This window comes from Pseudophryne corroboree, chromosome 7 (assembly GCF_028390025.1).
Source record: "Pseudophryne corroboree isolate aPseCor3 chromosome 7, aPseCor3.hap2, whole genome shotgun sequence".
NCBI lineage: Eukaryota > Metazoa > Chordata > Amphibia > Anura > Myobatrachidae > Pseudophryne > Pseudophryne corroboree.
In genome coordinates, this window is record NC_086450.1 from 509,110,919 (window position 1) to 509,183,007 (window position 72,089).

The 72,089-nt window shown below is 48.6% G+C and overlaps 1 protein-coding gene across 3 annotated transcripts; it reads left to right on the forward strand.

The window, feature by feature from the left end:
• Nucleotides 1–38,025: 38,025 nt before the first annotated feature.
• Nucleotides 38,026–60,340, forward strand: LOC134945878 (nmrA-like family domain-containing protein 1). 3 transcript variants are annotated; one of them, XM_063935428.1, is made up of 6 exons: nucleotides 38,026–38,044; nucleotides 40,740–40,828; nucleotides 53,032–53,270; nucleotides 56,396–56,645; nucleotides 57,049–57,239; nucleotides 59,985–60,340. In XM_063935428.1, exons 2-6 carry the CDS (start codon nucleotides 40,789–40,791, stop codon nucleotides 60,162–60,164), a joined length of 900 nt encoding a protein of 299 aa, XP_063791498.1. In that variant the 5' UTR covers nucleotides 38,026–38,044; nucleotides 40,740–40,788; the 3' UTR covers nucleotides 60,165–60,340. The 3 variants fall into 3 exon arrangements, with proteins under 3 accessions (XP_063791498.1, XP_063791497.1, XP_063791496.1); XM_063935427.1 differs by having other exon boundaries at nucleotides 38,040–38,058; XM_063935426.1 differs by lacking the exon at nucleotides 38,026–38,044 and having other exon boundaries at nucleotides 40,617–40,828.
• The last annotated feature ends 11,749 nt before the right edge of the window (nucleotides 60,341–72,089 follow it).

Genomic DNA, 72,089 nt, shown 5'->3' on the forward strand with positions numbered 1-72,089 from the left:
GCAAATATGGACGAGATCGTCCATATTGGCCTGCACGCACAGCCGACGGGGGACCAGCGATGAATGAGCGCGGGGCCGCGCATCGTTCATCGCTGGAGCCTCCACACTGAAAGATATGAACGAGTTTCAAATCGGCATGTGTGTAGGGCCTATTACTTATCCACACTTTTCACTGCTTCGTGAATACACCCCACAATCATCTATACATTGCTGCTGCCTCAGCCACTGGAAATGATAAGAAAACATGAAAACACCTGACAGGCGAGTGTGATATATTATATACAGCTGACACGATTATCTTGACGGTAAACGCCATATAATATATATAACAGATGCCATTGAGTCGCGCCTTGGCTTAATCACAATGCGTGATAAACTGCGCCGCCTGGTATTAATATGTTGAGCATTCATGTGATGCTTCCTGAGTGTTTCTGGGAAATGCCCCTTTCATCTGTGTAACGATGTTTCAGTCAGATTCATTTCTGGAACTGAATTGCGCGGTTCACACTGCACCGATGGCGCCTTCCCTGTGTATGGGCGACTGGTGCCCTGTAATAGATTCAAATTCCATTTCCGTACTCAGACTTTTGCAAGTTCATCTGACACAGCAGTATATCAGCGAGACACGAGGAACGGGCTTATAACCAGTCTGACCGGCCCGTCTCCATTACTCTGACCGGTCCTGTTTCTGTTTGCAGTGATTCAGCAGAAATCTTTCTCTCAGTTTGTAGTGACTCCACAAACCAGGAAAATATAGACATACGAGGCAAATGTGTGTGTAGAGAATGATGTGTGTACATATTTACTGTAGTTTCTCTAACGTCCTAAGTGGATGCTGGGGACTCCGTAAGGACCATGGGGAATAGCGGCTCCGCAGGAGACTGGGCACAAAAGTAAAGCTTTAGAACTACCTGGTGTGCACTGGCTCCTCCCCCTATGACCCTCCTCCAAGCCTCAGTTAGATTTTTGTGCCCGAACGAGAAGGGTGCACACTAGGTGGCTCTCCTGAGCTGCTTAGTGAAAAGTTTAGTTTGAGGTTTTTTATTTTCAGTGAGACCTGCTGGCAACAGGCTCACTGCATCGAGGGACTAAGGGGAGAAGAAGCGAACTCACCTGCGTGCAGAGTGGATTGGGCTTCTTAGGCTACTGGACATTAGCTCCAGAGGGACGATCACAGGCCCAGCCATGGATGGGTCCCAGAGCCGCGCCGCCGGCCCCCTTACAGAGCCAGAAGACAGAAGAGGTCCGGAAAATCGGCGGCAGAAGACGTCCTGTCTTCAACAAGGTAGCGCACAGCACTGCAGCTGTGCGCCATTGCTCTCAGCACACTTCACACTCCGGTCACTGAGGGTGCAGGGCGCTGGGGGGGGGGCGCCCTGAGACGCAATAAAAACACCTTGGATGGCAAAAAAATGCATCACATATAGCTCCTGGGCTATATAGATGCATTTAACCCCTGCCAGAATACATAGAAAAACGGGAGATAAGGCCGCCGATAAGGGGGCGGAGCCTATCTCCTCAGCACACTGGCGCCATTTTCCCTCACAGCTCCGTTGGAGGGAAGCTCCCTGGCTCTCCCCTGCAGTCACTACACTACAGAAAGGGTTAAAAAAGAGAGGGGGGGCACTAATTACGCGCAGTATTAAAGATACAGCAGCTATAAGGGGAAAAACACTTATATAAGGTTATCCCTGTATATATATAGCGCTCTGGTGTGTGCTGGCAAACTCTCCCTCTGTCTCCCCAAAGGGCTAGTGGGGTCCTGTCCTCTATCAGAGCATTCCCTGTGTGTGTGCTGTATGTCGGTACGTTTGTGTCGACATGTATGAGGAGAAAAATGATGTGGAGACGGAGCAGATTGCCTGTAATAGTGATGTCACCCCCTAGGGGGTCGACACCTGAGTGGATGAACTGTTGGAAGGAATTACGTGACAGTGTCAGCTCTGTATAAAAGACAGTGGTTGACATGAGACAGCCGGCTACTCAGCTTGTGCCTGTCCAGACGTCTCATAGGCCGTCAGGGGCTCTAAAGCGCCCGTTACCTCAGATGGCAGATATAGACGCCGACACGGATACTGACTCCAGTGTCGACGGTGAAGAGACAAATGTGACTTCAAGTAGGGCCACACGTTACATGATTGAGGCAATGAAAAATGTTTTACATATTTCTGATAATACGAGTACCACCAAAAAGGGGTATTATGTTCGGTGAGGAAAAACTACCTGTAGTTTTCCTGAATCTGAGAATTAAATGAGGTGTGTGATGATGCGTGGTTTTCCCCCGATAACAACTGATAATTTCTAAAATGTTATTGGCATTATATCCTTTCCCGCCAGAGGTTAGGGTGCGTTGGGAAACACCCCCTAGGGTGGATAAAGCGCTCACACGCTTGTAAGAACAAGGGCTCTACCCTCTCCTGAGATGGCCGCCCTTAAGGATCCTGCTGATAGAAAGCAGGAGGGCATCCTAAAAGGTATTTACACACATACTGGTGTTATACTGCGACCAGCAATCGCCTCAGCCTGGATGTGCAGTGCTGGGTTGGCGTGGTCGGATTCCCTGACTGAAAATATTGATACCCTAGATAGGGACAGTATATTTTTGCCTATAGAGCATTTAAAAGATGCATTTCTATATATGCGTGATGCACAGCGGAATATTTGCCGACTGGCATCAAGTCTAAGTGCGTTGTCCATTTCTACCAGTAGAGGGTTATGGACACGACAGTGGTCAGGTGATGCGGATTCCAAACGGCATTTGGAAGTATTGCCTTATTAAGGGGAGGAGTTATTTGGGGTCGGTCTTTCAGACCTGGTGGCCACGGCAACAGCTGGGAAATCCACGTTTGTACCCCAGGTCGCCTCTCAACATGAGAAGACGCCGTATTATCAGGCGCAGTCTTTTCGTGGACAAGCGGGCAAAAGGTTCCTCATTTCTGCCCCGTGACAGAGGGAGAGGAAAAAGGCTGCAGAAATCAGCCAGTTCCCAGGAACAGAAACCCTCTCCCGCCTCTGCCAAGCCCTCAGTATGACGCTGGGGCTTTACAAGCAGAATCAGGCACGGTGGGGGGCCCGTCTCAATGAATTTCAGCGCGCAGAGGGCTCACTCGCAAGTAGACCCCTGGATCCTTCAGGTGATATCTCAGGGGTACAAATTGGAATTCGAGACGTCTCCCCCTCGCCGTTTCCTAAAGTCGGCTTTACCGATGTCTCCTTCTGACAGGGAGACAGTTTTGGAAGCCATTCACAAGCTGTATTCCCAGCAGGTGATAATCAAGGTACCCCTCCTGCAACAGGGAACGGGGTATTATTCCACACTGTTGTGGTACCGAAGCCGGACGGCTCGGTGAGACCGATTCTAAATCTAAAATCTTTGAACACTTACATACAGAGGTTCAAATTCAAGATTGAGTCACTCAGAGCAGTGATTGCGAACCTGGAAGAAGGGGACTACATGATGTCTCGGGACATCAAGGATGCTTACCTTCATGTCCCAATTTACCCTTCTCACCAAGGGTACCTCAGGTTTATGGTACAGAACTGTCACTATCAGTTCAGACGCTGCCGTATGGATGGTCCACGGCACCCCGGGTCTTTACCAAGGTAATGGCCGAAATGATGATATTCCTTCGAAGGAAGGGAATTTTAGTTATCCCTTACTTGGACGATTCCCTGATAAGGGTAAGATCCAGGGAACAGTTGGAGGTCGGTGTAGCACTATCTCAGGTAGTGTTGCGGCAGCACGATTGGATTCTCAATATTCCAAAATCGCAGCTGGTTCCGACGACTCGTCTTCTGTTCCTAGGGATGATCCTGGACACAGTCCAGAAAAAGGTGTTTCTCCCGGAGGAGAAAGCCAGGGAGTTATCCGAGCTAGTCAGGAACCTCCTAAAACCGAGCCAAGTCTCAGTGCATCAATGCACAAGAATTCTGGGTAAAATGGTGGCTTCCTACGAAGCAATCCCATTCGGCAGATTCCACGCAAGAACTTTCCAGTGGGACCTGCTGGACAAATGGTCCGGGTCGCATCTTCAGATGCATCAGCGGATAACCCTGTCACCAAGGACAAGGGTGTCCCTCCTGTGGTGGTTGCAGAGTGCTCATCTTCTAGAGGGCCGCAGATTCGGCATTCAGGACTGGGTCCTGGTGACCACGGATGCCAGCCTGCGAGGCTGGGGAGCAGTCACACAGGGAAGGAATTTCCAGGGCTTATGGTCAAGCCTGGAGACATCACTTCACATAAATATCCATAAGCTAAGGGCCATTTACAATGCTCTAAGCTTAGCAAGACCTCTGCTTCAAGGTCAGCCGGTGTTGATCCAGTCGGACAACATCACGGCAGTCACCCACGTAAACAGACAAGGTGGCACAAGAAGCAGGAGGGCAATGGCAGAAGCTGCAAGGATTCTTCGCTGGGCGGAAAATCATGTGATAGCACTGTCAGCAGTATTCATTCCGGGAGTGGACAACTGGGAAGCAGACTTCCTCAGCAGACACGACCTCCACCCGGGAGAGTGGGGACTTCACCCAGAAGTCTTCCACATGATTATAAACCATTGGGAAAAACTCGACAGGTATTGCGCCAGGTCAAGGGACCCTCAGGCAATAGCTGCAGACGCTCTGGTAACACCGTGGGTGTACCAGTCAGTGTATGTGTTCCCTCCTCTGCCTCTCATACCCAAGGTACTGAGATTGATAAGATGGAGAGGAGTAAGCACTATATTCGTGGCTCCGGATTGGCCAAGAAGGACTTGGTAACCGGAACTTCAAGAGATGCTCACGGAGGATCCGTGGCCTCTACCTCTAAGAAGGGACCTGCTCCAGCAAGGACCCTGTCTGTTCCAAGAATTACCGCGGCTGCGTTTGACGGCATGGCGGTTGAAAGCCGGATCCTGAAGGAAAAAAGGCATTCCGGATGAAGTCATCCCTATCCTGATCAAAGCCAGGAAGGATGTAACCGCAAAACATTATCACCGCATTTGGCGAAAATATGTTGCGTGGTGCGAGGCCAGTAAGGCCCGACGGAGGAAATTCAACTGGGTCGATTCCTACATTTCCTGCAAACAGGAGTGTCTATGGGCCTGAAATTGGGGTCTATTAAGGTTCAAATTTCGGCCCTGTCAATTTTCTTCCAAAAAGAACTAGCTTCAGTCCCTGAAGTTCAGACGTTTGTAAAAGGGGTACTGCATATACAGCCTCCTTTTGTGCCTCCAGTGGCACCTTGGGATCTCAATGTAGTTTTTGGTTTCCAAAAGTCACATTGGTTTGAACCACTTAAATCTGTGGAGTTAAAATATCTCACATGGAAAAAAGTGGTCATGCTGTTGGCCCTGGCCTGGGCCAGGCGCGTATCAGAATTGGCGGCTTTATCCTGTAAAAGCCCTTATCTGATTTTCCATTCGGACAGGGCGGAATTGAGGACTCGTCCTCAGTTTCTCCCTAAGGTGGTTTCAGCGTTTCACCTGAACCAACCTATTGTGGTGCCTGCGGCTACTAGGGACTTGGAGGACTCCAAGTTGCTAGACGTTGTCAGGGCCCTGAAAATATATGTTTCCAGGACGGCTGGAGTCAGAAAATCTGACTCGCTGTTTATCCTGTATGCACCCAACAAGCTGGGTGCTCCTGCTTCTAAGCAGACTATTGCTCGTTGGATTTGTAGTACAATTCAGCTTGCACATTCTGTGGCAGGCCTGCCACAGCCAAAAATCTGTAAATGCCCACTCCACAAGGAAGGTGGGCTCATCTTGGGCGGCTGCCCGAGGGGTCTCGGCTTTACAACTTTGCCGAGCAGCTACTTGGTCAGGAGCAAATACGTTTGTAAAATTCTACAAAATTGATACCCTGGCTGAGGAGGACCTGGAGTTCTCTCATTTGGTGCTGCAGAGTCATCCGCACTCTCCCGCCCGTTTGGGAGCTTTGGTATAATCCCCATGGTCCTTACGGAGTCCCCAGCATCCACTTAGGACGTTAGAGAAAATAAGAATTTACTTACCGATAATTCTATTTCTCGTAGTCCGTAGTGGATGCTGGGCGCCCATCCCAAGTGCGGATTGTCTGCAATACTGGTACATAGTTATTGTTACCAAAAAATCGGGTTATTGCTGTAGTGAGCCATCTTTTCTAGAGGCTCCTCTGTTATCATGCTGTTAACGGGGTTTAGATCACGAGTTATACGGTGTGATTGGTGTGGCTGGTATGAGTCTTACCCGGGATTCAAAATCCTTCCTTATTGTGTACGCTCGTCCGGGCACAGTATCCTAACTGAGGCTTGGAGGAGGGTCATAGGGGGAGGAGCCAGTGCACACCAGGTAGTTCTAAAGCTTTACTTTTGTGCCCAGTCTCCTGCGGAGCCGCTATTCCCCATGGTCCTTACGGAGTCCCCAGCATCCACTACGGACTACGAGAAATAGAATTATCGGTAAGTAAATTCTTATTTTTACATGTGTATTTTAATAAAGAGAAAATCTTTCGATGTAGTAACTGTATTTAAAACTAATCAGTTTACAGTAAAAGAACGTCGTTCCTGTGTATTGCTATGTCTTACTGTCTTCAGGCAGCATGGATGCTGTAGTGGTTAGCATTATTGCCTCCCAGCACTAGGCCTCGGGTTCGATTCCCAGGAGGTCCTACATGTGTGGAGTTTGTATGTGCTCTCCAATGTTTGTGTGGGTTTCCTCCCACGCTCTGGCTAGTGGTGATACATCTATGGCACGTGTGGGTCGCCCTGTGTGACGTTGGCTAGCTCCTATATATGAGACAGGCCCAGGGCCTAAATTCTGAGTTGCATGTAAGTTCGAACGCGCACTTGTCTGGCACTTTTGCAAGTGGAAAAGACCAATTTTACCTTGTGTACTAGGATTCCCCTTGGTGGGAAGCCACGCAATCCGCGCGTTTTACAGTCTCCACATTTATTATGATTTCATTTTAATAATTATATCTTTAATTACAGCACTGCATCACATTAGAATACAACACCATGATATAATCAGAGAGCGCTATAGGTGAACAATTCAGAGTCCAATGGTGTCTGTAGATTTAGTAGAAAGAACAATGGGGCCAAAGGAAATATTCAAAGTCACAGTTGGAACCGACGACAAGGTTGTCTTTTCTCGAGATGATTCTGGACACAGAAGTTCAGAGAGTATTTCTTCCGGTGGAAAAGGCTCTGGAAATCCAGAAAATGGTAAAACAGATATTGAAACCATCAAGTGTGTTGATCCATCAGTGTATTAGATTGTTGGGGAAGATGGTGGCGGCCTACGAGGCCATAAAGTTTGGCAGGTTCCATGCCAGAGTTTTCCAGTGGGACCTGTTGGACAAGTGGTCGGGATCCCACCTACACATGCACCGGAAGATAATCCTGTCGTCAAAAGCCAGGATTTTGCTCCTGTGGTGGCTACACAGTTCTCACCTACTAGAGGGATGCAGGTTCGGGATTCAGGTCTGGGTCCTGGTAACCACGGATGCCAGTCTCCGAGGCTGGGGAGCTGTCACTCAGGGGGGAAAGCTTCCAAGGAAAATGGTCAATTCAGGAAGCCTGCCTTCACATAAACGTGCTGGAATTGAGAGCCATTTACAACGGCCTTCAACAATCGGTACATCTTCTTCAAGATCATCCTGTGCAGATCCAGTCGGACAATGAAACAGCAGTCGCGTACATAAACAGGCAGGGCGGAACGAAAAGCAGAGTGGCAATGGCAGAGGTGACGAAGATCCTCCGTTTGGCAGAAAGACATGTAAAGGCTCTGTCAGCAATTTTAATTCTGGGAGTAGACAACTGGGAAGCAGACTTCCTCAGCAGACACGATCTCCATCCAGGAGAGTGGGGCCTCCACCAAGAAGTCTTCGCAGAGGTGACAAGTCTTTGGGGAGTTCCTCAAGTAGACATGATGGCATCTTGTCTCAACAAGAAGCTTCAGAAATATTGTTCCAGGTCGAAGGCCCTCAAGCAATAGCAGTGGATGCGCTAGTGACCCAGTGGGTATTCCGGTCAGTGTATGTCTTCCCTCCACTTCCGCTGATCCCAAAAGTTCTCAGGATCATAAGAAGAACAAGGGTTCGAGCAATCTTCATTGCCCCAGACTGGCCAAGGAGGGCTTGGTACCCAGATCTTCAGGAGTTGCTCATAGAAGATCCTTGGCCTATTCCTCTTCGCAATGACCTGCTACAGCAGGGGCCATGTGTGTATCAAGACTTACTGCGGCTACGTTTGACGGCATAGCTGTTGAGCGCCGGATCCTAGCCCAAAAGGGTATTCCCGAGGAAGTCATCCCAACCCTTATTCAGGCCAGGAGAGGAGTAACGTCGAAACATTACCACCATATTTGGAGAAAATATGTGTCTTGGTGTGAATCCAAGAAGGCTCCTACGGAAGAGTTTCAGTTGGGACGTTTTCTCCATTTTCTGCAGGCTGGTGTGGAGGCGGGCCTCCGATTGGGGTCACATTTTGGCCTTGTCAGTGTTCTTCCAAAAACAATTGGCCTCTCTTCCAGAGGTTCAGACCTTCGTGAAAGGGGTTCTGCACATCCAGCCTCCAGTGGCATCATGGGACCTTAACGTGGTGTTGCACTTCCTTCAATCGAATTGATTTGAGCCTCTACAAGAGATAGAGTTGAAGTTTCTCACTTGGAAAGTGGTGATGCTTTTGGCATTGGCATCCGCACGGCGGGTGACTGAATTGTGGGCCTTGTCTCACAAGAGCCCTTACCTGATCTTCCATGAAGATAGGGCAGAGTTGAGAACTCATCAACATTTTCTTCCAAAGGTGCTTTCATCTTTCCACATAAACCAACCTATTGTGGTGCCAGTGGTTACTGACACGTTCACTGAGTCAAAGTCTCTAGATGTGGTTAGGGCTTTGAAGATTTATGTCGCTAGAACAGCTCGAATACGGAAAACAGAGTCTTTGTTTGTCCTGTATGCTCCCAACAAGATTGGGTGTCCTGCTTCCAAGCAGACTATTGCTAGTTGGATCAGAGGTACGATTCAGCACGCTCATACTACGGCAGGATTGCCGTTACCGATGTCGGTGAAGGCCCATTCCACTAGGAAGGTGGGCTCATCCTGGGCGGCTGCCCGGGGGGTCTCGGCATTGCAACTTTGCCGAGCAGCTACTTGGTCGGGGTCAAACACGTTTGCTAAATTCTACAAGTTTGACACCTTGGCCGATGAGTTCGGTCAATCGGTGCTGCAGGGTCATCCGCACTCTCCCGCCCGTACTGGAGCTTTGGTATAAACCCCATGGTCATGAAGTGGACCCCAGCATCCTCTAGGACGTTTGAGAAAACCGGATTTTGATACCTACCGGTAAATCCTTTTCTCCTAGTCCGTAGAGGATGCTGGGCGCCCGTCCCAGTGCGTACTTTACCTGCAGTTTTGTTATTAGAGTTACACAGGTTGTGTTATCTTAGTTCAGCATGTTGCTGTCATTGGTTCATGCCTGTTGGCGTGTGTACTGTTGAATGCCATGTTGTGCGGCATGGTTGAGGTGTGAGCTGGTATGTATCTCACCACTAGTATTAAAGTAAATCCTTTCCTCGAAATGTCCGTCTCCCTGGGCACAGTTCCTATAACTGGGGTCTGGAGGAGGGGCATAGAGGGAGAAGCCAGTTCACACCCATTGAAAAGTCTTAAGAGTGCCCATGGCTCCTGCGAAACCGTCTATACCCCATGGTCATGAAGTGGACCCCAGCATCCTCTACGGACTAGGAGAAAAGGATTTACCGGTAGGTATCAAAATCCTGTTTTTCCAGTCTGTGCAGTCTCTTCGTAGCCCAGGACCTCCCTCAACAGTACGATAGAATCAGGCTGATCGGGGTCGGAGCTGACGTCGCACACCCTCCCTTAAAACGTTTGGGCACGCCTGCGTTTTTCCTGACACTCCCAGAAAACGGCCAGTTACCACCCCCAAACGCCCGCTTCCTTTCAATCAACTTACGTACCCCTAGCGATCAAACAAGACGCTGAATTCTTTCGCAGTTTGGCCTGGCGCCAACGCACTACGATCCGTACACATGCGCGGTCAATCGATAATCAGCTGCCTTGCCAATATGCACATCATCGATCAGGTGTAAATTGGGCACTACGTATATCTGGAATACAAAGTCTTCATTTGAAAGAAAATCACTCTCTGAACTCCCAAACCTGGGGAGTAGAACTAATCTTTATGCGGAAGTCACACATAGTTACTGAATGCACTGTGAATATCTTTTTTATTATTTTTATTCCGCAAACCAGGGAACACAGGGGTCTAATCATGAAGCAGTGAAAAGTGTGGAGAAGTGAGCCAGTGGAGAAGTTGCCCATGGCAACCAATCGGTGCTGAGGTAACATTTATGAAATGCATTCTATAAAATTATACGTAGCAGCTGATTGGTTGCCATGGGCAACTTCTCCACTAGCTAAAGGGCCCTACAGACATGCCGATCCGCCGCCGAGGGTGACACGGCGGCGGGGGGGCAGTGACTGGGGGAAGTGAAGTTTCTTCACTCCCCCCGTCACGCGGCTCCATTGAAGTGCAGGCAAATATGGACGAGATCGTCCATATTGGCCTGCACGCACAGCCGACGGGGGACCAGCGATGAATGAGCGCGGGGCCGCGCATCGTTCATCGCTGGAGCCTCCACACTGAAAGATATGAACGAGTTTCAAATCGGCATGTGTGTAGGGCCTATTACTTATCCACACTTTTCACTGCTTCGTGAATACACCCCACAATCATCTATACATTGCTGCTGCCTCAGCCACTGGAAATGATAAGAAAACATGAAAACACCTGACAGGCGAGTGTGATATATTATATACAGCTGACACGATTATCTTGACGGTAAACGCCATATAATATATATAACAGATGCCATTGAGTCGCGCCTTGGCTTAATCACAATGCGTGATAAACTGCGCCGCCTGGTATTAATATGTTGAGCATTCATGTGATGCTTCCTGAGTGTTTCTGGGAAATGCCCCTTTCATCTGTGTAACGATGTTTCAGTCAGATTCATTTCTGGAACTGAATTGCGCGGTTCACACTGCACCGATGGCGCCTTCCCTGTGTATGGGCGACTGGTGCCCTGTAATAGATTCAAATTCCATTTCCGTACTCAGACTTTTGCAAGTTCATCTGACACAGCAGTATATCAGCGAGACACGAGGAACGGGCTTATAACCAGTCTGACCGGCCCGTCTCCATTACTCTGACCGGTCCTGTTTCTGTTTGCAGTGATTCAGCAGAAATCTTTCTCTCAGTTTGTAGTGACTCCACAAACCAGGAAAATATAGACATACGAGGCAAATGTGTGTGTAGAGAATGATGTGTGTACATATTTACTGTAGTTTCTCTAACGTCCTAAGTGGATGCTGGGGACTCCGTAAGGACCATGGGGAATAGCGGCTCCGCAGGAGACTGGGCACAAAAGTAAAGCTTTAGAACTACCTGGTGTGCACTGGCTCCTCCCCCTATGACCCTCCTCCAAGCCTCAGTTAGATTTTTGTGCCCGAACGAGAAGGGTGCACACTAGGTGGCTCTCCTGAGCTGCTTAGTGAAAAGTTTAGTTTGAGGTTTTTTATTTTCAGTGAGACCTGCTGGCAACAGGCTCACTGCATCGAGGGACTAAGGGGAGAAGAAGCGAACTCACCTGCGTGCAGAGTGGATTGGGCTTCTTAGGCTACTGGACATTAGCTCCAGAGGGACGATCACAGGCCCAGCCATGGATGGGTCCCAGAGCCGCGCCGCCGGCCCCCTTACAGAGCCAGAAGACAGAAGAGGTCCGGAAAATCGGCGGCAGAAGACGTCCTGTCTTCAACAAGGTAGCGCACAGCACTGCAGCTGTGCGCCATTGCTCTCAGCACACTTCACACTCCGGTCACTGAGGGTGCAGGGCGCTGGGGGGGGGGGCGCCCTGAGACGCAATAAAAACACCTTGGATGGCAAAAAAATGCATCACATATAGCTCCTGGGCTATATAGATGCATTTAACCCCTGCCAGAATACATAGAAAAACGGGAGATAAGGCCGCCGATAAGGGGGCGGAGCCTATCTCCTCAGCACACTGGCGCCATTTTCCCTCACAGCTCCGTTGGAGGGAAGCTCCCTGGCTCTCCCCTGCAGTCACTACACTACAGAAAGGGTTAAAAAAGAGAGGGGGGGCACTAATTACGCGCAGTATTAAAGATACAGCAGCTATAAGGGGAAAAACACTTATATAAGGTTATCCCTGTATATATATAGCGCTCTGGTGTGTGCTGGCAAACTCTCCCTCTGTCTCCCCAAAGGGCTAGTGGGGTCCTGTCCTCTATCAGAGCATTCCCTGTGTGTGTGCTGTATGTCGGTACGTTTGTGTCGACATGTATGAGGAGAAAAATGATGTGGAGACGGAGCAGATTGCCTGTAATAGTGATGTCACCCCCTAGGGGGTCGACACCTGAGTGGATGAACTGTTGGAAGGAATTACGTGACAGTGTCAGCTCTGTATAAAAGACAGTGGTTGACATGAGACAGCCGGCTACTCAGCTTGTGCCTGTCCAGACGTCTCATAGGCCGTCAGGGGCTCTAAAGCGCCCGTTACCTCAGATGGCAGATATAGACGCCGACACGGATACTGACTCCAGTGTCGACGGTGAAGAGACAAATGTGACTTCCAGTAGGGCCACACGTTACATGATTGAGGCAATGAAAAATGTTTTACATATTTCTGATAATACGAGTACCACCAAAAAGGGGTATTATGTTCGGTGAGGAAAAACTACCTGTAGTTTTCCTGAATCTGAGAATTAAATGAGGTGTGTGATGATGCGTGGTTTTCCCCCGATAACAACTGATAATTTCTAAAATGTTATTGGCATTATATCCTTTCCCGCCAGAGGTTAGGGTGCGTTGGGAAACACCCCCTAGGGTGGATAAAGCGCTCACACGCTTGTAAGAACAAGGGCTCTACCCTCTCCTGAGATGGCCGCCCTTAAGGATCCTGCTGATAGAAAGCAGGAGGGCATCCTAAAAGGTATTTACACACATACTGGTGTTATACTGCGACCAGCAATCGCCTCAGCCTGGATGTGCAGTGCTGGGTTGGCGTGGTCGGATTCCCTGACTGAAAATATTGATACCCTAGATAGGGACAGTATATTTTTGCCTATAGAGCATTTAAAAGATGCATTTCTATATATGCGTGATGCACAGCGGAATATTTGCCGACTGGCATCAAGTCTAAGTGCGTTGTCCATTTCTACCAGTAGAGGGTTATGGACACGACAGTGGTCAGGTGATGCGGATTCCAAACGGCATTTGGAAGTATTGCCTTATTAAGGGGAGGAGTTATTTGGGGTCGGTCTTTCAGACCTGGTGGCCACGGCAACAGCTGGGAAATCCACGTTTGTACCCCAGGTCGCCTCTCAACATGAGAAGACGCCGTATTATCAGGCGCAGTCTTTTCGTGGACAAGCGGGCAAAAGGTTCCTCATTTCTGCCCCGTGACAGAGGGAGAGGAAAAAGGCTGCAGAAATCAGCCAGTTCCCAGGAACAGAAACCCTCTCCCGCCTCTGCCAAGCCCTCAGTATGACGCTGGGGCTTTACAAGCAGAATCAGGCACGGTGGGGGGCCCGTCTCAATGAATTTCAGCGCGCAGAGGGCTCACTCGCAAGTAGACCCCTGGATCCTTCAGGTGATATCTCAGGGGTACAAATTGGAATTCGAGACGTCTCCCCCTCGCCGTTTCCTAAAGTCGGCTTTACCGATGTCTCCTTCTGACAGGGAGACAGTTTTGGAAGCCATTCACAAGCTGTATTCCCAGCAGGTGATAATCAAGGTACCCCTCCTGCAACAGGGAACGGGGTATTATTCCACACTGTTGTGGTACCGAAGCCGGACGGCTCGGTGAGACCGATTCTAAATCTAAAATCTTTGAACACTTACATACAGAGGTTCAAATTCAAGATTGAGTCACTCAGAGCAGTGATTGCGAACCTGGAAGAAGGGGACTACATGATGTCTCGGGACATCAAGGATGCTTACCTTCATGTCCCAATTTACCCTTCTCACCAAGGGTACCTCAGGTTTATGGTACAGAACTGTCACTATCAGTTCAGACGCTGCCGTATGGATGGTCCACGGCACCCCGGGTCTTTACCAAGGTAATGGCCGAAATGATGATATTCCTTCGAAGGAAGGGAATTTTAGTTATCCCTTACTTGGACGATTCCCTGATAAGGGTAAGATCCAGGGAACAGTTGGAGGTCGGTGTAGCACTATCTCAGGTAGTGTTGCGGCAGCACGATTGGATTCTCAATATTCCAAAATCGCAGCTGGTTCCGACGACTCGTCTTCTGTTCCTAGGGATGATCCTGGACACAGTCCAGAAAAAGGTGTTTCTCCCGGAGGAGAAAGCCAGGGAGTTATCCGAGCTAGTCAGGAACCTCCTAAAACCGAGCCAAGTCTCAGTGCATCAATGCACAAGAATTCTGGGTAAAATGGTGGCTTCCTACGAAGCAATCCCATTCGGCAGATTCCACGCAAGAACTTTCCAGTGGGACCTGCTGGACAAATGGTCCGGGTCGCATCTTCAGATGCATCAGCGGATAACCCTGTCACCAAGGACAAGGGTGTCCCTCCTGTGGTGGTTGCAGAGTGCTCATCTTCTAGAGGGCCGCAGATTCGGCATTCAGGACTGGGTCCTGGTGACCACGGATGCCAGCCTGCGAGGCTGGGGAGCAGTCACACAGGGAAGGAATTTCCAGGGCTTATGGTCAAGCCTGGAGACATCACTTCACATAAATATCCATAAGCTAAGGGCCATTTACAATGCTCTAAGCTTAGCAAGACCTCTGCTTCAAGGTCAGCCGGTGTTGATCCAGTCGGACAACATCACGGCAGTCACCCACGTAAACAGACAAGGTGGCACAAGAAGCAGGAGGGCAATGGCAGAAGCTGCAAGGATTCTTCGCTGGGCGGAAAATCATGTGATAGCACTGTCAGCAGTATTCATTCCGGGAGTGGACAACTGGGAAGCAGACTTCCTCAGCAGACACGACCTCCACCCGGGAGAGTGGGGACTTCACCCAGAAGTCTTCCACATGATTATAAACCATTGGGAAAAACTCGACAGGTATTGCGCCAGGTCAAGGGACCCTCAGGCAATAGCTGCAGACGCTCTGGTAACACCGTGGGTGTACCAGTCAGTGTATGTGTTCCCTCCTCTGCCTCTCATACCCAAGGTACTGAGATTGATAAGATGGAGAGGAGTAAGCACTATATTCGTGGCTCCGGATTGGCCAAGAAGGACTTGGTAACCGGAACTTCAAGAGATGCTCACGGAGGATCCGTGGCCTCTACCTCTAAGAAGGGACCTGCTCCAGCAAGGACCCTGTCTGTTCCAAGAATTACCGCGGCTGCGTTTGACGGCATGGCGGTTGAAAGCCGGATCCTGAAGGAAAAAAGGCATTCCGGATGAAGTCATCCCTATCCTGATCAAAGCCAGGAAGGATGTAACCGCAAAACATTATCACCGCATTTGGCGAAAATATGTTGCGTGGTGCGAGGCCAGTAAGGCCCGACGGAGGAAATTCAACTGGGTCGATTCCTACATTTCCTGCAAACAGGAGTGTCTATGGGCCTGAAATTGGGGTCTATTAAGGTTCAAATTTCGGCCCTGTCAATTTTCTTCCAAAAAGAACTAGCTTCAGTCCCTGAAGTTCAGACGTTTGTAAAAGGGGTACTGCATATACAGCCTCCTTTTGTGCCTCCAGTGGCACCTTGGGATCTCAATGTAGTTTTTGGTTTCCAAAAGTCACATTGGTTTGAACCACTTAAATCTGTGGAGTTAAAATATCTCACATGGAAAAAAGTGGTCATGCTGTTGGCCCTGGCCTGGGCCAGGCGCGTATCAGAATTGGCGGCTTTATCCTGTAAAAGCCCTTATCTGATTTTCCATTCGGACAGGGCGGAATTGAGGACTCGTCCTCAGTTTCTCCCTAAGGTGGTTTCAGCGTTTCACCTGAACCAACCTATTGTGGTGCCTGCGGCTACTAGGGACTTGGAGGACTCCAAGTTGCTAGACGTTGTCAGGGCCCTGAAAATATATGTTTCCAGGACGGCTGGAGTCAGAAAATCTGACTCGCTGTTTATCCTGTATGCACCCAACAAGCTGGGTGCTCCTGCTTCTAAGCAGACTATTGCTCGTTGGATTTGTAGTACAATTCAGCTTGCACATTCTGTGGCAGGCCTGCCACAGCCAAAAATCTGTAAATGCCCACTCCACAAGGAAGGTGGGCTCATCTTGGGCGGCTGCCCGAGGGGTCTCGGCTTTACAACTTTGCCGAGCAGCTACTTGGTCAGGAGCAAATACGTTTGTAAAATTCTACAAAATTGATACCCTGGCTGAGGAGGACCTGGAGTTCTCTCATTTGGTGCTGCAGAGTCATCCGCACTCTCCCGCCCGTTTGGGAGCTTTGGTATAATCCCCATGGTCCTTACGGAGTCCCCAGCATCCACTTAGGACGTTAGAGAAAATAAGAATTTACTTACCGATAATTCTATTTCTCGTAGTCCGTAGTGGATGCTGGGCGCCCATCCCAAGTGCGGATTGTCTGCAATACTGGTACATAGTTATTGTTACCAAAAAATCGGGTTATTGCTGTAGTGAGCCATCTTTTCTAGAGGCTCCTCTGTTATCATGCTGTTAACGGGGTTTAGATCACGAGTTATACGGTGTGATTGGTGTGGCTGGTATGAGTCTTACCCGGGATTCAAAATCCTTCCTTATTGTGTACGCTCGTCCGGGCACAGTATCCTAACTGAGGCTTGGAGGAGGGTCATAGGGGGAGGAGCCAGTGCACACCAGGTAGTTCTAAAGCTTTACTTTTGTGCCCAGTCTCCTGCGGAGCCGCTATTCCCCATGGTCCTTACGGAGTCCCCAGCATCCACTACGGACTACGAGAAATAGAATTATCGGTAAGTAAATTCTTATTTTTACATGTGTATTTTAATAAAGAGAAAATCTTTCGATGTAGTAACTGTATTTAAAACTAATCAGTTTACAGTAAAAGAACGTCGTTCCTGTGTATTGCTATGTCTTACTGTCTTCAGGCAGCATGGATGCTGTAGTGGTTAGCATTATTGCCTCCCAGCACTAGGCCTCGGGTTCGATTCCCAGGAGGTCCTACATGTGTGGAGTTTGTATGTGCTCTCCAATGTTTGTGTGGGTTTCCTCCCACGCTCTGGCTAGTGGTGATACATCTATGGCACGTGTGGGTCGCCCTGTGTGACGTTGGCTAGCTCCTATATATGAGACAGGCCCAGGGCCTAAATTCTGAGTTGCATGTAAGTTCGAACGCGCACTTGTCTGGCACTTTTGCAAGTGGAAAAGACCAATTTTACCTTGTGTACTAGGATTCCCCTTGGTGGGAAGCCACGCAATCCGCGCGTTTTACAGTCTCCACATTTATTATGATTTCATTTTAATAATTATATCTTTAATTACAGCACTGCATCACATTAGAATACAACACCATGATATAATCAGAGAGCGCTATAGGTGAACAATTCAGAGTCCAATGGTGTCTGTAGATTTAGTAGAAAGAACAATGGGGCCAAAGGAAATATTCAAAGTCACAGTTGGAACCGACGACAAGGTTGTCTTTTCTCGAGATGATTCTGGACACAGAAGTTCAGAGAGTATTTCTTCCGGTGGAAAAGGCTCTGGAAATCCAGAAAATGGTAAAACAGATATTGAAACCATCAAGTGTGTTGATCCATCAGTGTATTAGATTGTTGGGGAAGATGGTGGCGGCCTACGAGGCCATAAAGTTTGGCAGGTTCCATGCCAGAGTTTTCCAGTGGGACCTGTTGGACAAGTGGTCGGGATCCCACCTACACATGCACCGGAAGATAATCCTGTCGTCAAAAGCCAGGATTTTGCTCCTGTGGTGGCTACACAGTTCTCACCTACTAGAGGGATGCAGGTTCGGGATTCAGGTCTGGGTCCTGGTAACCACGGATGCCAGTCTCCGAGGCTGGGGAGCTGTCACTCAGGGGGGAAAGCTTCCAAGGAAAATGGTCAATTCAGGAAGCCTGCCTTCACATAAACGTGCTGGAATTGAGAGCCATTTACAACGGCCTTCAACAATCGGTACATCTTCTTCAAGATCATCCTGTGCAGATCCAGTCGGACAATGAAACAGCAGTCGCGTACATAAACAGGCAGGGCGGAACGAAAAGCAGAGTGGCAATGGCAGAGGTGACGAAGATCCTCCGTTTGGCAGAAAGACATGTAAAGGCTCTGTCAGCAATTTTAATTCTGGGAGTAGACAACTGGGAAGCAGACTTCCTCAGCAGACACGATCTCCATCCAGGAGAGTGGGGCCTCCACCAAGAAGTCTTCGCAGAGGTGACAAGTCTTTGGGGAGTTCCTCAAGTAGACATGATGGCATCTTGTCTCAACAAGAAGCTTCAGAAATATTGTTCCAGGTCGAAGGCCCTCAAGCAATAGCAGTGGATGCGCTAGTGACCCAGTGGGTATTCCGGTCAGTGTATGTCTTCCCTCCACTTCCGCTGATCCCAAAAGTTCTCAGGATCATAAGAAGAACAAGGGTTCGAGCAATCTTCATTGCCCCAGACTGGCCAAGGAGGGCTTGGTACCCAGATCTTCAGGAGTTGCTCATAGAAGATCCTTGGCCTATTCCTCTTCGCAATGACCTGCTACAGCAGGGGCCATGTGTGTATCAAGACTTACTGCGGCTACGTTTGACGGCATAGCTGTTGAGCGCCGGATCCTAGCCCAAAAGGGTATTCCCGAGGAAGTCATCCCAACCCTTATTCAGGCCAGGAGAGGAGTAACGTCGAAACATTACCACCATATTTGGAGAAAATATGTGTCTTGGTGTGAATCCAAGAAGGCTCCTACGGAAGAGTTTCAGTTGGGACGTTTTCTCCATTTTCTGCAGGCTGGTGTGGAGGCGGGCCTCCGATTGGGGTCACATTTTGGCCTTGTCAGTGTTCTTCCAAAAACAATTGGCCTCTCTTCCAGAGGTTCAGACCTTCGTGAAAGGGGTTCTGCACATCCAGCCTCCAGTGGCATCATGGGACCTTAACGTGGTGTTGCACTTCCTTCAATCGAATTGATTTGAGCCTCTACAAGAGATAGAGTTGAAGTTTCTCACTTGGAAAGTGGTGATGCTTTTGGCATTGGCATCCGCACGGCGGGTGACTGAATTGTGGGCCTTGTCTCACAAGAGCCCTTACCTGATCTTCCATGAAGATAGGGCAGAGTTGAGAACTCATCAACATTTTCTTCCAAAGGTGCTTTCATCTTTCCACATAAACCAACCTATTGTGGTGCCAGTGGTTACTGACACGTTCACTGAGTCAAAGTCTCTAGATGTGGTTAGGGCTTTGAAGATTTATGTCGCTAGAACAGCTCGAATACGGAAAACAGAGTCTTTGTTTGTCCTGTATGCTCCCAACAAGATTGGGTGTCCTGCTTCCAAGCAGACTATTGCTAGTTGGATCAGAGGTACGATTCAGCACGCTCATACTACGGCAGGATTGCCGTTACCGATGTCGGTGAAGGCCCATTCCACTAGGAAGGTGGGCTCATCCTGGGCGGCTGCCCGGGGGGTCTCGGCATTGCAACTTTGCCGAGCAGCTACTTGGTCGGGGTCAAACACGTTTGCTAAATTCTACAAGTTTGACACCTTGGCCGATGAGTTCGGTCAATCGGTGCTGCAGGGTCATCCGCACTCTCCCGCCCGTACTGGAGCTTTGGTATAAACCCCATGGTCATGAAGTGGACCCCAGCATCCTCTAGGACGTTTGAGAAAACCGGATTTTGATACCTACCGGTAAATCCTTTTCTCCTAGTCCGTAGAGGATGCTGGGCGCCCGTCCCAGTGCGTACTTTACCTGCAGTTTTGTTATTAGAGTTACACAGGTTGTGTTATCTTAGTTCAGCATGTTGCTGTCATTGGTTCATGCCTGTTGGCGTGTGTACTGTTGAATGCCATGTTGTGCGGCATGGTTGAGGTGTGAGCTGGTATGTATCTCACCACTAGTATTAAAGTAAATCCTTTCCTCGAAATGTCCGTCTCCCTGGGCACAGTTCCTATAACTGGGGTCTGGAGGAGGGGCATAGAGGGAGAAGCCAGTTCACACCCATTGAAAAGTCTTAAGAGTGCCCATGGCTCCTGCGAAACCGTCTATACCCCATGGTCATGAAGTGGACCCCAGCATCCTCTACGGACTAGGAGAAAAGGATTTACCGGTAGGTATCAAAATCCTGTTTTTCCAGTCTGTGCAGTCTCTTCGTAGCCCAGGACCTCCCTCAACAGTACGATAGAATCAGGCTGATCGGGGTCGGAGCTGACGTCGCACACCCTCCCTTAAAACGTTTGGGCACGCCTGCGTTTTTCCTGACACTCCCAGAAAACGGCCAGTTACCACCCCCAAACGCCCGCTTCCTTTCAATCAACTTACGTACCCCTAGCGATCAAACAAGACGCTGAATTCTTTCGCAGTTTGGCCTGGCGCCAACGCACTACGATCCGTACACATGCGCGGTCAATCGATAATCAGCTGCCTTGCCAATATGCACATCATCGATCAGGTGTAAATTGGGCACTACGTATATCTGGAATACAAAGTCTTAATTTGAAAGAAAATCACTCTCTGAACTCCCAAACCTGGGGAGTAGAACTAATCTTTATGCGGAAGTCACACATAGTTACTGAATGCACTGTGAATATCTTTTTTATTATTTTTATTCCGCAAACCAGGGAACACAGGGGTCTAATCATGAAGCAGTGATTAGTGTGGAGAAGTGAGCCAGTGGAGAAGTTGCCCATGGCAACCAATCGGTGCTGAGGTAACATTTATGAAATGCATTCTATAAAATTATACGTAGCAGCTGATTGGTTGCCATGGGCAACTTCTCCACTAGCTAAAGGGCCCTACAGACATGCCGATCCGCCGCCGAGGGCGACCCGGCGGCGGGGGGGCAGTGACGGGGGAAGTGAAGTTTCTTCACTCCCCCCGTCATGCGGCTCCATTGAAGTGCAGGCAAATATGGACGAGATCGTCCATATTGGCCTGCATGCACAGCCGACGGGGGACCAGCGATGAACGAGCGCGGGGCCGCGCATCGTTCATCGCTGGAGCCTCCACACTGAAAGATATGAACGAGTTTCAAATCGGCCAGTGTGTAGGGCCTATTACTTATCCACACTTTTCACTGCTTCGTGAATACACCCCACAATCATCTATACATTGCTGCTGCCTCAGCCACTGGAAATGATAAGAAAACATGAAAACACCTGACAGGCGAGTGTGATATATTATATACAGCTGACACGATTATCTTGACGGTAAACGCCATATAATATATATAACAGATGCCATTGAGTCGCGCCTTGGCTTAATCACAATGCGTGATAAACTGCGCCGCCTGGTATTAATATGTTGAGCATTCATGTGATGCTTCCTGAGTGTTTCTGGGAAATGCCCCTTTCATCTGTGTAACGATGTTTCAGTCAGATTCATTTCTGGAACTGAATTGCGCGGTTCACACTGCACCGATGGCGCCTTCCCTGTGTATGGGCGACTGGTGCCCTGTAATAGATTCAATTTCCCTTTCCGTACTCAGACTTTTGCAAGTTCATCTGACACAGCAGTATATCAGCGAGACACGAGGAACGGGCTTATAACCAGTCTGACCGGCCCGTCTCCATTACTCTGACCGGTCCTGTTTCTGTTTGCAGTGATTCAGCAGAAATCTTTCTCTCAGTTTGTAGTGACTCCACAAACCAGGAAAATATAGACATACGAGGCAAATGTGTGTGTAGAGAATGATGTGTACTGTATACATATTTACTGAAGTTTTACATGTGTATTTTAATAAAGAGAAAATCTTTCGACGTAGTAACTGTATTTAAAACTAATCAGTTTACAGTAAAAGAACGTCGTTCCTGTGTATTGCTATTTCTTACTGTCTTCAGGCAGCATGGATGCTGTAGTGGTTAGCATTACTGCCTCCCAGCACTAGGCCTCGGGTTCGATTCCAGGAGGTCCTACATGTGTGGAGTTTGTATGTGCTCTCCAATGTTTGTGTGGGTTTCCTCCCACGCTCTGGCTAGTGGTGATACATCTATGGCACGTGTGGGTCGCCCTGTGTGACGTTGGCTAGCTCCTATATAAGAGACAGGCCCAGGGCCTAAATTCTGAGTTGCATGTAAGTTCGAACGCGCACTTGTCTGGCACTTTTGCAAGTGGAAAAGACCAATTTTACATTGTGTACTAGGATTCCCCTTGGTGGGAAGCCACGCAATCCGCGCGTTTTACAGTCTCCACATTTATTATGATTTCATTTTAATAAATATATCTTTAATTACAGCACTGCATCACATTAGAATACAACACCATGATATAATCAGAGAGCATTATAGATGAACAATTCAGAATCCAATGGTGTCTGTAGATTTAGTAGAAAGAACAATGGGGCCAAAGGAAATATTCAAAGTCATGTTTGCGTTAAAGACAAAGGGGGTAATTCAGACCTGATCACTAGGCTGCGTTTTCTCACAGCCTGCGATCAGGTCTGATCTGCGCATGCGTATGCAGCGCAATGCGCAGGCGCATCGGACGACTGCACCAGGCATTGGTGCATAGCGACGGGATGGTGCGAAAAAAGCGATCGCCCGGGCGTTCGCAGGGAGATTGACAGGAAGAGGGTGTTTGTGGGTGGCAACTGACCGTTTTCAGGGAGTGGTTGGAAAAACGCAGGCGTGTCCAAGCGTTTGCAGGGAAGGTTCCTGACGTCAGTTCCAGTCCTGGACAGGCTGATGTGATCGCAGCGGCTGAGTATGTCCTGGGCTGAGCAGAGACTGCACAAAGGCCCTCATTCTGAGTTGTTCGCTCGCTAGCTGATTTTAGCAGCATTGCACACGCTAAGCCACCGCCCTCTGGGAGTGTATTTTAGCTTAGCAGGATAGCGAACGAAAGATTAGCAGATTTGCTACTACATATTTCTTAGCAGTTTCTGAGTAGCTCCGGACCTACTCACAGATAGCGATCAGTTCAGTCAGTTTCGTTCCTGGTTTGACATCACAAACACGCCCTGCGTTCGGCCAGCCACTCCCCCGTTTCTCCAGCCACTCCCGTGTTTTTCCCTGGCACGCCTGCGTTTTTCCCTCTCCCACTCCCTGAAAACGCTCAGTTTCCGCCCAGAAACACCCACTACCTGTCAATCACACTACGAACACTTCAGCGTGGAAAAAACGTTGTTCGCTCGTGATTAAATCTACTAAATTCTTAGTAAAATTACTAAACGCATGCGCACTGCGTACCATGTTCATGCGCATTTTCCACCTATAGGCTGCGTTGCGAAAATTGTCAACGAGCGAACAACTCGGAATGACCCCCAAAATCAGTTTGTACAGCTCTGCTACACATGCGATCACACACTTGCACAGCTAAAATACACTCCCCCTGTAGGCGGCGACTATCTGATCGCAGAACAGCAAAAATCGCTGCCCAGTGATCAGGTCTGAATTAGGCCCAAAGATACAGCACCGTCCTCGCCCAGAGCATAGGATAACACCGCAACATCCAGTATCACCCATAAGCCAGTCGTGTGTCAGACCGGCCTATAGTCCTGACTTCTGGGTGTCAGATACCTGCATGTAAGACGCTGGCGGCAGGTGTACAGGATTAGTGTGCTCAGGTAATCCTCCATGCGGAATAATGTCGCCTTATGCACAATAATACAGAGGATTATGTGGTTGGATGGAGCTGGCAGTGATTGCTGGTATTACTCACGGGCATTCCTGCTGGAGACATTGATCTTCCAGCGCTGCCTATGGGAACACTGATCTAAAGACGGGCAGAGTATCTGTCACTCTCTATATTGTCACTGCTGGGTTACAATCAGGTTGTACCTATTCCTTTCCATCCTATGTGCTACTGCGGAACAAAGGGTGACATCCTGGAAACCTGGTGGGCAGGAGAATGGTGCTGTTTTTTTTTGTAAATGAGCCCTAAAGTTAAAGGTCCTACACACTAAGAGATTTGAGTGATTTGAACGATGAGCGATATGAATTATGAACGATATCGTCCAAATTGGCTTGCGTTGAAAAAACGATGAAAGAACAACGATGAACGACCGCGTGGCTGCGCATCGGTCACCATCGGTGCCTCCACACTGACCGTTATGAAGATATATCATTCATTTTTTAACGAATCGTTCACATCGTTCTTAAATAACGTCCAGTGTGCAGGGCAGTGACGTGCGGTGAGGTCTTTGGCACATATATATCTCCATCCGCCCCCTCTCTCACTTGAGAGTGTATGCGCCGCTCAGGGCCGGTGCAAGGGTGTTCGGCGCTCTCCCTCCCTTACCTCATAAAGGGACAGCGTGCATCACAAAAGAGGGGTGTGGTCTCCCAAGGAAGGGGCGTGGACACAATAGCACCTGAGAACAGTACCTCCAATTCAAATTACGCCACACTGTAGCACAATCTTATTCACATTACACTGTATGCAGGCAGGGACGCTGAGGGGGAGATACAGGGAGGGTGCGGGCAGGAAAGCTGATGGGGAGGGTGAGGACAGGGACGCTGAGGGGGAGATACAGGGAGGGTGAGGGCAGGAAAGCTGACGGGGAGGGTGAGGGCAGGGACGCTGAGGGGGAGATACAGGGAGGGTGAGGGCAGGGACGCTGAGGGGGAGATACAGGGAGGGTGAGGGCAGGGACGCTGAGGGGGAGATACATGGAGGGTGAGGGCCGGGACGCTGAGGGGGAGATACAGGGAGGATGAGGGCAGGGACGCTGAGGGGGAGATACAGGGAGGGTGAGGGCAGGGACGCTGAGGGGGAGATACAGGGAGGGTGAGGGCAGGGACGCTGAGGGGGAGATACAGGGAGGGTAAGGGCAGGAATGCTGACGGGGAGGGTGAGGGCAGGGACGCTGAGGGGGAGATACAGGGAGGGTGAGGGCAGGGACGCTGATGGGGGAGATACAGGGAGGGTGAGGGCAGGAATGCTGACGGGGAGGGTGAGGGCAGGGACGCTGAGGGGAAGATACAGGGAGGGTGAGGGCAGGAATGCTGACGGGGAGGGTGAGGGTAGGGACGCTCATGGGGTATTATAGGGAGAGTAAGTGCATGGACGCTGACAGGGAGTTAGAGGAAGGGTGAGGGCAGGGACGCTGACAGGGAGTTAGAGGGATCATGAGGGGCGCGTTACAGGGAGTGTAAGGGCAGAAGAACTGAAGAGGGAGTTACAGGGAGGGTAAGGGCAGAAGAACTGAAGAGGGAGTTACAGGGAGGGTGAGGACAGGGGCCTAAAAAATAGATTAGAATAAACAAATGCTCTAAATCCCCCCAACCGTCACTTACCAGATATGTGCAGTGCCTCCTCACTTCTTCCGTCTGTCACACGTGGGTCTCTATCAGTGATTGTGCAGGACAGGACACGGAGCTGATAGTGTGGTTTCCGCTCACCACCGGCAAAGCTCTTGACTGTGTGCTGGGTCTGGATCCCATCTTTATGTGCCTGGGGGGGGGGACATGGCACACACTTTAGTTAGAGGGGGGGACACTGCACACACTTTAGTTAGAGGGGGGGACACGGCACACACTTTAGTTAGGAGGGGGAGGGGGGGGGACATGGCACACACTTTAGTTAGAGGGGGGGTACACGGCACACACTTTAGTTAGAGGGGGGACACGGCACACTTTTTTGTTAGTTAGGAGGGAGAGGGGGGACATGGCACACACTTTAGTTAGGAGGGGGAGGGGGGGACATGGCACACACTTTAGTTAGGAGGGGGAGTGGGGACATGGCACACACTTTAGTTAGGAGGGGGAGGGGGGGACATGGCACACACTTTAGTTAGGAGGGGGAGTGGGGACATGGCACACACTTTAGTTAGGAGGGGGAGGGGGGGACATGGCACACACTTTAGTTAGGAGGGGGAGGGGGGGACATGGTACACACTTTAGTTAGGAGGGGGAGTGGGGACATGGCACACACTTTAGTTAGGAGGGGGGGACATGGCATACACTTTAGTTAGGAGGGGGGACATGGGACACACTTTAGTTAGGAGGGGGGGACATGGCACACACTTTAGTTAGGAGGAGGGGAGGACATGGAACATACTTTAGTTAGGAGGAGGGAGGGACATGGCACACACTTTAGTTAGGAGGAGGGGGGGGGACATGGAACACACTTTAGTTAGGAGGGGGAGTGGGGACATGGCACACACTTTAGTTAGGAGGGGGAGTGGGGACATGGCACACACTTTAGTTAGGAGGGGGGGACATGGCATACACTTTAGTTAGGAGGGGGGACATGGGACACACTTTAGTTAGGAGGGGGGGACATGGCACACACTTTAGTTAGGAGGGGGAGTGGGGACATGAAGGGTTAAACATGCTATATGAATTGTTATGTGTTTGAATAGACACGTACGCACTCTCTACAAGATGCCTTTGTCTGTTCATATAATATAAGGCTTGTGTGTGTCTTATCTTCAAGGACAATTACATACTAGATCAAAACTGTTACTTCTGTGTGTTACTAAAATATCCCGCATGTAATGTCGTATGCTACTTCTATTTATCCAATCATATGCTTGCACATATTGTATACACCCATGTTTCTCTTCTATATAGTACGCTGTAATTTATTAAATAAACAGAGTGATTCTTAACTACATGGTGTCGTGTATTATCTGTAACGTTAAGGATTGCTCTCACTGACGTCAGTGGCCATCACATCGAGGTAATCAAAGAGAGGTAGGGATCCTTTCAGCTGGGGGCTCGTCCGGGATTCAGTGATCGTCCCTGAATGGTAAGAATAGAGAATTTATTGTCTGTCTTTACCATACAGGATTGCGGTCATACACTGAAGCTGAATCCGTGTCAGTGTTCCGGGAACACGTGACAAGGTAATATTTAAGTCCGGGACTTAATATTACGAAGTTTTATGTAAAAACATAAAACAGGTATCAGGGATACCATAGAATCTTTAATGTCTGGGACTTAAAGATACGTCTGAGAAAGGACCAGGAGTCCAAGCGCAATTCTCCAAAGACGTTAGTATCTGGGATACTTAAAAAAATATATAGACCTGGGGTCTATACATAACGTAGATTATACCTCGATCTGATCGTCTATATATATATTCTTGTATGTTGTAGTGAGATAAGTTCTTATATTTGGTTCAGACGGCTGGTAAGTTTTCGTCTGCCAGATATCTTTACTCAAAACTCTTTTCTTGCTTCCTGTTTAAAACGCTGTATTTTTCTGACATCTTGTACGAATGGTAAGCGTACCCGTCAAAAGATTTCATGTTCTCATTATACAGATAATATTGTGATATTGTCAATGACTAATTAACTGGTGTTAGCTAATGCATGCATAGAAAGTTTTTGTAAATTGCATAGAAAGTATTTTTGTTGTGATATTGCATAGACAGTTGTTGTAAGTTGTTGTAGAAATTGCGTAGAAAGCTGGTGTAGATTGTATTCTTTACTATGGGAGGGGGTCAGAGTAAGACAGTCATTTATCCTCCACCTTTACCAGGAGAGACATGTAAGGAGTATGTAGCCCGTAACTCCACCACAGATTATTATCTAGTTAACCCTTGGGTAGATAACTTAGCGGGGTGGACAGAGAAAGTTGGCAGCCCCAGCCCATTCCCCCGTGATGGTATTAATTATCCATTTTATATGGACATGATCAAAGGGCTTTGTCTGGGAGACAAGGAAGCCTGGCCGTGGTATGATCATGACCCACAATGGGACATGACATATATGCGCGCTGGAGGAGAGCAATGGCTCACGATAGCACCTCATTGGTATGACAAAAATATCAAGCAGAAACAGCGTAGAATAAAATCTGTAACTTCCCGACTACACAAAGCTGAGGAATTTAGAAGCAACAAGTTTCTGAAAAACTCTTCTCCTCCGCCCTACAGTCCCCTATACCCCTCCTTAAAAGACACAGATCTTTTAGCTGCAGTTGCTTTGTCACGAATGCCGATGCAAAGGGGAGGGGGAGGAGGGGAAGGGGAAGGAGAAGGAGGCTCAGTTGCTTTGTCACGAATGCCGATGCAAAGGGGAGGGGGAGGAGGGGAAGGGGAAGGAGAAGGAGGCTCAGGAGGAATAGCCCCCCCTGACAGTACCCTCCACATAGACGTAACCACCCCCGCCCCTAGTGCCCCTACTCCTAACAGACAAACCGTCTCCCGCCGCAACGCTGACTTAACTATTGCTACTGACAACCCTCTCACCCCCTCCACAACGCGATCCGGCACTGGTTTCCTCGGTGTCGCCACCCACCTGCCCTTCATGACAGTAGGGGATCAGTTGTTAAAGAAACCCATTGAAATAGAGGATTTAGACAGAATTGTTAAGAACTGTCCCAAACCCACTGTTGCACCTGACGGCTGCATAGCTTACTTGAAAAAGGCTTGCACAGGACGCAGCTATACTCAAGAAGATATGAAGCTGATCATAGATGGGGTTATAGACCATTACAACGGGTGGGATTGGAAAAAGATTCCCACCATAAACACTCCTACCACCCTTAACGATGCCGTTCGCTACCCTCTCAATACTGGGGACGGTGTAACGGAGATGTGGAAGGAAATTGAGACCCATATGAAAGAGATTTTTAAAACCCGGGCTTCTCTTCCCATTGCCGTAGCATGTAAACAAAAGCCCACTGAAACTGTCACTGAGTTCTGGAAGAGGTTTAAAAAGTGTTGGTCTGAAGATGCAGGTCTCACTCTTGTAGATACAGACCATTTACTAATTTCTACCTTTGTAAATAACTTGTTGCCATCTGTTATGGTCCCAGTTAAGCAAGGTGTTTCTTCCTGGACCTCTGATAATATTAAGGAATTTGAAAAGCACTTATATGAAAAGGAAGCTGCAGGATGCTTTGATGTTAAAAAACCCTTGCAGAATGCCCCAACTCATAATTACCAAAATCAGAGAGGTCGGGGAGATAGACGCCAGCAGCACTCCACTGGCCCACCCCGTAATCCAGCCCGATATCAAAACCCACAAGCCAGGCCACCCCACCCCCCTGACTCTGCCAGCAGGAAACAAACCTCCTGCTTCAACTGTGGAAGGGACGATCACTGGGCAAGGGATTGCCCTTGTCCCTCACAAAACCACCGACAGCCCCAAGCTCCGGCTCCCTCCCGGGATCATCCCCGACAGTCACACAACAACCCCTTTCAGGATCATGTCCGATTCCGAGTTGACTGGCAGGACCCCTCCCACTGACGGGGCCCGGAGGAGGGTATCCCAGCCTTTGCCCAGCTCACCAGACACTGGAAGGACCCACCGCTACTAACCTTGATTATAGGAAAGAGAGCAATCCCTTTCCTGGTAGATAGCGGGGCAACTACTAGTGTTTTGTGTGTCGACCTGTACGATGGTCATTTGGTAAAGACTGCTCCTTCAATGGGAATCAATGGGATACCCACAGATGCTTACCTGACAGATGCCCTTAGTGTCAGAACCACGGGAGGCACATATATGGGTAAACACAATTTCACTGTAATACCTGAATGTCCAATTAATCTTCTGGGAAGGGATCTTCTTAGCAGGCTCGAAATCTCCATTCTCCCTTCACCCACTGGCAGTGGCCTGGAGGTTGAGTCCCCACACCTACCGGTGTGGGAAGCAACAGACATTACACCTGATTTTGACAAAGTAAACCCTGCTCTATGGTCGGAGGGTCCCTATGACACTGGCCTCATTCCTTGCACACCATATAGAGCAACCCTGAAACCTGACACACAACCTGTCTATCAAAAGCAATACCCCTTGTCACAAGAGAAGATTGAAGGTCTTAGACCAATGATACAACAGTTTCTCCAACAAGGCATTCTCAGACACGTAATTTCACCTTACTGCACACCAGTCAACCCAGTTGCTAAGTCAGATGGCAGTGTAAGGTTTGTACAAGACCTTAGGGCAATTAACCAACTCATTGTGCCTATAGCACCCATTGTACCTGACATTAACTCACTCATTTCAGCTATCCCTGCAGATGCTGCATTTTTTTCGGTAATTGATTTAAAAAATGCATTTTTTAGCATTCCAGTGGATGCACAGACACAGTTACTTTTTGCATTTTCTTTTGAGGGCAAGCAACTCACCTGGTGTCGTTTACCCCAGGGCTTCATTGACGCACCTGTTGTGTATAGCATTGTACTCCAGGCCACATTGGGGCCCTGGCACCCTCACCATGGTTCAGTCCTGCTACAGTATGCAGATGATCTGCTGCTCTGTAGTCAAACTGAGGAGGCCTGCCGGGAGGATGGTATATCACTGTTAAACTGGCTCTGTGAATGTGGACACAAGGGGGTATATTTACTAAGCTCCCGATTTTGACCGAGATGCCGTTTTTTCTTCAAAGTGTCATCTCGGTTAATCTCGGTCATTTACTAAACACTAATCACGGCAGTGATGAGGGCATTCGTAATTTTTTGCAAGTTCAGGTAAAAAATTACGAATGAATACACCATCGGTCAAAACGCGGCTGTTTAAGTATGAATCTCGGTCATTTACTAAGAAGTGCAAAGCCAAAAAAGAACAAACACTGCCGTGAAAAATTACAACTCGTAAAAAACTGCTAAAAAAAAACAGACCTTTTTTTTTTATTCGTGATTGGATAGGCATGCACGGATCCATGAGATCCGTGCATGTATATCAGTGGGAAGGGGTGGGAAAGTGCTTATTTTTTCAAAAAAAATTGCGTGGGGTCCCCCCTCCTAAGCATAACCAGCCTCGGGCTCTTTGAGCCGATCCTGGTTGCAGAAATATGGTGAAAAAAATGACAGGGGTTCCCCCATATTTAAGCAACCAGCATCGGGCTCTGCGCCTGGTCCTGGTCCCAAAAATACGGGGGACAAAAAGAGTAGGGGTCCCCCATATTTTTAAAACCAGCACCGGGCTCCACTAGCTGGACAGATAATGCCACAGCCGGGGGTCACTTTTATACAGCGCCCTGCGGCCGTGGCATCAAAAATCCAACTAGTCACCCCTGGCCGGGGTACCCTGGGGGAGTGGGAACCCCTTCAATCAAGGGGTCCCCCCCCCCAGCCACCCAAGGGCCAGGGGTGAAGCCCGAGGCTGTCCCCCCCCATCCAATGGGCTGCGGATGGGAGGGCTGATAGCCTTTGTTGTAAAATAAAAGATATTGTTTTTAGTAGCAGTACTACAAGTCCCAGCAAGCCTCCCCCGCATGCTGGTACTTGGAGAACCACAAGTACCAGCATGCGGCGGAAAAACGGGCCCGCTGGTACCTGTAGTACTACCACTAAAAAAATACCCAAAAAAACACAAGACACACACACCGTGAAAGTATAATTTTATTACATACATACACACATACATACATACATACTTACCTTATGTTCCCACGCAGGTCGGTCCTCTTCTCCAGTAGAATCCAAGGGGTACCTGTTGAAGAAATTCTACTCACCAGATCCAGTGGTCCAGGCTCCTCGGCAAATCCAGGGTTAATCCACGTACTTGAATAAAACAAAAAAACGGTTGCCCGACCACGAACTGAAAGGTGACCCATGTTTGCACATGGGTCACCTTCCCACGAATGCCAGAAACCCACTTTGCCTTCTGGCTAAGTGGGTTTCTTCAGCCAATCAGGGAGTGCCACGTTGTAGCACTCTACTGATCAGCTGTGTGCTCCTGTCCTCACTGACAGGCGGCACACGGCAGTGTTACAATGTAGCGCCTATGCGCTACATTGTAACCAATGATGTGAACTTTGTGCCCTGCGGTTGACCTAAAGTGACGTCACCGCTGAGCAGAAAGTTCCCATCATTGGTTACAATGTAGCGCATAGGCGCTACATTGTAACACTGCCGCGTGCTGCCTGTCAGTGAAGACAGGAGCACACAGCTGATCAGGAGAGTGCTACAACGTGGCACTCCCTGATTGGCTGAAGAAACCCACTTAGCCAGAAGGCAAAGTGGGTTTCTGGCATTCGTGGGAAGGTGACCCATGTGCAAACATGGGTCACCTTTCAGTTCGTGGTCGGGCAACCGTTTTTTTGTTTTATTCAAGTACGTGGATTAACCCTGGATTTGCCGAGGAGCCTGGACCACTGGATCTGGTGAGTAGAATTTCTTCAACAGGTACCCCTTGGATTCTACTGGAGAAGAGGACCGACCTGCGTGGGAACATAAGGTAAGTATGTATGTATGTATGTGTGTATGTATGTAATAAAATTATACTTTCACGGTGTGTGTGTCTTGTGTTTTTTTGGGTATTTTTTTAGTGGTAGTACTACAGGTACCAGCGGGCCCGTTTTTCCGCCGCATGCTGGTACTTGTGGTTCTCCAAGTACCAGCATGCGGGGGAGGCTTGCTGGGACTTGTAGTACTGCTACTAAAAACAATATCTTTTATTTTACAACAAAGGCTATCAGCCCTCCCATCCGCAGCCCATTGGATGGGGGGGGACAGCCTCGGGCTTCACCCCTGGCCCTTGGGTGGCTGGGGGGGGGGGACCCCTTGATTGAAGGGGTTCCCACTCCCCCAGGGTACCCCGGCCAGGGGTGACTAGTTGGATTTTTGATGCCACGGCCGCAGGGCGCTGTATAAAAGTGACCCCCGGCTGTGGCATTATCTGTCCAGCTAGTGGAGCCCGGTGCTGGTTTTAAAAATACGGGGGACCCCTACTCTTTTTGTCCCCCGTATTTTTGGGACCAGGACCAGGCGCAGAGCCCGATGCTGGTTGCTTAAATATGGGGGAACCCCTGTCATTTTTTTTACCATATTTCTGCAACCAGGATCGGCTCAAAGAGCCCGAGGCTGGTTATGCTTAGGAGGGGGGACCCCACGCATTTTTTTTTGGGATTTTACATTGTTTAATTAAAAAAAAAAAAAAAAAAGAACCCCAGCACGGATCACACAGATCCGGCCGAGATTGATTGTTAAAAAAAACGGCAGTGTTTTGCTAATCACTGCCGTAAAATTAGGTAAAAAAAAACGAATGACATCGACATCGGAAGAAAAGAAAAACCCGAATACGACAGCTTAGTAAATCCATCGTAATAAATTCAAAAAGTTGCAGTTTTACACTGTCGATGTCATTCGTGATTGAACTTTGACCTATTTTCGGAAATTACGAATGTTAGTAAATGTACCCCAAGGTGTCCAAAACAAAAATGCAATGGTGTAAGAAGCATGTGGATTACTTGGGTTTTGTGCTCACTCAGGGGGAAAGGAAAGTCAGTCCACAGCGCATTCAGTCTGTATTGGGCCTGGTCACCCCAACTACCCAGAGGGAACTGCTGTCTTTTCTGGGTATGGTAAATTACTGCAGACAGTGGATATCTGATTGTTCCTATTATGATAACATTTTGAGACAAGCCACACTGAAAGACAAACCTAATATTGTACAATGGTCACAAGAAATGTTAACTGCATATGAAAGCTTAAAGTGTATGTTAATGAAAAGTCCGGCACTTGGCCTCCCCAACTATGTACTACCTTTTCATTTGTTTGCAAGGGACAATTGTAAAACCATGGCGGGGGTGCTCACACAGTTTCATGGAGGAAAGTTGCGCCCAGTGGCATTTTTTTCCAAAGTAATGCCTGTCACAGTGCAAGGTATGCCTGCTTGCCTCAGGGCACTTGCAGCCTGTGCAATGGTAACTGAAATGGCCACCACACTCACCCTAGGCCACACAACAATACTTCACACCACTCATGATGTTCTAACCATTTTAAAAGGGTTACACACACAACACATGTCAGCTCAGCGCCTCAGTGGATATGAGGTTCTCCTTTTAAACAACCCCTCCCTCACCATTAAGTATGCCACCAACTCTTCAGGTCCTGCACCCATTCTCAACGCTCTACTGGGGCTCAAAGGTCCTGAAGACCACCCTCCTGAACCCCATGACTGCTCAGCTTCCATTGAGTCAGAAACATCCCCCAGACTGGACATGTCCCCTGTCCCTGTCCCCGACGCGGATGTCATTTTTGTAGATGGTTCCTGTAGCAGACCCAATGACACCACGTACCAAGCGGGTTATGCTATTGTCACTCTCCCTGACATTATTCTGGAAGCACAGCCCATTCCTTACCAGTCAGCACAGGCTGCAGAGCTCATTGCTCTCACAAGGGCTTGTCACCTTTACCAGAATAAACCAGTCACCATCTACACTGACTCCAAATACGCGTACGGCGTCGTGCATGACCATGGGGTCATTTGGCGACGCCGTGGTTTCCTTGGAGCTGATGGAAAAGGCATATCACATGCCCAACTCATCTCTGACCTTCTGCATGCCATAACCCTGCCCTCTGACATTGCAATCCTCCATTGCAGGGCACACACGGGGGGGAAGGATGCAGTCTCCCTTGGAAATGCTCTTGCTGACTCTGCTGCCAAACATGCGGCCTCACAGCCCATCACTCAGGCCCACATGTCCATCATGACCCCCCCAGCTCTCGACAACCACTACCTGATCACCCAGTTACAGGCCTCAGCCTCCAAAGCCGACCTAGCTGACTGGACTTACCCAGTTTTGCAGAAGAATCCTAAAACAGGATTAATCTGCAAAGAGGGGAAACCTTGTATACCCCAGTCCAGTGCACCCTTGTTTATTGCCCACTACCATGGCATAGGACACCACAGTAAGGCAACAACTACCTTACTCTTACGTAATGATTTCTATGTCACGGATGCCAAGTCATTAGTAGATCAGTATGTCAGTAGATGCATCACTTGTCTGCGAAACAACCCCAACAACCCTGACAAGGCAAAACATCAGCATCTTGAATACCCCACCACACCCTTTACACACCTGCAAATTGACTTCACCCATATCCCAGGTACTGGTAAACAGGAGTATGCCCTGGTCATTGTAGACATGTTCTCTCGATGGCCAGAGGTATTCCCCACTAAATCTGAGGATGCAAAGACAGTTGCTAGGATCCTAACTCAGGAAATCATCCCCAGATGGGGGTGCCCATTGCAAATCAATAGTGATAAAGGCTCCGCCTTTACAGCAAAAATTACACAGGCCTTGGTAAAGGCCCTGCAGGTGGAATGGAAATTCCACATCCCGTATCACCCGCAGAGTTCAGGGGTCGTAGAACGCATGAATAGGACCCTCAAAGACAAGCTTAGGAAGGCCACAGGGGGTACCTTCCATAAATGGAAGAAGGTCCTTCCTATTATCCTAGCAGAGATCAGAATGACCCCACAAAAGACTCTGGGTTACTCCCCATTTGAAATACTAATGGGTAGGCCTTTTCCTACACCCTGGGCTAAGAAACCACTAGTAATACAGGAAGGAGATCTAGAACTCATCAGAGAAGAGTATGTCAGGTCCCTGATAACAAAACTGAATGAAATTGAACATGAGGTTGTTTGTAAAAACCCTTTGAATCCACAGGAACCTACACACCCCTTTAAAGTCGGAGACAGAGTCGTGGTGAAGGTGCTCCCTAGGAACAAGAGCCCAGGAGACTTCACCTATGGTCCAGAGACAGAGGTCGTAGCAGCTACCCGAACAGCAGTCCTGACAGAGGAAAGTCCTACCTGGATCCATGCATCCCGAGTAAAAAAGGTTCCTAGACCAGACCTAGAGAGGGAAGCAAGTGATTCCAGTGAGGTACGAACCGGGGCAGACAGCCCTGACCTCCCACCTAGCGAAGACAGAAGAACAGAAAACGATGAAGAACCTGCCCCCTATCTCTATCCTGGGGACTATCTCGATAGCCCTACTGGCCCTCATTCACCTCACAATATGTGAAGTCAGCATCACACAAACAGATGGGGTCCCCACCTTGTGGTACAATTCCTCTAACACACACGTAGCCACATATATCCTTGACTATTTTATGTTCCCCAAAATTGCTGATGACAAATATTATATACAACAAAGGAGGAAATCAGGAATGTCTGAGACAATGTACATTTGTGTCACTGATGAATGGTGGATGGAAATATCCTATCATGGATCCAACTGTGATTACTGGGAATCTGTGGGGTGGAATACAGGAGCAGATTGGAAATATGGCCCATCATTTGCAAAAAATAGATGGAGCAAATATGGAGTACCCCTACTTTCTAGACTATCCATTCATAAGATGGATGAAGGCCCAAATTCATACAGGTTTAGACTAAACATAGTGAACCCTAGCAGAAGCGACAATGAGACTTATGTACTTGGTATATGGTGGCAAGCAGGGTACTATAGTGCAAGACAAAGGTTTTATTTATGGGATATGTACAAAAACCCAAAATACCAGCCTAAAATTGCTCCCCAAAACAAACCTTTAAAGCCCCATATTGCCACTTCTAAAGATATGGTGGCTATTACTAACCCTACCTTTGAAGACACCCTAGCTATTGAAACTGGTTTCTCTGACATTAATTTTTGGTTGGAATGGATGAAGTATAGTGCTAACAAACACAATAAAAGCAACTGTTATGTCTGTGGCAAATCTAGGCCCCACCTAGGTACAGTGCCCCTTAATATACCCCTAGAACAGGAAAATTGTTTTTTCAGCCTTTTTAATGACACCAAAACAAATGACAGTCAGTGCGAAATGTGGAAAAGGGAATATCCCATATTGTCAAAAAATCCCAACCCAGGAAATACCATAACCATATATCCTGGAAACTATACCTGTTATACATCTAACATCACCCCAGGGAGAAATTTAAAAACCTTCCCACCAGGGTATTGTGCAAATAAAAGAACAACTGTTTTAGTCAACCAAACTAGATCACTAGGCGACATTTATTATATATGTGGGGATATGAAGCTTAGAACTAAATTAGACACACCATGGTATGGTGAGTGTGCCCTGGCCAAAGTCATAATGCCACTCCTAATGATCACCGATGACCCCAATCCTCCCTCTAATACTCCTGCTAATCGAAAGAAAAGAGCACTCCCAGGAGGTAGCTTTGACCCCCACGTGTACATTGATGCTATAGGGGTCCCAAGAGGTGTTCCAAATGAGTTCAAAGCTAGAGATGAGGTGGCTGCGGGTTTTGAGTCATTGTTCCCTATAGTAACTGTAAATAAAAACGTAGCCTGGATTAATTATATATATTATAATCAACAAAGATTTGTTAATGATACCAAAGATGCTCTTAAAGGTATAGCTGAACAGCTAGAAGCCACTTCCCAAATGACATTTCAAAATAGAATGGCCCTTGACATGATTCTAGCAGAAAAAGGCGGTACATGTGTTTACATTAGTAAGGTGGAAGGCTGTTGTACATATATTCCTGACAACACTGGTCCCAATGGTAAGGTTACTTTAGCCATAAACAAGTTAGAAACCTTATCCATAGAACTCAAGAAAAATTCAGGTATTGATAACCCATGGAGCCAATATTTTGGGTGGTTTGAAAATTGGAAACAGGCTCTTGTGCAAATAAGCATATTCATACTTGTAACTTTAATTCTTTTAGGCATTATAGTTTACTGTGTAATTCCCTGTGGAAAGAAACTTACCTCCAAAGGCATTGATAAGGCCCTGATGTACTATGATATAACCCCCAGTCCTGTCACCTCCTCTGATAGTAAGGGACCCGACGATTATGCCCAATATCTCAAGAACTGGAGGAACAAGAAAGGAGCCTCACTTAAGAATCATGTCATATAACAATCATGATTCTAAGAGGGGATTGAAGGGTTAAACATGCTATATGAATTGTTATGTGTTTGAATAGACACGTACGCACTCTCTACAAGATGCCTTTGTCTGTTCATATAATATAAGGCTTGTGTGTGTCTTATCTTCAAGGACAATTACATACTAGATCAAAACTGTTACTTCTGTGTGTTACTAAAATATCCCGCATGTAATGTCGTATGCTACTTCTATTTATCCAATCATATGCTTGCACATATTGTATACACCCATGTTTCTCTTCTATATAGTACGCTGTAATTTATTAAATAAACAGAGTGATTCTTAACTACATGGTGTCGTGTATTATCTGTAACGTTAAGGATTGCTCTCACTGACGTCAGTGGCCATCACATCGAGGTAATCAAAGAGAGGTAGGGATCCTTTCAGGACATGGCACACACTTTAGTTAGGAGGGGGAGGGGGGGACATGGTACACACTTTAGTTAGGAGGGGGAGTGGGGACATGGCACACACTTTAGTTAGGAGGGGGAGTGGGGACATGGCACACACTTTAGTTAGGAGGGGGGGACATGGCATACACTTTAGTTAGGAGGGGGGACATGGGACACACTTTAGTTAGGAGGGGGGGACATGGCACACACTTTAGTTAGGAGGAGGGGTGGACATGGAACATACTTTAGTTAGGAGGAGGGAGGGACATGGCACACACTTTAGTTAGGAGGAGGGGGGGGGACATGGAACACACTTTAGTTAGGAGGAGGGAGGGGACATGGAACACACTTTAGTTAGTAGGGGGAGGGGGACACACAGTAGACAGATCTGCCGTTCCGCTCTCACCCTATACCGCTGCTGGTGCGCCCCATGTCTTCCGCTCTCCCCCCTCCTCCATGTACTGCTGCTGCTGCTCTGTGTCTTCCGCTCTGCCTGTGTGTGACAGGCGCCGGTCCGGCAGCGGCAGCAAGGACAGTGCTGTGCCGTGAGTAAGGAGGCAGGGAGGGGGGAGCCGCTCTTAAGTCAGCGCCGCATCCCGGTGTCCGGGCGCCGCCGCAGCAGTACCTGTCGGGTTCCGCCGCTTCTCCTGGCCGCGTCTATGTGATTGGACCAGCGGATCCAGCACTGGATCCGCTGTCCAATCACTGGTGCCTCGCTAGCAGGGGCGTGCTTTCCCTGCCAGCGAGGCACTTGTATATGTGCCGCATTCCCCTTCTTTTGTAATGGGCTTTTACAGCCCAGCGCATGGCCCCGCCCCCCGCTTTGTCCCCGTTTCCACTGGCTACGGGAGGCACTAGCTATTAGTGCCTCCCAAACTAATTACATGGCCTACAATGATTATAATAATATAGAGTGGATACATATGACACAGAATATGTGTCATATGTATCTGCTTTATATTAATTGAATCATTAATGGCAGGGGAGGCACTGCCTCCCCTGCCTCCCCTGACTGCACGTCCCTGGTGCAGGGCCCTTTAGTAAGATCCACTTGCTGAAGAAAAGACTCTGATATTTTGCAGGATTTGTTGGTGTGTTGTGTTTTACAAGAGGTTCCATATACTGTAAGTGGCCACGAGAAACCTTATTTAAAATGCATGTAGCCATAGGAGTCATTGTGCCTTATAACCAATGCAGGAAAATGACTGATGAGCCCATTAGAATGTATGTATCTCTGATTTATTTTCCCCCAAGAATTAAACAGCTGCATAATGAGGAATAAGGTGCAATCAGGGACATTGCTGGTCTATTCAGGGAGTCAGGGAGATTGCTGCTATTTCAGGGAGTCTCCTGCAGAATGCGGGAGGGTAGGCAACCATGGTAGGGGTCAACAACACCCCCCCCCCGCGGGTAGAACCACAATCACCTCGGGACCAGCCACTCCTACTCCTTCTCAGCCTCTTTCTTCTCTAAGCTCCCAGTTGCCTCCAAACTCGATTTTCCTGCCAGAGCGGCTCTTCGTATCGGTCCAATTCCCTCATCACTCCCCCTCCCAACTGTTAGCAGCTCCCAATGTGCGGGGGAGTATAGACAGGGTGAGGGTCCTGCTGCTGCTGCAATGTGGTCTCCGTGGCTGCTCTGAACTGGTATACTCTGCTGTACGTCAACAACGCTGCCCGCGGTTCGTGGCCGGCCATCAAGCTCTGCCCCCATAGCGTCCGGCTCGCACATGCGCAGTCAAGATTTGCCACATGGCTCGGGATTCCGGGGGATTGAGTGGGCTTTCTGGGACAGTGGCTGGGTGGCCGATGGAACGGGAGGCTCTCGCAGAATGCGGGAGTGTCGGCAAGTATGCACTATGCACGCACCTTTTCCTGCAGCATTCTGCATCATATATATACTGTATATTCAGGACATTTATAATATTCAGTGCGGCTTTTAGGGGCATATATAGAGTGTAAGCTTGCGAGCAGGGCCCTCTTACCTCTCTGTCTGGGGAGGCGATGCCGACGCCGGAATCCTGACAGATGGTGAAATGCCGACGCCGGAATCCTGACAGATGGTGAAATGCCACAGGAGTCTTTTCTCCCTCTATGGGTGTTTGAAAATTGACAGTTGGGAGCTGATTGGCTGGGACTTTATCACTCTCCACTTTATCACTTTTTAAGGCTTAGTACATCTGCCTGTTATCGCCCAGTCTTGTTTTATATTACTGTTTTATTTCCAACTGTGCAGCAGCGTATGCTGGCCTGTATCAGTAACTGTTAATAAATAACTATACTACAACGTATGTGTATATTATTCCCCCATGCACTTAAAATGCAACTTTATTTCCCCTATAGTGCAGAAGCAGCGGAGGATACATGTACAGTATTGTACGTCACAGGAGGATGACATGCTGCAGCTGTGCCAGGAATGTCTCCTCCTGGCAGGATAATGTGACCGGCTGCTGACTGCTGGGAGTGCCAGGGGCTCACTAGGTCTTAGGACCAGGGGCTGGTCTCCTGGATTGAGTGCCCCCACCCCCTCCATGCTCTGCCCCCTGCCTGCAGGCATTGCCGAGTCACACTGACATTGGGCTGCAGCGGAGACTGCGGGGAGGGGGTGACCCAGGCTGGGTTATATAACCAGTTCCTCTGCTTTGTGTTTTATTCCTGCAGTGTCTTCTGCCACAGCCTCTAGGAATACAGAGCCTCATCCTCTCTCACTATGTCTGGGAAAAAGGTTATTGTTGTCTTCGGAGCCACAGGTGAGTGGGGGGACTGGGACGGTGCAGCCTACAGGGCAGTAAGTGGGTACAGGTACAGGGTAATTGCAGGGCAGTCAGTGGGTACAGGTACAGTGTAATTGCTGGGCAGTAAGTGGGTACAGGATAATTGCTGGGCAGTTAGTGGGTATAGGTACAGTGTATTTGCTGGGCAGTCAGTGGGTACAGGTACAGTGTAATTGCTGGGCAGTCAGTGGGTACAGGTACAGGGTAATTGCTGGGCAGTCAGTGGGTACAGGTACAGTGTAATTGCTGGGCAGTCAGTGGGTACAGGTACAGGGTAATTGCTGGGCAGTCAGTGGGTACAGGTACAGTGTAATTGCTGGGCAGTCAGTGGGTACAGTTACAGGGTAATTGCTGGGCAGTCAGTGGGTACAGGTACAGTGTAATTGCTGGGCAGTCAGTGGGTACAGGTACAGGGTAATTGCTGGGCAGTCAGTGGGTACAGTTACAGGGTAATTGCAGGGCAGTCAGTGGGTACAGGTACAGTGTAATTGCTGGGCAGTCAGTGGGTACAGGTACAGGGTAATTGCTGGGCAGTCAGTGGGTACAGTTACAGGGTAATTGCAGGGCAGTCAGTGGGTACAGGTACAGTGTAATTGCTGGGCAGTCAGTGGGTACAGGTACAGGGTAATTGCTGGGCAGTCAGTGGGTACAGGTACAGTGTAATTGCTGGGCAGTCAGTGGGTACAGATACAGTTTAATTGCTGGGCAGTCAGTGGGTACAGGTACAGGGTAATTGCTGGGCAGTCAGTGGGTACAGGTACAGTGTAATTGCTGGGCAGTCAGGGGGTACAGGTACAGTGTAATTGCTGGGCAGTCAGTGTGTACAGATACAGTGTAATTGCAGGGCAGTCAGTGGGTACAGGTACAGTGTAATTGCTGGGCAGTCAGTGGGTACAGGTACAGGGTAATTGCTGGGCAGTCAGTGTGTACAGGTACAGTGTAATTGCTGGGCAGTCAGTGTGTACAGGTACAGTGTAATTGCTGGGCAGTCAGTGTGTACAGGTACAGTGTAATTGCAGGGCAGTCAGTGGGTACAGGTACAGGGTAATTGCAGGGCAGTCAGTGGGTACAGGTACAGTGTAATTGCTGGGCAGTCAGTGGGTACAGGTACAGTGTAATTGCTGGGCAGTCAGTGGGTACAGTTACAGGGTAATTGCTGGGCAGTCAGTGGGTACAGGTACAGTGTAATTGCTGGGCAGTCAGTGGGTACAGATACAGTTTAATTGCTGGGCAGTCAGTGGGTACAGGTACAGGGTAATTGCTGGGCAGTCAGTGGGTACAGGTACAGTGTAATTGCTGGGCAGTGAGTGGCTACAGGTACAGTGTAATTGCAGGTCAGTCAGTGGGTACAGGTACAGGGTAATTGCTGGGCAGTCAGTGGGTACAGGTACAGGGTAATTGCTGGGCAGTCAGGGGGTACAGTGTAATTGCTGGGCAGTCAGTGGGTACAGGTACAGTGTAATTGCTGGGCAGTCAGTGGGTACAGGTACAGGGTAATTGCTGGGCAGTCAGTGGGTACAGGTACAGTGTAATTGCTGGGCAGTCAGTGGGTAGAGGTACAGTGTAATTGCTGGGCAGTCAGTGGGTACAGGTACAGTGTAATTGCTGGGCAGTCAGTGGGTACAGGTACAGGGTAATTGCTGGGCAGTCAGTGGGTACAGGTACAGTGTAATTGCTGGGCAGTCAGTGGGTACAGTTACAGGGTAATTGCAGGGCAGTCAGGGGGTACAGGGTAATTGCTGGGCAGTCAGTGGGTACAGGTACAGTGTAATTGCTGGGCAGTCAGTGGGTACAGGTACAGTGTAATTGCTGGGCAGTCAGTGGGTACAGGTACAGTGTAATTGCTGGGCAGTCAGTGGGTAGAGGTACAGTGTAATTGCTGGGCAGTCAGTGGGTACAGGTACAGTGTAATTGCTGGGCAGTCAGTGGGTACAGGTACAGGGTAATTGCTGGGCAGTCAGTGGGTACAGGTACAGTGTAATTGCTGGGCAGTCAGTGGGTACAGTTACAGGGTAATTGCAGGGCAGTCAGTGGGTACAGGTACAGTGTAATTGCTGGGCAGTCAGTGGGTACAGGTACAGGGTAATTGCTGGGCAGTCAGTGGGTACTGTTACAGGGTAATTACTGGGCAGTCAGTGGGTACAGGTACAGTGTAATTGCTGGGCAGTCAGTAGGTACAGATACAGTTTAATTGCTGGGCAGTCAGTGGGTACAGGTACAGGGTAATTGCTGGGCAGTCAGTGGGTACAGGTACAGTGTAATTGCTGGGCAGTGAGTGGGTACAGGTACAGTGTAATTGCTGGGCAGTCAGGGGGTACAGGTACAGTGTAATTGCTGGGCAGTCAGTGTGTACAGGTACAGTGTAATTGCTGGGCAGTCAGTGGGTACAGGGTAATTGCTGGGCAGTCAGGGGGTACAGGGTAATTGCTGGGCAGTCAGTGGGTACAGGTGCAGTGTAATTGCTGGGCAGTCAGTGGGTACAGGTACAGGGTAATTGCTGGGCAGTCAGGGGGTACAGGTACAGGGTAATTGCTGGGCAGTCAGTGGGTACAGGTACAGGGTAATTGCTGGGCAGTCAGGGGGTACAGGGTAATTGCTGGGCAGTCAGTGGGTACAGGTATAGTGTAATTGCTGGGCAGTCAATGGGTTCAGGTACAGTGTAATTGCTGGGCAGTCAGTGGGTACAGGTACAGTGTAATTGCTGGGCAGTCAGGGGGTACAGGTACAGTGTAATTGCAGGGCAGTCAGTGGGTACAGGTACAGTGTAATTGCTGGGCAGTCAGTGGGTATAGGTACAGGGTAATTGCTGGGCAGTCAGTGGGTACAGGTACAGTGTAATTGCTGGGCAGTCAGTGGGTACAGGGTAATTGCTGGGCAGTCAGTGGGTACAGGTACAGGGTAATTGCTGGGCAGTAAGTGGGTACAGGTACAGTATAATTGCTGGGCAGTCAGGGGGTACAGGTACAGTGTAATTGCTGGGCAGTCAGTGGGTACAGACACAGTGTAATTGCAGGGCATCAGTGGGTACAGGTACAGTGTAATTGCTGGGCAGTCAGTGGGTACAGGCACAGTGTAATTGCTGGGCAGTCAGTGGGTACAGGGTAATTGCTGGGCAGTCAGTGGGTACAGATACAGTGGAATTGCTGGGCAGTCAGTGGGTACAGGTAAAGGGTAATTGCTGGGCAGTCAGTGGGTACAGGTACAGTGTAATTGCTGGGCAGTCAGTGGGTACAGGTACAGGGTAATTTCTGGGCAGTCAGTGGGTACAGGTACAGGGTAATTGCTGGGCAGTCAGTGGGTACAGGTACAGTGTAATTGCTAGGCAGTCAGGGGGTATAGGTGCAGTGTAATTGATGGGCAGTTAGTGGGTACAGGTACAGTGTAATTGCTAAGCAGTCAGTGGGTACAGGTACAGGGTAATTGCTGGGTAGCCAGTGGGTACAGGTACAGTGTAATTGCAGGGCAGTCAGTGGGTACAGGTACAGTGTATTTGCTGGGCAGTCAGTGGGTACAGGTACAGTGTAATTGCTGGGCAGTCAGTGGGTACATGTACAGTGTAATTGCTGGGCAGTCAGTGGGTACAGGTACAGGGTAATTGCTGGGCAGTCAGTGGGTACAGGTACAGTGTAATTGCTGGGCAGTCAGTGTGTACAGGTACAGGGTAATTGCTGGGCAGTCAGTGGGTACAGGTACAGGGTATTGCTGGGCAGTCAGTGGGTACAGGTACAGTGTAATTGCTGGGCAGTCAGTGGGTACAGGTACAGTGTAATTGCTGGGCAGTCAGTGGGTACAGGTACAGGGTAATTGCTGGGCAGTCAGTGGGTACAGGTACAGTGTAATTGCTGGGCAGTCGGTGGGTACAGGTACAGTGTAATTGCTGGGCAGTCAGTGGGTACAGGTACAGGGTAATTGCTGGGCAGTCAGTGGGTACAGGTACAGTGTAATTGCTTTGCAGTCAGGGGGTACAGGTACAGGGTAATTGCTGGGCAGTCAGTGGGTACAGGTACAGGGTAATTGCTGGGCAGTCAGTGGGTACAGGCACAGTGTAATTGCTGGGCAGTCAGTGGGTACAGGTACAGGGTAATTGCTGGGTAGTCAGTGGGTACAGGTACAGGGTAATTGCTGGGCAGTCAGTGGGTACAGGTACAGTGTAATTGCTGGGCAGTCAGGGGGTACAGGTACAGGGTAATTGCTGGGCAGTCAGTGGGTACAGGCACAGTGTAATTGCTGGGCAGTCACTGGGTACAGGTACAGTATAATTGCTGGGCAGTCAGTGGGTACAGGTACAGTGTAATTGCTTGGCAGTCAGTGGGTACAGGTACAGTGTAATTGCTGGGCAGTCAGTGGGTACAGGTACAGTGTAATTGCTGGGCAGTCAGTGGGTACAGGTACAGGGTAATTGCTGGGCAGACAGTGGGTACAGGTACAGTGTAATTGCTGGGCAGTCAGGGGGTACAGGTACAGTGTAATTGCTGGGCAGTCAGTGGGTACAGGTACAGTGTAATTGCTGGGCAGTCAGTGGGTACAGGTACAGTGTAATTGCTGGGCAGTCAGTGGGTACAGGTACAGTATAATTGCTGGGCAGTCAGTGGGTACAGGTACAGTGTAATTGCTGGGCAGTCAGTGGGTACAGGTACAGTGTAATTGCAGGGCAGTCAGTGAGTACAGGTACAGGGTAATTGCTGGGCAGTCAGTGGGTACAGGTACAGTGTAATTTCTGGGCAGTCAGTGGGTACAGGTACAGGGTAATTGCTGGGCAGTCAGTGGGTACAGGTACAGGATAACTGCTGGGCAGTCAGTGGGTACAGGTACAGTGTAATTGCTGGGCAGTCAGTGGGTACAGGTACAGGGTAATTGCTGGGCAGTCAGTGGGTACAGGTACTGGGTAATTGCAGGGCAGTCAGTAGGTACAGGTACAGTGTAATTGCTGGGCAGTCAGTGGGTACAGGTACAGGGTAATTGCTGGGCAGTCAGGGGGTACAGGGTAATTGCTGGGCAGTCAGTGGGTACAGGTATAGTGTAATTGCTGGGCAGTCAATGGGTTCAGGTACAGTGTAATTGCTGGGCAGTCAGTGGGTACAGGTACAGTGTAATTGCTGGGCAGTCAGGGGGTACAGGTACAGTGTAATTGCTGGGCAGTCAGTGGGTACAGGTACAGTGTAATTGCTGGGCAGTCAGGGGGTACAGGTACAGTGTAATTGCAGGGCAGTCAGTGGCTACAGGTACAGTGTAATTGCTGGGCAGTCAGTGGGTATAGGTACAGGGTAATTGCTGGGCAGTCAGTGGGTACAGGTACAGTGTAATTGCTGGGCAGTCAGTGGGTACAGGGTAATTGCTGGGCAGTCAGTGGGTACAGGTACAGGGTAATTGCTGGGCAGTAAGTGGGTACAGGTACAGTATAATTGCTGGGCAGTCAGGGGGTACAGGTACAGTGTAATTGCTGGGCAGTCAGTGGGTACAGACACAGTGTAATTGCAGGGCATCAGTGGGTACAGGTACAGTGTAATTGCTGGGCAGTCAGTGGGTACAGGCACAGTGTAATTGCTGGGCAGTCAGTGGGTACAGGGTAATTGCTGGGCAGTCAGTGGGTACAGATACAGTGGAATTGCTGGGCAGTCAGTGGGTACAGGTAAAGGGTAATTGCTGGGCAGTCAGTGGGTACAGGTACAGTGTAATTGCTGGGCAGTCAGTGGGTACAGGTACAGGGTAATTTCTGGGCAGTCAGTGGGTACAGGTACAGGGTAATTGCTGGGCAGTCAGTGGGTACAGGTACAGTGTAATTGCTAGGCAGTCAGGGGGTATAGGTGCAGTGTAATTGATGGGCAGTTAGTGGGTACAGGTACAGTGTAATTGCTAAGCAGTCAGTGGGTACAGGTACAGGGTAATTGCTGGGTAGCCAGTGGGTACAGGTACAGTGTAATTGCAGGGCAGTCAGTGGGTACAGGTACAGTGTATTTGCTGGGCAGTCAGTGGGTACAGGTACAGTGTAATTGCTGGGCAGTCAGTGGGTACATGTACAGTGTAATTGCTGGGCAGTCAGTGGGTACAGGTACAGGGTAATTGCTGGGCAGTCAGTGGGTACAGGTACAGTGTAATTGCTGGGCAGTCAGTGTGTACAGGTACAGGGTAATTGCTGGGCAGTCAGTGGGTACAGGTACAGGGTATTGCTGGGCAGTCAGTGGGTACAGGTACAGTGTAATTGCTGGGCAGTCAGTGGGTACAGGTACAGTGTAATTGCTGGGCAGTCAGTGGGTACAGGTACAGGGTAATTGCTGGGCAGTCAGTGGGTACAGGTACAGTGTAATTGCTGGGCAGTCGGTGGGTACAGGTACAGTGTAATTGCTGGGCAGTCAGTGGGTACAGGTACAGGGTAATTGCTGGGCAGTCAGTGGGTACAGGTACAGTGTAATTGCTTTGCAGTCAGGGGGTACAGGTACAGGGTAATTGCTGGGCAGTCAGTGGGTACAGGTACAGGGTAATTGCTGGGCAGTCAGTGGGTACAGGCACAGTGTAATTGCTGGGCAGTCAGTGGGTACAGGTACAGGGTAATTGCTGGGTAGTCAGTGGGTACAGGTACAGGGTAATTGCTGGGCAGTCAGTGGGTACAGGTACAGTGTAATTGCTGGGCAGTCAGGGGGTACAGGTACAGGGTAATTGCTGGGCAGTCAGTGGGTACAGGCACAGTGTAATTGCTGGGCAGTCACTGGGTACAGGTACAGTATAATTGCTGGGCAGTCAGTGGGTACAGGTACAGTGTAATTGCTTGGCAGTCAGTGGGTACAGGTACAGTGTAATTGCTGGGCAGTCAGTGGGTACAGGTACAGTGTAATTGCTGGGCAGTCAGTGGGTACAGGTACAGGGTAATTGCTGGGCAGACAGTGGGTACAGGTACAGTGTAATTGCTGGGCAGTCAGGGGGTACAGGTACAGTGTAATTGCTGGGCAGTCAGTGGGTACAGGTACAGTGTAATTGCTGGGCAGTCAGTGGGTACAGGTACAGTGTAATTGCTGGGCAGTCAGTGGGTACAGGTACAGTATAATTGCTGGGCAGTCAGTGGGTACAGGTACAGTGTAATTGCTGGGCAGTCAGTGGGTACAGGTACAGTGTAATTGCAGGGCAGTCAGTGAGTACAGGTACAGGGTAATTGCTGGGCAGTCAGTGGGTACAGGTACAGTGTAATTTCTGGGCAGTCAGTGGGTACAGGTACAGGGTAATTGCTGGGCAGTCAGTGGGTACAGGTACAGGATAACTGCTGGGCAGTCAGTGGGTACAGGTACAGTGTAATTGCTGGGCAGTCAGTGGGTACAGGTACAGGGTAATTGCTGGGCAGTCAGTGGGTACAGGTACTGGGTAATTGCAGGGCAGTCAGTAGGTACAGGTACAGTGTAATTGCTGGGCAGTCAGTGGGTACAGGTACAGTGTAATTGCTGGGCAGTCAGTGGGTACAGGTACAGTGTAATTGCTGGGCAGTCAGTGGGTACAGGTACAGTGTAATTGCTGGGCAGTCAGTGGGTACAGGTACAGTGTAATTGCTGGGCAGTCAGTGGGTACAGGTACAGTGTAATTGCTGGGCAGTCAGTGGGTACATGTACAGTGTAATTGCTGGGGAGTCAGTGGGTACAGGTACAGTGTAATTGCTGGGCAGTCAGTGGGTACAGGTACAGGATAACTGCTGGGCAGTCAGTGGGTACAGGTACAGTGTAATTGCAGGGCAGTCAGTGGGTACAGGTACAGTGTAATTGCTGGGCAGTCAGTGGGTACAGGTACAGTGTAATTGCTGGGCAGTCAGTGGGTACAGGTACAGGGTAATTGCAGGGCAGTCAGTGGGTATAGGTACAGGGTAATTGCTGGGCAGTCAGGGGGTACAGGTACAGGGTAATGCTTGGCAGTCAGTGGGTACAGGTACAGTGTAATTGCAGGGCAGTCAGTGGGTACAGGTACAGTGTAATTGCTGGGCGGTCAGTGGGTACAGGTATAGTGTAATTGCTGGGCGGTCAGTGGGTACAGGTACAGTGTAATTGCTGGGCAGTCAGTGGGTACAGGTATAGTGTAATTGCTAGGCAGTCAGTGGGTACAGGTACAGGGTAATTGCTGGGCAGTCAGTGGGTACAGGTACTGTATAATTGCAGGGCAGTCAGTGGGTACAGGTATAGTGTAATTGCTAGGCAGTCAGTGGGTACAGGTACAGTGTAATTGCTGGGCAGTCAGTGGGTACAGGTACAGTGTAATTGCTGGGCAGTCAGTGGGTACAGGTATAGTGTAATTGCTAGGCAGTCAGTGGGTACAGGTATAGTGTAATTGCTAGGCAGTCAGTGGGTACAGGTACAGTGTAATTGCTGGGCAGTCAGTGGGTACAGGTACAGTGTAATTGCTGGGCAGCCAGTGGGTACAGGTACAGGGTAATTGCAGGGCAGTCAGTGGGTACAGGTACAGTGTAATTGCTGGGCAGTCAGTGGGTACAGGTACAGGGTAATTGCTGGGCAGTCAGTGGGTACAGGTACAGTGTAATTGCTGGGCAGTCGGTGGGTACAGGTACAGTGTAATTGCTGGGCAGTCAGTGGGTACAGGTACAGGGTAATTTCTGGGCAGTCAGTGGGTACAGGTACAGGGTAATTGCTGGGCAGTCAGTGGGTACAGGTACAGTGTAATTGCTAGGCAGTCAGGGGGTATAGGTGCAGTGTAATTGATGGGCAGTTAGTGGGTACAGGTACAGTGTAATTGCAAAGCAGTCAGTGGGTACAGGTACAGGGTAATTGCTGGGTAGCCAGTGGGTACAGGTACAGTGTAATTGCAGGGCAGTCAGTGGGTACAGGTACAGTGTATTTGCTGGGCAGTCAGTGGGTACAGGTACAGTGTAATTGCTGGGCAGTCAGTGGGTACATGTACAGTGTAATTGCTGGGCAGTCAGTGGGTACAGGTACAGGGTAATTGCTGGGCAGTCAGTGGGTACAGGTACAGTGTAATTGCTGGGCAGTCAGTGTGTACAGGTACAGGGTAATTGCTGGGCAGTCAGTGGGTACAGGTACAGGGTATTGCTGGGCAGTCAGTGGGTACAGGTACAGTGTAATTGCTGGGCAGTCAGTGGGTACAGGTACAGTGTAATTGCTGGGCAGTCAGTGGGTACAGGTACAGGGTAATTGCTGGGCAGTCAGTGGGTACAGGTACAGTGTAATTGCTGGGCAGTCGGTGGGTACAGGTACAGTGTAATTGCTGGGCAGTCAGTGGGTACAGGTACAGGGTAATTGCTGGGCAGTCAGTGGGTACAGGTACAGTGTAATTGCTTTGCAGTCAGGGGGTACAGGTACAGGGTAATTGCTGGGCAGTCAGTGGGTACAGGTACAGGGTAATTGCTGGGCAGTCAGTGGGTACAGGCACAGTGTAATTGCTGGGCAGTCAGTGGGTACAGGTACAGGGTAATTGCTGGGTAGTCAGTGGGTACAGGTACAGGGTAATTGCTGGGCAGTCAGTGGGTACAGGTACAGTGTAATTGCTGGGCAGTCAGGGGGTACAGGTACAGGGTAATTGCTGGGCAGTCAGTGGGTACAGGCACAGTGTAATTGCTGGGCAGTCACTGGGTACAGGTACAGTATAATTGCTGGGCAGTCAGTGGGTACAGGTACAGTGTAATTGCTTGGCAGTCAGTGGGTACAGGTACAGTGTAATTGCTGGGCAGTCAGTGGGTACAGGTACAGTGTAATTGCTGGGCAGTCAGTGGGTACAGGTACAGGGTAATTGCTGGGCAGACAGTGGGTACAGGTACAGTGTAATTGCTGGGCAGTCAGGGGGTACAGGTACAGTGTAATTGCTGGGCAGTCAGTGGGTACAGGTACAGTGTAATTGCTGGACAGTCAGTGGGTACAGGTACAGTGTAATTGCTGGGCAGTCAGTGGGTACAGGTACAGTATAATTGCTGGGCAGTCAGTGGGTACAGGTACAGTGTAATTGCTGGGCAGTCAGTGGGTACAGGTACAGTGTAATTGCAGGGCAGTCAGTGAGTACAGGTACAGGGTAATTGCTGGGCAGTCAGTGGGTACAGGTACAGTGTAATTTCTGGGCAGTCCGTGGGTACAGGTACAGGGTAATTGCTGGGCAGTCAGTGGGTACAGGTACAGGATAACTGCTGGGCAGTCAGTGGGTACAGGTACAGTGTAATTGCAGGGCAGTCAGTGGGTACAGGTACAGGGTAATTGCTGGGCAGTCAGTGGGTACAGGTACTGGGTAATTGCAGGGCAGTCAGTAGGTACAGGTACAGTGTAATTGCTGGGCAGTCAGTGGGTACAGGTACAGTGTAATTGCTGGGCAGTCAGTGGGTACAGGTACAGTGTAATTGCTGGGCAGTCAGTGGGTACAGGTACAGTGTAATTGCTGGGCAGTCAGTGGGTACAGGTACAGTGTAATTGCTGGGCAGTCAGTGGGTACAGGTACAGTGTAATTGCTGGGCAGTCAGTGGGTACATGTACAGTGTAATTGCTGGGCAGTCAGTCGGTACAGGTACAGTGTAATTGCTGGGCAGTCAGTGGGTACAGGTACAGGATAACTGCTGGGCAGTCAGTGGGTACAGGTACAGTGTAATTGCAGGGCAGTCAGTGGGTACAGGTACAGTGTAATTGCTGGGCAGTCAGTGGGTACAGGTACAGTGTAATTGCTGGGCAGTCAGTGGGTACAGGTACAGGGTAATTGCAGGGCAGTCAGTGGGTATAGGTACAGGGTAATTGCTGGGCAGTCAGGGGGTACAGGTACAGGGTAATGCTTGGCAGTCAGTGGGTACAGGTACAGTGTAATTGCTGGGCAGTCAGTGGGTACAGGTACAGTGTAATTGCTGGGCGGTCAGTGGGTACAGGTATAGTGTAATTGCTGGGCAGTCAGTGGGTACAGGTACAGTGTAATTGCTGGGCAGTCAGTGGGTACAGGTATAGTGTAATTGCTAGGCAGTCAGTGGGTACAGGTACAGGGTAATTGCTGGGCAGTCAGTGGGTACAGGTACAATATAATTGCAGGGCAGTCAGTGGGTACAGGTATAGTGTAATTGCTAGGCAGTCAGTGGGTACAGGTACAGTGTAATTGCTGGGCAGTCAGTGGGTACAGGTACAGTGTAATTGCTGGGCAGTCAGTGGGTACAGGTATAGTGTAATTGCTAGGCAGTCAGTGGGTACAGGTATAGTGTAATTGCTAGGCAGTCAGTGGGTACAGGTACAGTGTAATTGCTGGGCAGTCAGTGGGTACAGGTATAGTGTAATTGCTAGGCAGTCAGTGGGTACAGGTACAGTGTAATTGCTGGGCAGCCAGTGGGTACAGGTACAGGGTAATTGCAGGGCAGTCAGTGGGTACAGGTACAGGGTAATTGCTGGGCAGTCAGTGGGTACAGGTACAGGGTAATTGCAGGGCAGTCAGTGGGTACAGGTACAGTGTAATTGCTGGGCAGTCAGGGGGTACAGGTACAGTGTAATTGCTGGGCAGTCAGTGGGTACAGGTACAGGGTAATTGCAGGGCAGTCAGTGGGTACAGGTACAGTGTAATTGCTGGGCAGTCAGTGGGTTCAGGTACAGGGTAATTGCTGGGCAGTCAGTGGGTACAGGTACAGTATAATTGCTGGGCAGTCAGTGGGTACAGGTACAGGGTAATGCTTGGCAGTCAGTGGGTACAGGTACAGGGTAATGCTTGGCAGTCAGTGGGTACAGGTACAGGGTAATTAGTGGGCAGTCAGTGGGTACAGGTATAGAGAACCGCCAGTGGGTAAGGATGCAGGTGCAGAGGCGAGGGAGCTGACTATCCAGGGGTTGTGGTGGTCGGCAACGCAAACTGCAGACTTGCTGCTCTCCAGCCAGGGAAGCCAGTGGCTATGCCGCATGTGCGGCCAGCACATTTGGCTCCCAGTCAGGTGCACCGGGTGGGATTTCGGGGGGCGAGCTGGTCAGGGGAGCGGCAAGTGGAAGGAGGTCTCGGCGCCTCCCAATTCCGGCACACAGGTCATGGTGGGATGTAGGGGGAGGTAATGGTCTCCTAACCGCCAGTCACATAACTACATCCTCTGTATATAATATATATATATATATATATATGGTATATTCATGTTTATTATGTATATGTGCATAATGAAACATGTTTGTGTACATTACTTTGTTCCCTCTCTCATGCAATCTGTTTGTACTAAACCATTTGCTTATAATCCTCTCTGGCAGGAGCTCAGGGCGGGTCAGTGGCCACCGCGCTACTACAAGATGGCTACTTTGCGGTCAGGGCGGTGACTCGGGACATCAGCAAACCAGCAGCTGTGAAGCTGAGGGAGGCCGGGGCGGAGGTGGTGTGTGCAGATCTGGACAATGAGAAAAGTCTGGTGGCCGCGCTGACCGGAGCCTATGGAGCTTTCGTGGTCACCAACTTCTGGGAACACTTCAGCATTGAGAAGGAGGTGGCCCAGGTAAAGCCCCCATGTACAGTATATAGAGAAATGCTAGCCACCACTGTAACCCTATTTATTCTTCTGTGAAGGGGCAATATCACATGTACGTGAACTCTGCATAGCAGTGCAGCTCCCTCCTCATGAGGAACCATGAGGGTCTTACAGAAGTTGGGGACCATGGAGGTCCCCAGACGTTGGGGACCCCTCTGGATTGGGAGATGCTGTACGCTGCTGGCATCTTAACAGACACTTTTCCCAGACTGACAGCCAGTAAACCACGATTGTCAAATGACCTATCAATCAAAGTGGAGTAACTACTGATTGGTCCTTCTGCCTGCTCCCATATTGTTCTGTCATTTAATAGAGTAGACAAGGTGGATTTCCAGGTTCTGCACCACAGGACTGGTGGATTCTGGGATAAATAGCTGCACAGAGTAGACCTAGTTGAGTTATGTTACTAGTATCCCCGAGTTAGTGCAATGTATAGGTAGGTGGTAGTGCAGCTTTACGTTATGACGGATCTCCCCTTTAATCCTTGATTTCACACTGGTGGGAAAATTATATTGCGACAACTTTCCATTTTCTTAATACAATATATAATAGAGTAAAGCAATAAAGTGCAAACACAATGAGAAGCAAATACGCAATTTATTATAAATTCCACCCAAATAGGAGCACAGCTTATTTTCCTGCCATCAGGCCTGGTCCCCATAAAGTGCGTCTTATAACAAGGTCTCATAGCAAAAAGTTAGTGAGAGTAAGCAAGCTGTCTTCCCGTGTCACAATGACAAACAATCTGCTTCCTCTTCATTGCCACAATGTAACCATAAGTTAAATAATTTTCCTGCATCATTGTTTATATATATATATATATATATATATATATATATATATATATATATATAAAACCGACTTTACCTAACATACTCTAGTTGGGGAGAAAAAACATGAGGGGCTGTTTGTGTCTTTTTGTAGGGTGCAAATGATGTTGCATGTATTGAAGGGAATATAACTGCAAAAATAAATGCATTTTGCTAAATTGTACCTAGCACATGGATATTACATGTTAGGCATAGCTTTAGCCTAGGTACACATTATACAATGATCTGGCAGATTATCTGCCAGATCTGGCTGGTTGGAATGAAGACCTGGTTGTCATGATCCAGGCTATTTCAAGTAGAAATGTATGTGATATCAATATTCTGATCGATGTATCAATGTACCAGTATGTGATAACTGTCTTTGCATGTCAAATGGTAGAAGCTTGAATGATCTGCTGGCATTCCATTGTAGCCACAGAACTCAGAGACACACTGGGTGACATTCAAATGCTATATCACGCCCAATTTCCTTTCTAAAATCATCTCTGTTATCGCGCATATTGCGCCCATAGTAATCAGTTTTAGCTGTGTAAAGGGTTGGGTGCCTCCCTACTCTGGGGGTAGCGAGCTGAAATAATGATACAACGTCCCTGAGGGCAGAAACAGAATGGGTGTGAAAAGGGGTGAAAAGAATTGAATCTCCCCCACTGACTGCTCAGGTGTGAAATTCCTCTTGACCAGAGCAAGTTTAATTACCCCAGAACCAGAGCTAGGGCCAGAAAGGTGTTGTCCTTCCTGGTCTGTGTCCTCTCAGAACAAGCCATTTGTTTACACAAGAACCATGGCCAGAGCTTCAAAGGCTATTAGAAGATAAGGCCATTCGCCCCTGAGAGATTGGCTGGCAAGCCCAGTATGAGCTGACACTCAATACCTTCTCTGGCTTTGGAAGGGTTAAAAACAAACTCTCCAGAGGGAGGGGGGTTGAACGGGCAGCCTGAGTTTTAAATAGGAGAAACAGAGACTGCAAAGCCTGCATTATCAAAGAAGCGAGTCAGGAGAAGCATACTGGCTCTGTAATGATCTGAAGAGGCTTCACTTCATCCCATCGTTCCACTCTGCATGTGTTAAGATCGGTGGGTTTTATCTCCCTATTATTATTTTTCTTGAAACTGTCTTTACGTATGTGACTTTGACTTTTTAACATTATATCTTGTAACTTTCTTTTCTGTAACATAAGCTTTGAAGTGTTATATTTAAATTAAATAATCAATTTTAGCTCTGGTATCTGTTGTGTATCCAACCCAACTCTCTGAAAGGGGCGTTACCAAAATATGAATTATTCTGGGTGCAGGCAAAAGCCATAAGTTTGCCTTGGGTCATACCCTAAACGTTTGTACTTTGGCTGGTGGCAGTGACCGTGTTGAAATTAAAGCACGCGCTCAGGTATCCAGTAACAGTGTCACGTGGCAGGGATTCGCAGATTGGCATATATGGGGAATCGCCGTGCCTAGGATCGTGACACTGGTAATGGATGAGAGCAAATGGCAATCGACCATTTGCTCCCAAAAACTGCAAAATCGACAAAAACAGTTGTTCATCCAAGTTAGTTACATTTGTGTGAATGACAGGTTTTGTTAGTTTTCCAGTGTTTGGGAGCAAATGGTCAATTGTCGTTTTGTTTTCATCCATTACCAGGTTTTCATTCCAACCACCTAGATCTGGCATAGCCCATACCCTAAGGCCACGTTATCTATTATTTGGAGTACTTTATGATAAATCGATAGGATTGATAAGAGGGATTGTGCAGAATGAAGGAATTGTGGATAAGAGAAGGGAAGCAATGGCACTTCTACTGAATGGTGAGCTCTGCAAGCACACGTGCTACTTGCATGGTAGGATTTAAGGACAGTCCCCACAGTTAGAATATTTTTATTCATACATTTGTTAGTAGTAATTTGCACTTGTAAATTATGAAATGTTTCCTTCATCTTGCTAGACATATTTTTCATCAGTGATTCGCAACCTTAACTCTCAAGCTTTCCCAGCAGGTCACGTTTTAAGGATTTCTGTCTGTGGGAGCAGGTGGGATAATTCTGACCCAGCAAAGTAGAGTAACTCACCTGTGCATGATTACAGATATCCACAAAACATTGCCCGTTGGTGGTACTTAAGGGCTGGAGTTACGAACCACTGCTTTAAATAAATACTGGCTTAAATCAGATGAGGTCAGAAAGTTTTTGTCTCTCTCCTGGAACCACTGGTGATTGCACCGTTTTTGAGTAAATTGGCTCAAACATTGATGAAGCTCTTTCTCCTCTACAGGGAAAATTGATCGCAGATGTAATCAAACGACTTGGCCTGACCTTCGTGGTCTTCAGTGGCCTGGAAAACGTGAAGAAGCAGACGGGGGGGAAGCTGGAAGTGCTCCATTTCGACGGCAAAGGGGAGATAGAGGAATATTTTAGACAGATTGGAGTCTCTATGGCCAGTGTGCGACTTCCCAGTTACTATGAGAACCTCCTGACCTACTTCAGGCCCAAGAAGAACAAGGACAGTGACAGCTACTCTCTGGGTATGGCACAGGGTGATTTTAGGGTTATGGTGAAGGAAGGGGGCATGGCGGCTGTCTGTATAAACACCTGAAGGTGTGGAGACTGGTGGGAGGATGCGTCTTATAGAGTGGAGAATGACGAAGGCAGGCCAGGGACATGGTTGGATGGTTTGGGGATGTACCCAGCAGGAAAATATTCGACAGAACTGGGTTCCCCCATCACATTTATGATACACCTGTAAAACTGATGCATTAAGATTGTGGTGTTCACCTCTGTACGAGTTCATACGTCCTCCTAGTTTCATAGGTGATGAGTGGCGTTCCGTAGCGGCTGCGTTTCTGTAGCTGTCACAGCTGTAGAGTTTTGTTGGGCACATTAACATTTTTCACATTTTATACTGTTATCTTCAAAATGTCATTCCAGCCATGCCCATGGGTGACGTTCCGCTGGATGGGTTGTCTGTGAAAGACTTGGGTCCTATCGTTGTCAGTATCCTGAAGTGTCCGTCGCAATACGCCGGCAAGGACATTGGGCTCAGCACGGAGAAGCTGACGGTGGAGCAGTATGCAGCTTTAATGTCCAAAGCCATTGGAAAACCCATCAAGGATGCCAAAGTGAGTATTGGTGGGACAGGGCTCTCCCACTGTCTAAGACACAAGAGAAGGTTGTGGAGGTGTGATCCGTACTAGCACTATAATCCTGGTGCCTAGTAACTGGGAGCCTTGCACCAGCTGCAAGTGATAGGCAATTTGCAAAGGCCTGAAACGGTTAGAATCCCTGCACTAGGGTGCAATGAAGGTATAAACAATAGGCCTGCTTACCATTAAACATTTGCCATTAAATCAAGGAGGCTTCTGAGTTCATAACAAAATTGAGTACAACCTATGAACATACTGTATGTAATTCACATCAATGCTAAAATGGCAACAGTTTACCAGTAGGAAACAGTGTATTATTACAGGTTGAGTATCACATATCCAAATATCCGAAATACGGAATATTCCGAAATACGGACTTTTTTGAGTGAGTGTGAGATAGTGAAACCTTTGTTTTTTTGATGGCTCAGTGTACACAAACTTTGTTTAATACACAAAGTTATTAAAAATATTGTATTAAATGACCTTCAGGCTGTGTGTATAAGGTGTATATGAAACATAAATTAATTGTGTGAATGTAGACACACTTTGTTTAATGCACAAAGTTATAAAAAATATTGGCTAAAATTACCTTCAGGCTGTGTGTATAAGGTGTATATGTAACATAAATGCATTCTGTGCTTAGACTTAGGTCCCATCACCATGATATCTCATTATGGTATGCAATTATTCCAAAATACGGAAAAATCCGATATCCAAAATACCTCTGGTTCCAAGCATTTTGGATAAGGGTTACTCAACCTGTATCAGATTCCTGCGAAGCTCCAGCTTAAATGCAAGCTGTAATGTGTATCAATTCAATTCTAGCAAAATCAACGCCGTGAATTGAATAGATTAAATTAAGTCACAGGTGTCACCAGCCACAAGTTGGCAAGATCCATTCGTTCACTTACCTGTGATTCCAACGAGCTGTATCCACAGCTGAACAGTCTGATCCAGCTGAGAGGATATCAGTGCGCCCTGAATAAGAGTCCTCCTGGTACAAGAGACAGGTTCCCTTGGTGGTGCATGCTGTGGTACCATGGTGCTGTGTGCTAAGGCAAGGATAGCTCAAACAGTGCCACCACCAACGCATTTCATCCCTTAAGTCTGTCTCCAAGGGACGAAACGCGTTGACATTTGCCTTCTTTCAACTATACCTACCCTAGCACACAGTACCAATGACCTTCATCATTGTCCGCCAAGGGGCAGCCTGTGTCTTTGGAGGACTTTTAAGCTGGGTGCACACCTGACAATGCACTGATCATCTGACGATCCTTTCAATGGTGTGATCTTCTGTTCTGATGTACACACTGTGCAACCACCTCTCAACCATCCGCTCAACAGCAGATATAACTTGAAGTAATCAAAGGCAAGTGATTGTAACTTATGGGGGAGAGGGAGCTTGGACTGCACACCCTAATTACAAACGTAATGAGAGGCGCTATCATCTGAGACTTGTAGCTGCACAAAGAAAGAGAAAATGTAATGCCAATGCACACTCTACAGTACCAAGCACTTCTAATCAGAATAATTATAATAAACTCTGCAATCTAACATAGAGCAAAATCGAGGTGCTTGGCATACTTTTTGGCCCAAAAATCCCAGGCCATCAGCAGCGACCAGGTGACCTCATCTTTGGTGGGTCCATAACACTAAGTTTAAGTCTGGGGCACAGGACCCCAACAAAGCAGCAAGGCCAGCCACCACAGGGTAGCAGACTAGTGAGAGGCCAATTGGTAGTGTTAATAACAAAAAAGCATAAACTATGTGTTAAAGAGTGTTACAGGTGTTATTAGTGAGAGGTATTCATTAAAATGCTAGAAATGTGCTAAATTAGGTGATACAATGTGCCACCCCAAAGCAGCCTGGCCATGCCAACTTAGTGGGCCCTTACCTTAAACTCATACTGAAAACTGACAAATTGCATACATTTGTACGACTTACCATCACTGTGCCTTTCAATATGACTTACCATCACTGTGCCTTTCAATATGCAGTTTGTGAATGCTAGAGACCAATACTTTTAAAAATGTAGTGTTAGGGACCCACCAGAGATGAGGTCACCTGGACGCTGGTTGTGGGCTGGTATCATTTGGCCAAAAAGTATGCCAAACACCTCAATTTTGCTAGATTAGATTGCAGAGTTATAATTATTCTGATTAGCCGTTCTTGGTACTATAGAGTGTGCATCGGGATTGATCGGAACCTCTATATATTGTGTGGAGGATGTCTGCTGTTGTAAGGTCCAGAGACGGACACAGACCATCTTTGGATGCAGCTGCTCTGCGAAAATATGCTAATGCTGCAACCGATGGGCTGCCTATGGAGAGGCCCACCGGCTGCAGCTTTAATTCGCCAAAGGCGCACCATCGTGAAGACATCAGCCAGACCACCCTATGGTTGCTAAGAAAGTCCTTTGAAATATGGCCACCTGGGTCATAGGAACATCGGTTTCTTATTTTTATGGGTTGTATTAAATGTTGCTATTACCACAGAAGCCTCCTAGTGTGAAAGCCAGTAAGCAGGCCTATTGTTTATACCCGTATTGCAGCCTGGCGCAGTGGTTGTTTTTTCTTGTTCGTGTTTTCTCACAGTGTCCACTCTACGGGCTCTCATGGATGAAATACTCTGCAGACTGATTAATGATACTGAAAGATAACATGAGAGCGAGAGAGTCGGCTAAATGTGGTATATATCTAACCCACGTCTCTCTGCTTACAGATATCCCCTGAGGCCTACGAGAAGCTGGGCTTCCCGGGAGCAGGAGAGCTGGCCAACATGTTCCGCTTCTACATCATGAAACCCAACCGGGATGTGGACCTCACCCTCAAACTCAACCCCAGGGCCAGGAAGTTCCAGCAATGGATTGAGGAGAACAAGGAGGCTTTTCAGGACCTGTGAATGATTCCCTCGGCACTGGCTGCAGATTCCAAGCATAAGACTATAAAACATTGCGCTCAGTGTGAGGCGATGTTCCCTGGACCAGCAATGTGACACGGACATCTCTTTCTTTTTCTTTTCTTTTTTTTAATGTTTTTTATTACATTTTTTATTAATAAAAAACAATGACAACATGACACGTCTCAAGCATTATTAACCTTTATTTATATACAGTCTGAGGAATACAACTTTTAATAATAATCCCTCGCACAGCCATTTATCTGTTTGGTTTCCCCTTGGTTCCTCACCTTTTTTTCATCTCTGTAATTACGTTATCCCCCCTATGCCATCTATAAAGCAATGGCAGCAGCGTGCCCGTCCCAACCAGTCTGTGCCTGTATCAGTATATGTAAATAACAGTTCAGCCATCTTGTACTGTATTACATGCAGGGGCGTCTCCAGAGAGGAGGGGACCCGTGTGCAGTCCCCGTGTGTGGGCCCCCTCCTCTCCCATAGCCGTCACGCCGCTGCTAGCGCTCTAGACTCGGGCACAGTGCCATAGTCTACAGCACATGCGCAGGACTACGAAAAATGGCCTTCGCCCTATTTGTCCGGAATCCTGCACATGCTCTGTAGACTCTGGCACTGTGCCAGAGTCTCTAGTGGTCAGTGCGCTAGCAGCGCCGCGACGGCTATGAGAGAGGAGGGGGCCCACACACGGTTAGTGATGGACTCCAGAAAGGTAAGTATAGGAGAAATGGGTGCAGTGTGTGCGGTGTGGGCCCCCCCGGGACTCAGGGGCCCATTATAGAAACGCTGATGATTACATGCCTATATTAGATGGTGCTAGAAAAAGTCCTGCTGACATATTCTGATTGTGTGAACCAATTGTACTAGTTTGGGCCAAGGATAATGGAATGTGCACATTGTTCCATATTTTGACTTAAAAACTGTATAATCCAAGATTATGGGGGGAATTCAATTAGCTGCTGGAATTAATAATATTGTATCAGAGATTTGTTTAAATATTGCTTATTACACATGTTCTCATGCACTGTGGTCAATGATGTAAAATGCTGAATAAGCAAATACCAATGCCAGGTGTTGTAACGCTTTCTTAATAACTATATTTGAGGCAATGCTGCCCCCTGCTGATAAATAAAGTAGAAGATTAATGCAGGTATTCTATGTATGCTATAGTGAGAAGTCACCGCCTACTGCCCATAGGGGATAAAAAGGTCTTGCGAGATCTTACACTAGTCTCATTACAGGTGTGGAGATTGCAATACACGGCCTAACAACAACATTTATACCATCCCCCAAATGTCTCACTTCTGGTCAGTGTGTCCGAAAGGTAAACGCCCACCGTGGACAGCCCGGACTCCAGCACCATAATTAACAAATAAACCCAACACTTGAGCTGGGCAGTGAAAAATACATATAAATTACACAGGGTACATAAAACAATGCACATGGGCCCCTGGATCCAGGGGGCCCCACTCCGCACACAGGCCTGCGAATGGCGCTGAAGCCACAGCAGCCGCGGCAAAGATCAGTCCCAAAATGGCCGCCGCGCATGCGCACTAGGAAATTAGTCTCTGGACCATGGCGGGCGCCATGTTTCTGAAGACTTGCGCATGCGCAGTAGACTCCGGCACATTGCCGAAGCCTGTGGTGCCATGGAGAGGAAGGGGCCCACCCGGGGTCTGCCCATGGCCCCCCTCCCCCCACTCTGTGGCAAGTGCAGCGAGCCACTGAGCCTGCAAAGGGGCTTCGCTCCGTTTGCACCCCCCCCCCCCCCATCCGCCGCCGGCCATCCGACAGCCGGATTTTCTGCCGTCTCTGTTCCACTGCACTGAGTGAGGACTACACACAAGCAAACTTGGTAGAAGAATCTGCTACCACTGGGCATGTGCGGCAGCTCTGCTCTGTCCCTCACACTGCATGATGTGGCGGCAGCTCTAGTAATTGTATTATATAACATTGCTATTTTAAGTTGAGCCACTTGCCAAGAAGAGAGTGGTTTCTGAGCAACCGGAACCCCCCCTGTGTTTGCCTATGCATATAGTAAAGCACTTAAAGCCGTCCCAGTACTAAGGAGAATTCACCAAAAGCAATGCAAACCCAATGTCTAATTTAATCCTCTGGGGGTCATAGTCCCTAATCTGTATATCCAGCCTGACTCACATCGTAATAAGGGAAGTGATCGATTACCTCTACGAATTGACAGTGGAACATGATCAATGATTGTGCAACCAAATTAGTCCAGCTGTGACCCCTTATAAAAAATGTCTGGCCACAGGTCGGTTACTATGGCCAGTTTCCAAAGCCGTTTAAATGGATGATTTACACATCGCCATCCTTTCTCTTAAAGCACGTTTCCGTTTTGCCCACATAACTTACAGAACTTGGGCAAGTAAAAAGATAAACAATACATTTAGTAGTACGTGACAATCTGTGTCGGATTTCACATTTCTTTCCAGTATATGGATGACTAAAATGTGTCCCTGTAATTACTAATTACTGATCTACATGTCATACAACGAAGACATCTGTAACAGCTGTTCCTTAGCGGCAAGAACTCTTGGTCCTGTTCTCTCTATTGTAGATTGTTAGGCGCCGGGGTCCGCTCGTCGGTGCGGCCCGGTGCCTAGCAACCAGGGACGCCGTACGCGTACAGCCGCCGGCTCCCTGGCAACGCTAGACGCCGGGCGCACTGAGCCGCACGGACCCTAGCAACGGTGACGCCACTGGCGGACCGCGTTCCCCGTTGCTGGGTCCATTTAAAATGATTATGCACCTGTTTCCTGGCCGTGCAGCAAGGCAGCTGCACGGCATTCATGTAATCTGCCCTGTCAGCAGCTGATTGGAGGGCTCCTGTTTATATGCTCTCTCAGGGCTTCTCACAGACGCCGGTAATAGCTTCCTGCATGTTGTCTCTGTTTGCTGAGAGTCTGTTTCCAGTCTTGCTGTATCCGGTCATTCCAGTCTTCAGTAGTCCTGTACTCGGAAGTCGTCATCTAGTTCCTGGAGTCCCGACTGATCACCGTTTTACATCCAGTGGTGTTCGTGAGTCGCGGCGTTGCCGTGTGTAGTGGCTTGGCCGCTTTATCATTTATTATTTGTGTTTTGGAGCATTTTGCGGAGGGTTCCGCTTCCACAGATCCACTCTGGTATCCGGCGGTGCTGGGTAGGAGTATTGGACTAGTGGATTTTGGTTGTCCTTTTCCCTGGCGGTTTTTCCGCACATACTTCAGGTTTTGTTAGTTAGTTTGTTGCCCCATGCCTGTTGTTAGTCAGAGGTCCTCTTGTTATCATCCTGCCTCAGATTTCCCTTTGTCTCTCACTAAGACCGGGGGGCACCGGAGTTGGGCAGACATAATCCGCCATTCAAACGTGGCTGCCAGGGGCTCAAGAAACCATAGTCTCGCAAGGGATTTCCGATAGCACGGGTGAGACAATAGAGTTAGGGCGCCAGGGGCAACTAGTCTTTCCTGCGCCCGTTACCTGCATTCCATTCCAGCGCTCTGGTCCTTGTCATAAAATCTCCTCTGGTCAGGAGCGCTGGAATCATAACATTATTACCGGCCAAAACCAAAACTTAAAATTAAACAGGGTTTCATTTTTTCTCATTCAGTTTTGTAAGAGTTTATCGGCCTCATGAATCCAACAGGTTTAGGGCCAAATCCTGGTCAGCTCCTAGTCAGCCAGATTCAAGAACTTACTCAGATGGTTCAGGATCTTTCCCTTCGGGTGAAGTCGCAGGAACATCTTTTGCGAACTTCCCCGAGGGTAGTCCCAGAACCAAAAATGCACTTGCCTGACCGTTTTTCTGGTGATAGGAAAGAGTTTTTTAATTTTAAAGAATCCTGTAAACTTTATTTTCGTTTAAAACCGATCTCCTCGGGTACGGAATCTCAGCGGGTTGGGATTATTATTTCTTTGCTCCAGGGGGATCCTCAGACCTGGGCATTTGGTTTGAAAGCAGAGGATCCGGCCTTGTTGTCAGTAGACGCCTTTTTTGGGTCTTTAGGGCTGTTGTATGATGACCCTGATAGAGAGGCATCCGCTGAAGGTCAGTTGCGTGCTCTCAGACAGGGTAGGAATCCTGCAGAGGTTTATTGTACGGAGTTTCGCCGTTGGTCGAACGACTGTGGCTGGAATGACACAGCCCTGCGCAGTCAGTTTCTCATCGGCTTATCAGAGTCTATTAAAGACAGTCTCCTTCAGTATCCCGCTCCTGAGACTCTCGATAAACTCATGGAGCTTTCTATTAAGATTGATCGTCGTCTCAGAGAGCGGAGGGCTGAAAAAGGAGCTCCTGTCAGGTCAACTCCATGTGTATATTCCATTCCTGAGGACGTAGAGGAGCCCATGCAGATGGGTCTCTCCCGGCTGTCTCCTGAAGAAAGAGCCAGAAGGCAAAACTCTGGTCTTTGTTTGTACTGTGGGGGTGGGTGGTCTTCTGTTTGCCGGCGGTCGGGCTCCCGGCGCTCAGTATACCGGCGCCGGGAGCCCGACCGCCGGCTTACCGACACTTATTTTCCCTCGTGGGGGTCCACGACCCCCATAGAGGGAGAATAAAATAGTGTGGCGCGCCACCGTGCCCGTAGCGTGGCGAGCGTGGCGAGCGCAGCGAGCCCGCAAGGGGCTCATTTGCGCTCGCCAAGCTGTCGGTAAGCCGGCGGTCGGGCTCCCGGCGCCGGGATGCTGGTCGCCGGGAGCCCGACCGCCGGCCACCCGTAGTGAACCCGTGGGGGTAAGGGACATTTTGCTCGTAATTGTCCGAACAAGTCGAGAAACGCCTCGACCAGGTGAATTGTGAGGGGGTTCACCTAGGTCTGCAGCTTATCTCCTCGAATAACTCCCTTTTAGTCCCAGCTAAAGTTTCCTTTGGCAGCCTCAGTTCTTCGGTGTCGGCTTTTGTTGACAGTGGAGCTGCAGGAAACTTTATGGATTTAACTTGGGCTAAGGCCTTAGGCATTCCTCAGTTATCTTTGGGTAGGTGTGTCACCATGCATGGCTTAGAAGGGAGTCCACTGTCCAATGGGGTTATTTCCCTCTGTACACCCCCTGTACTACTTACGGTAGGAGCTCTTCATTCTGAAAAAATCGAGTTCTTCCTTACCCATTGCCCAGCAGTTCCAGTGGTTCTGGGTCACCCTTGGCTGGCCTTTCATAATCCCACCATTGATTGGCGGTCGGGGGAGATTTCACAATGGGGTACCTTCTGTGATAAGGAATGTATTACGTTTCCAGTCAGAATAGCAGCTGCCATTCCTGAACTCATTCCCGTGGAATACCAAGAGTTTGCTGATGTGTTCTCCAAGGGCAATGCAGACATTCTGCCTCCACATCGGCCTTATGATTGTGCTATTGAGCTAATTCCTGGTGCCGCATTGCCAAAGGGAAGGTTATATGCTTTATCCGGGCCAGAAACTGCGGCCATGAATGATTATGTTAAGGAGAGCCTAGGGAAAGGATTTATTAGGCCATCAAAATCTCCTTTAAGTGCAGGCTTCTTCTTTGTGGAGAAAAAGGATGGCTCGCTTAGACCTTGCATTGACTTTAGAGCTCTGAATAAAATCTCAGTTAAAAATACTTATCCTCTGCCGCTGATTTCTGTTCTCTTTGATCAGCTGCGTTCGGCTGTGATTTTTTCTAAAATTGACCTAAGAGGAGCGTATAACCTCATCCGAATCAAGGCTGGAGATGAGTGGAAGACGGCCTTCAGTACTCAGTCGGGTCACTACGAGTACCTGGTGATGCCGTTCGGCTTGTCTAACGCTCCAGCAGTTTTCCAGGACCTCATTAACGATGTGCTCCGTGTCTTCCTAGGGAAATTCGTGGTCGTTTACTTAGACGACATCCTGATTTATTCTGACTCAATTGAACAACATGTTACCCAGGTGCGTCAGGTTCTTCAAAAGTTACGTGAAAATCATCTATATGCCAAGCTGGAGAAATGTGAGTTTCATGTCACCGAAGTATCTTTTTTAGGGTACATTATTTCCCCTCGGGGATTTTTCATGGAACCTAAGAAGCTCCAGGCCATCCTTAGTTGGGCGCAACCCACCAATTTAAAAGCAATTCAGCGCTTTTTAGGGTTTGCGAATTATTATAGGAGGTTCATTCATTCTTTTTCCGACCTGGTTGCTCCCATTGTGGCTCTGACAAAGAAAGGAGCGGATCCTACCAATTGGTCGCGTGAAGCTGAGTTGTCCTTTCGGGCCCTGAAACAAGCTTTTGTCTCGGCTCCAGTCCTCAAACATCCCAATCCAGAATTGCCCTTCATTGTGGAGGTTGATGCCTCGGAGGTTGGAGTGGGGGCTATTCTATCTCAAAAGGATCCGGAGTCTCTGGAACTACATCCTTGTGCCTTTATGTCCAGGAAATTCTCCTCCGCTGAATCCAACTATGACGTTGGTAACCGGGAGTTACTGGCAATAAAATGGGCTTTCGAGGAGTGGAGGCATTAGCTGGAGGGAGCAACACATACTATTACAGTATTGACTGACCATAAAAACCTGCAATACATCGAATCAGCTAAGCGGCTGAATGCCCGGCAGGCTCGTTGGGCTTTATTCTTTACTCGTTTCAAATTTATTATCACTTTCAGGCCAGGTTCCAAGAATACCAAGGCGGATGCCTTGTCACGCAGTTTTCTTCCAGTTCACAATGACAGTCCTGTTACTCCCATACTTCCATCTTCAGTCATTTGGGCAGGTCTCACACAAGATTTATTTACCCAGTTAAAACAGCTTCAACACCAAGCTCCTGGAAATACTCCTGCTGGTCGTCTTTACGTCCCTGAGTTTTTGAGAGCTACTGTTTTGACTGAGTTCCATGATAACAAAGTTTCCGGGCATCCGGGGATCTCTAAGACTTTGGAGTTAGTCTCCCGCTCAGTATGGTGACCTGGTCTTTCTAAAGACGTTAAGGAGTTTGTTTTTTCATGTCAGGTTTGTGCACAGCATAAGGTTCCCCGTTCCTTGCCAATCGGGCAACTTATGCCCTTAAATGTTCCCCTCAGGCCATGGTCCCATATTTCCATGGATTTTGTGGTAGACCTTCCCCTTTCAGCCGGATTCCGAGTCATATGGGTGGTAGTGGACCGTTTTAGCAAGATGGCTCATTTCATTGCTCTTCCCCGACTGCCATCTGCCCAAGGATTGGCAGTTTTGTTTCTCCGCCATGTTTTCAGACTTCATGGGTTACCCACTGATATTGTTTCTGATCGGGGTCCACAATTCATTGCACAATTCTGAAAGTCTTTTTGTGCTTCATTAAAGATGAAATTGTCATTAACATCCGGTTACCACCCCCAATCCAACGGGCAAACCGAGCGAGTTAACCAATCATTGAAACAGTATTTGCGTTTGTACTCAGCCAAACTCCAGAATGATTGGTCCGAGTTTCTTCCATTGGCGGAGTTTGCTTACAATAATTCTTGTCATTCCTCCACTAATGTGTCTCCATTCTTTTCAGTTTTTGGTTTTCACCCCAGAGCTAATTCTTTTTTTCAACATTCCTCAGTTTCCTCGCTAACCTTAACCTCACATCTCAGAGCCATTTGGAAAAAAGTGCACCTTGCTCTCAGAAAAAGCGGCCTTTCGAGAGAAAAAAATTTCTGACAGGCTCCGACGTCCTTGCACTTTTAAGGTGGGAGATAGGGTATGGTTGTCGACTCGTAACATTAGACTTCGACAATCCTCAGCTAGATTGGGACCCAAATTTATTGGACCATTTCTTATTATAAAAAAAGTCAACCCAGTTGCTTTCCAGTTACGTTTACCAAGAGCTCTCCGGATTGGAAATACGTTTCATTGCTCCCTGTTGAAACCATACGTTTCTTCCAGTAGATTTCCTCGGAAGATGTCTCAGGGAAGATCTCCAGTGGATGTACAGGGACAACAGGAGTTCCTGGTGGAGAAGGTTCTCGATTCCAAATTGTCCCGGGGCCGGCTTTATTTTCTGGTGCACTGGAGAGGCTATGGTCCAGAGGAAAGGTCTTGGGTCCTGGATAAGGATCTTCATGCCCCGAGGCTCAAGAGGGCATTTTTTCGGGAATTTCCTCGGAAGCCTGGCTTTAGGGGTTCCTTGACCCCTCCTCAAGGGGGGGGGGTACTGTTAAGCGCCGGGGTCCGCTCGTCGGTGCGGCCCGGCACCTAGCAACCAGGGACGCCGTACGCGTACAGCCGCCGGCTCCCTGGCAACGCTAGACGCCGGGCGCACTGAGCCGCACGGACCCTAGCAACGGGGACGCCACTGGCGGACCGCGTTCCCCGTTGCTGGGTCCATTTAAAATGATTATGCACCTGTTTCCTGGCCGTGCAGCAAGGCAGCTGCACGGCATTCATGTAATCAGCCCTGTCAGCAGCTGATTGGAGGGCTCCTGTTTATATGCTCTCTCAGGGCTTCTCACAGACGCTGGTAATAGCTTCCTGCATGTTGTCTCTGTTTGCTGAGAGTCTGTTTCCAGTCTTGCTGTATCCGGTCATTCCAGTCTTCAGTAGTCCTGTACTCGGAAGTCGTCATCTAGTTCCTGGAGTCCCGACTGATCACCGTTTTACATCCAGTGGTGTTCGTGAGTCGCGGCGTTGCCGTGTGTAGCGGCTTGGCCGCTTTATCATTTATTATTTGTGTTTTGGAGCATTTTGCAGAGGGTTCCGCTTCCACAGATCCACTCTGGTATCCGGCGGTGCTGGGTAGGAGTATTGGACTAGTGGATTTTGGTTGTCCTTTTCCCTGGCGGTTTTTCCGCACATACTTCAGGTTTTGTTAGTTAGTTTGTTGCCCCTGGCCTGTTGTTAGTCAGAGGTCCTCTTGTTATCATCCTGCCTCGGATTTCCCTTTGTCTCTCACTAAGACCGGGGGGGCACCGGAGTTGGGCAGACATAATCCGCCCTTCAAACGTGGCTGCCAGGGGCTCAAGAAACCATAGTCTCGCAAGGGATTTCCGATAGCACGGGTGAGACAATAGAGTTAGGGCGCCAGGGGCAACTAGTCTTTCCTGCTCCCGTTATCAGCATTCCATTCCAGTGCTCTGGTCATTGTCATAAGATCTCCTCTGGTCAGGAGCGCTGGAATCATAACATAGATGTAGACCCGTAATGTTAGTTTTCATTACCCGGTCTCTGATGTTCTTGCCTCGTGTAGAACAAGGCTTAATCTTAGTTCCATGTAGACCTAATTCAGTCTACATCCTACTGATGTAAGGCTTACTGGTCTGTAGTTACTTGCTTCTTCCTTTTCTTCCACTTTTGTGCAGTGGAACTACATTTTCTCTTTTCCAGTCTTCTGGAATAGCACCTGTATTTAGTGACTGGTTAAATAATTCTGTTAAAGGTGTAACCAGCACATCTTTTAGCTCTTTGAGTATCCTTGGGTGTATCCCATCTGGTCCCATTGATTCATCCACTTTTAGTTTTGAAAGTTCTGTTAGGACCTTCTCCTCTGTAAATGTACTTATATCTGCCTTATCACAGTTAATCTCATCACTAGCCCTAATGTAATGAGTAACCCATGGTAATCGTTTACCTCTCATTTTCTTAACACTCCCAGAGAGCAATTCATTCCTCAATGATCATATCCCCATGATAGAACATCATTGTGAGCGCTGTAACATTACATGCAGCACTCGGCTCTTGTCCCTGTAGAAGAAGCCGGCACTGCAGACAAGGGAGTCTCGGTGGGGCAGCCCACACCTACCAAACCACCCAAGTGATGAAAACGGGGATTGGGATGCATAACCCCGTTTCGAGAAGACACGGTCTCTTTAGCGGGCACCCTGCAAAGCCATGCCCCTTTTTTAGCAGCCACTCCCCCGTTCCATGAAGTCACGCCCTCTTTGTATCGGCAGCAGCACCAGGTGACAGAAAGGTAATTGAGGCCAATGGAGTGTGGTAACACATACTTCAAACTCTTAGGGCGGGATGTACTAAATGACATTGCCGCCATTCATCATGATGCTAAGTGCATATGTACTTAAATGTGTGCTTAGCATTGTGAAGGACAGCTCTTCTGTTAAGAGCTGACCTCCGCGATCTCTGGCGTCTCCTTGACTTCCTGGATTTGGCCCCCTGTGTAATTCTGCACATGAGCAGAATGACAGGGCCGGCCACAGCGCTGCGGTGAGAAGCCCATAAGCTTCTATGGGGTTTCGCCAGCAGGCGAACCTCTCCACAGCGCTGACCTGGTGGCTGGGTGTTAGTACATTCCAAAAATGTGGTAAATGGGAGTTTACTGCATTTTCCATTTAGTACATCCCACCCTTTGGGGTGGAAGCTATGCACATGCAAAACAGTATTCCTGTCAGCAATGAACTAATGTTTCCTTGCTGTAGCACCACTTGTACATCCAAAAATTGTACCATATGGGCGTCAATAGTAAATGTAAACTTAACAGGATGTAGAGCTGCATTAGGCTCATGTCTAAATGATGACAGCGCTTCCTGTGTACCGGACCAAATAACACATAGATCATCTATGTATCTCATACAGAAAGCGATACTCTGATACGAGATGATTATTGAAAAAATATCCTCCTCAACCATAAACATATACGCGTTAGCGTACGATGGGGCCACATTGGAACCCATCGCACACCCTAGATAGCTGTAGATAAAATCTACCATCAAATATACCATCTACCATCAAACCCATGAGCCACGCCCCCATTTTCCTCATGCTGGGGGCTTGCCCAGTGCATGATCCATATGCAATTTCTGTCGCCATTACCCCTTGTGCGTGCGCAATGCCAGCGCTACGCATGCACAGTCGTTCGATAATCACTCAATTTGCGATTTCTCTGAATAGCGATCCATGCTGAATTAGGCCCACTGTTAAATAATGCATTGGCAAGAGGCTTGTTACTCAGCGTGGTTCCAATACATACAGCGATGAGGCAACACCCGGTTGCAAGCAGGTCGTTTCAATGTTTCGGAGTTTAACTTCACTTTGTCATCGAGATAATACAAGGTTCAATGCAAACAACAGTAATACCATCCCCCACACGTCTCACTTCGGGTCAGTGTCGTCACACCCTCTATCTGAAAACGCTTGGGAAAGCCTGCATTTTATCTTGATTCTCTCAGTTACCACCTCCAAAACGCAGGCGTGTCCAATCATTGGAAGGGAGGGAGTCTGACGTCAATTCCGGTCACGGACAGGCTGAAGTGATCGCAGTGGCTGAGTAAGTCCTGGGCTGCGCAGAGACTGTATAAAATCAGTTTGTGCAGCTCTGCTACGCATGCGATCGCACACTTGCACAGCTAAAATACACTCCCCGTGTAGACGGCGACTATCTGATCGCAGGGCAGCAAAAATCGCTGCCCAGCGATCAGACCTGAATTTGGCCCTAAAGACAAAGCTGCAGCACTGTCCTCGCCCAGAGCATAGGATAACACAGCAGGATTCACTATCACCAAAAAGCCAGTCGTGTGTCAGACCGCCTATAGTCCCTGACCTCTGGGTGTGGGATACCTGCATGTGAGACACTGGCGGCAGGTGTACCGGATTAGTGTGCTCAGGTAATCCTCCATGCGGAATAACGTGGCCTCATGCTCTACAATACAGAGGATTATGTGGTTGGATGAAGCTGGCAGTAATTGCTGGCATTAGCCACGGGCATTCCTGCTGGAGACATTAATCTTCCAGCGCTGCCTATGGGAACACTGATCTAAAGACGGGCAGAGTACCTGTCACTCTCTGTACTGTCACAGATTTAAGTTGTCATTTTCCAAGTAGGGTTTCGAAAATGAAATCAAATATCTGGCATATCCGCTATAAATTACAGCACCTTTATTCCGTGCACCGGTTTCCATAAATAAGCCCATGGTAGTTTTCCCACCAGAGCCGTAACTACGTGTGTGCCAAGTGGGCTTGGCACACAGCGCAGTTGCCCTGAGGGCGCACGGCCAGCGGCATGTAATGAGTCAAATTGACT

Coding starts and splice junctions, on each gene's coding strand:
- LOC134945878 (XM_063935428.1), top strand. CDS start 40,789: ATGTCTGGGAAAAAGGTTATTGTTGTCTTCGGAGCCACAG. Junction 53,271..56,395: donor TTGAGAAGGAGGTGGCCCAG/GTAAAGCCCCCA, acceptor TCTCCTCTACAG/GGAAAATTGATCGCAGATGT. Junction 57,240..59,984: donor AACCCATCAAGGATGCCAAA/GTGAGTATTGGT, acceptor CTCTGCTTACAG/ATATCCCCTGAGGCCTACGA.